The sequence below is a fragment of the Hirundo rustica genome, chromosome 24 (genome assembly GCF_015227805.2).
Source record: "Hirundo rustica isolate bHirRus1 chromosome 24, bHirRus1.pri.v3, whole genome shotgun sequence".
NCBI lineage: Eukaryota > Metazoa > Chordata > Aves > Passeriformes > Hirundinidae > Hirundo > Hirundo rustica.
The window spans coordinates 808,135-872,319 of NC_053473.1; the positions used below are offsets into that span (position 1 = coordinate 808,135).

General features: G+C 51.3%; 2 protein-coding genes across 2 annotated transcripts; one reads left to right on the forward strand and one right to left on the reverse strand.

Annotated features, from left to right (window-relative positions):
- Positions 1-397: 397 nt before the first annotated feature.
- CSRP1 (cysteine and glycine rich protein 1) lies at positions 398-15,615 on the reverse strand. The gene is made up of 6 exons (XM_040085463.2): positions 15,470-15,615; positions 8,760-8,872; positions 4,367-4,535; positions 3,873-3,999; positions 2,064-2,157; positions 398-1,794 (listed from the first exon to the last, which is right to left on the reverse strand). The coding sequence occupies exons 2-6, from the start codon at positions 8,869-8,871 to the stop codon at positions 1,718-1,720; spliced, it is 579 nt and encodes a 192-aa protein (XP_039941397.1). The 5' UTR covers position 8,872; positions 15,470-15,615; the 3' UTR covers positions 398-1,717.
- Positions 15,616-22,142: 6,527 nt separating this feature from the next.
- LOC120762958 (serine/threonine-protein phosphatase 4 regulatory subunit 3B-like) lies at positions 22,143-30,241 on the forward strand (the record flags this gene model as incomplete). Its single annotated transcript, XM_040085929.1, has 11 exons — positions 22,143-22,742; positions 24,486-24,563; positions 25,091-25,204; positions 26,470-26,586; positions 26,780-26,911; positions 27,645-27,732; positions 28,213-28,371; positions 28,538-28,707; positions 29,035-29,174; positions 29,678-29,817; positions 30,219-30,241. Coding segments are annotated over 11 exons (1,761 nt in total), but the record flags the coding sequence as incomplete, so codon positions are not given.
- Positions 30,242-64,185: the final 33,944 nt, after the last annotated feature.

A 64,185-nucleotide genomic window follows, 5' to 3' on the forward strand; every position in this document is an offset into this window, starting at 1 on the left:
CCTTTAGGCTCTGGAAGGGGCTCCAAGTTCTCCCTGGAGCTTTCTCCAGGTGACATCCCCAGCTCTCCCAGCCTGGCTCCAGAAGCAGAGGGGCTCCTGCTCCTCCCCTCTCTTTGACAGAAGCTCTACAGCTGTATGAGGAAGGGACTAAATAAAGACTCACTGTAGCTTTATTGACCAACCAGCACTACCTGATCCCATCTGGGGCACATCCAGCTGGGATGTCACAGCAGCAGCAGGACAGCATCCCCTGCACACTCACAGAGAAAGGAGAAGCCCCTGACCCCTCCATCCCTGCAGCAACCCCAGCTCACACCTCTGCAGCAGCTTCCTGAGCCCCCCATCTCTTAGGAGCTTCCAGAACTGCCCCACCCCTGCCCCCCACCTCCATGGGAGCAGCAGGGTCTCTGCCAAGTGGGTCACCACACCAGGGTGGTACCTGAGCCCTCTGTGCTGCAGCTCCCAACCCTACCTGAGCCTAGGCCCTCTGCCCCTCACACCAAGTGCCACTAGACCCCTCATCACAGCCACCACACAGCCCAGAGCAGTGGGTCCTGCTAGAACCTAGAGGGGCAAAGACTTAACTCCCATCTCCACTTTGAAAACACCATGTAAAACCGAGGGTGTGATCAACAGGAGAAAGCACTTAAGTTGATGAAGGAGCCCAAGTCCTGCCCCAAAAAGGGATTTCTGCCTCTGTTGTGCTTCTCAGAACACTCCCCATCTCATTTGCTCAACCACAATGTTTATAACTTTAAAAAACCCAGAACTCAATTCCCTGTGGAGTCCCTAACTCTGAGCTGCAGTGAGGCTGATCCGAGTCTGTCCCACCGGTCCAACAGGAGAATCACAGAAAGGCAGTGAAGAGTTTAGATGGAAACCAATTAAAACTGGGCAGCTGCCAAACAGGAGGCTTAATGATCCACAAGCTGCTAAAAAAGCAGGGAGTAGGTGAAAAGCTGTTAATTACTTGGCACTGCTGGGCATGCCCGCTTGGAGAGGTGCCACCTAAAAGCACTGATAGGGGTTTTGAGAGGTTGAACACACGTGTGGTGCTACCAACACACCCCAGAAGGGCTGTCCCTGGCCTCCCAGCATCAACCTCTGCTTTTGGAAGCTATCCCCATCCCTGGAAGTGTTCAACGACATGGCTTGGAGCAACCTGGGCCAGCAGAAGGTGGAACAAGAGCTTTAAGGTCTCCTCCAATCCAAACCATTCCATGCTGATTCTCGGTGGGAGCAGAGGGGGAGCCCATCCCAGCCGAGCTGCAGAGCTCAGCTGGCCACAGCTGGGCCGTGTCTGACTGCACCGACACATTCCTGCCATTGGGCTTTAATTACAAGCCAGGACTGCAAACACCTCCCCAGCTCCGGGCCCCCAGTGCCAGTCATCAGCCCCAGACAGCGAAAGAGTGGCAGGGCCAGGCCTGGGCGAGCATTGACGTCTCTGATGTTTTATTGCTTGCTCGGTGTCACGGCGGGACGGGCGACGCGGAGCAGGGCTCGGGCGCTGGGGCCTCGCTGCCGTGCGAGGGAGTGCCCCCCCCGTGCCACCTGCCCCAGCAGGAGCCCACGGGGACAGCGCTGGCCCCCCGGCTCTGGGAGCGCCGGGGCAGGCGGGAGGGGCGGGTGCTGCGAAGCAGCGGTGGCTGGGGGTGACAGTGGGGCGCTCACTGCGGCGTGGGGCGAGCGGGCAGCACGGGACGGGCCCTGGAGCTCACTGTGAGTGGATCAGTGCCCCGGCGCCCTGCCCGAAGCCAAAGCCCTTGGGACCGAAGTTCTTGGCGTAACAACCTGCAGAGGACGGAAAGGAGACGCGGGTGAGGCTGGCACAGGAGCGGGTCCTCCCCAAGGGGCACACCCTGCCTTGGGACAGGACAAGGTTTGCCAGATTTGTTGGGTAAACAGGGAGAATTTCCTGGCTCAGCTCGGTGGCTGGCACAGTCAGTCCCCGAAAGCAGCTGCTGGGCCACCCCTTCCCCGACCTCCATCCTCCCCTGGGTCCCTGCACAGGGGTCTTCACCCCCACCCCTCAGAGCCCAGGACAAGCCAGCAGGGCTCACCTTTGCAGTAGATCTCCCCATCTTTGTCTGCCAGGGTGGTGGACTCCAGGCTTTTGCCACACTTGGCACAGCGGAAGCAGGACTTGTGCCAGGACTGCGGGACAGGAGCAGAGCCTTGGTCAGACCACAGGGACAGGGCAGCCAGGCTCTGGTACCTACCAGTCTCCCTGCTCTGCTTCTGATCCAAAGGGGCTGGCTAAGAGCTCTGAACGGGATAAAAGCTTTTTCCCTGGAAAGCACTGCCAGCCCCACAGGGAAAATCCAGCGGAAACACCAGGTGTGGTCACTGCTCCTAGGCTGATCTAGTTTTGGAGACCTTTCGCCCACACTCGTAGAAGTAATTTGTGCAGTAATTTCTACAATAATTTGTAAGGAGCAATCCCCTCTTCTTCGGGGACTGTCCTCTCTTAACCAGCGAGATAAATGCCCCCCATTGTCCAGCCGAGACCCACGGCTGCTGGGTGTTAGGCTGGGATGGCAGCAAGGGTGCAACTGCCCCACACAATCACAGCTCCAAGGAAGGCAGCAAACAGGAAAAATGCCAAAACCAGACAGTGTTTAAAAATAACCCCCCATGGTTCCAGCAGTCCCCTGGAGATAAATGAACTCACAGCCTTCAGGCAGACCTTAAGTAGCCAGAACTGCTCACCGAGGAATTTAAACAAACACTTGGGAAAACATGAAACCTTTTTTGGAAGAAAATGTGAAATTCAGGGGCTGGAGGAGGAGGTATTGGATGGAGTCATCCAGCAAACATTAGCACATGAAATACATGCTCTGGAATCCTCTCTGGGTCTGCTTCAATGTAATTGTTCCACCAACTTTGGTTCCCTGTAAACACTGGGGCCAGAAGCTGACGAGGAAGCAGACCATGGTTTTAAGGGTAAATTCAGCTTCTGAGCCTCGGCGTGTCCATCACAAGCCAGCTGGGGGTGATGATGCTGAGGGGCCCTTTCTGTTCACCTCTCTCCTTGTTCTGGGGATGCAGGACAAGCAGAAAGCCCCAGGAGGACAGAGCCCAGCCAGGTCAGGGAGTGATATCTCATGACTGGTGAGGCTGTCCCAGCATGGCCACCCTGACCCCATGGCACAAAGCCAAGCAGCCTGGCCTGGTGCCCCTGAGACGTTCTGCATGTGCCTGACCTTGTGGGGAGGGCAGCTCCAGGCAGGGACTTCATCTGGAGTCCAAGGGCTGGCAGGGCAAAAAGGGTCCCCAGGCCTTGCAGAGGAGCTGGGCTGGGACCAGGTGACAGCTCAGGGTGCAAAGAACCCTGGTGAAGGGATGACCTTGGCACAGGGAATGCCAGGGCTGTGACAGTGACCTTCACACCAAACCCTGAGCTGACCCAGCTACCACCAGAACAGCCCCAGGAACATTCACCAAAGCCATGCCCACAGCTCCAACGCCCTGCGTGGCCTGGGCAATGCTGACCACTGGAATTCACTGCCTGCCCCAAATTCCGGCCGCAGCGTCCTGGCCTGTGGCACAGAGGGCAGAAGGTTGCACTTTTCAGTTAACAGTGACACTGGCCATGGCACATGTCACTGCTCATCCTCCTCAGGATGTCCACCGTGGGCTCTGCCGAGCAGGGCTGTAAATATTTAATATAAAATGTATTTCTTGCCCATCTACAAGTCTGTGAGAGCCTGGCTTCCAGACATGCCAAGATCCCCTTTTGATGCCAGGCTTCTAAGCGAACACGGCCACTGGACCCAAGCCCAGCCCTGGCTGAGGGCAGGTCTAGACCCTCTGTGAAGGTGTCCCTGCCATGCAGCCCCCTGTGCCCCGTGCCCACCATCCCCTCTTACCTTCCCAGCTCCGATGACCTTCTCGGCCGCGTACACGGCCTGGCCGCAGCGGGGGCACCCGTCAGCTCCTCCCACCTTCTGGGCCATCCTGGCTGCATTGGGGTTGGGGGGTCGGTGGGGCTGGCCCCTGTGGAGTGGCAGGGAGCTCACGATCAGGGATGCTAGAGGGAGCAGGAAGAACTACGGGGTCCCAAATCCCAGCCCAGTTCATAAGGGAACTTCAGGAACAATGTGTTGTTGAGCCCTATGGAAAGTTCAGCCTAAGGGCTGTGTGCTGGGAGGGGGTGGGCAGCGTGCTCAGGCAATGGGGACGTGTCCCATCCCATCCCACCCAGCAAACAGGGCTCAGCGGGATTCCCTGGAGGGGCAGAGGGGCCAGGGAGCCCAGGGACACTGCTGGGAGCTCAGCACAGGCTGCACAGCCAAGCACCACAGGACAGGTGTGGGGAGAAGGTGCCCACAGCCCCGGAGTCGAAAACAAGGCTCAAACTCACTCTTCATATTTGATTCCCAGGGACTCGCCCTTGTCAGTGCTCAGGGTCCCTGCTCCCTGCCCGTAGCCGTAGCCCTTAGGGCCGTACTTCTTCCCGTAGCAGGACTTGCAGTAGATCTCCTCACCGTGCACGGCCACAGTGGTGCTGTCCAAATTCTTCTTACAGACCACTAGAACAGAGGGGAGGGTGTGGCATCAGCCCCTGGGGCCAGAGCTCACTAATTAATTAGCTGGGGAAAACAAGCCCTCACAGGGACAGCACAGCTCAGCTGTCAAGGAGCAGGGAAACCCTCGCCAGGATCCAGCTGCAGGGAGCACATGCAAACCAGGGCAGATAAGGATCACAACAAGAGCAGAGTCTGGCTTTAAAAGGAAGCAACCACCAAAGCCAACAGGGTTGACACCAAGGGAAGGAAAGCTCTGTTAACCCTCTGTGTGCTGCTCTCCTGCAGCTGCACTTAAACCATGGGGTGAATTTTCCCTGTGAATCACTGCAGGATTCTCAAGCCTGGGGATGGATGGGCTGGCCCCACACCTTGTCCACTGCAAATCCACAGCAGTGAGCACTTGGGGCAAAGAATTGTGAGCAAATGTGATTTTCTTGGTGTTTGGAAGGACCAAGAGCCATCCAAGAGCAGTCCTGTGGCCATCACCACATCCAAGGCACTGCAAGGGCTTCACACATTGGGCACAGTCACCTCTCCAGAGCTCAAAAGGCTCAACTGACACCTCAGTCTTGGTCCTGCCCCAGTTTGGGGGTGTGTATGGGGGGTCTCAGGTGAGGAACACTAACTCACCTGGGTATTTGAGCCCTGGGGGGTCAATGTGGGATGTAAGATAGGACAGGAGGAGATGGCAGCCAGGCTCAGGGGCCCTGCTGAGCCCACCCAGAGCTTGAGCTTGGCGCTGGGTTCAGGCCTTCTTCTGATTTTTAGGTTTCCATAGAATCACAAACTGGTTTAGGGTGGAGGGGACCTTCAATTCAGATTATCTGATTCCAGCCCTCTGCCATGGACACCTTCCATTATCCCAGGTTGCTCCAACCCCTGTCCAACCTGGTCTTGAACGCTTCCAAGGATGGAGCACCCATAGCTTCTCTGGGAAGCAATGCCCAACCGCCCTCTGAGTAACGAATTACTTCCTTATATCTAATCTAACTTTCTCCATTGCATCTAATCTAGATTGCTCCTTTTTCAGTTTAAAAACATCCTCCCTTGCCCTGTCATTATCTGCCTGTGTAACAAGTCACTCAACCTCTCTTTCATAAACCCTCTTAAGGTCCTGGAAGTACCAGCTCCTGTCCCAGCTCTGCTCACAGCTGCCACGTCCCTTCCCAGCCCTTCCTGAGACACTCAGGAAGACACCCCGACCAGCAGAAGGCCACCAGCACCCAAACTCCAGGTGATGTCCAGTGTTTACATGTCCCATGCAGGATCCCAGCTCCCAGGGCAGAGTCTGCAGCGCTGGCAGCCAGCCCCAAACAGATCCGGCTGCAGCTGCCACACAGCTTCCTCCATCCTGCTTTCCACGCCTTAAATGTCGAGGCTTCCAGCAGCTTCTTGGCCAGCAGAGCAGTTTCTTGGCCTTTGCCAATATCACAGGAATGCAAACAGAGCAGAGTTTGCTCTGGCTCCCCTCGGAGCAGCACAAACTGAGCAGGGGCAGAAGGCAGCGCTTCCATGACTAAATACAGCCAGGAGAACCCCGTGTGCCTCTGCTGGGACAAGGAGGAGGAAAGGGAAGCATGTCCTGCCATCTAAGGAGGCTCTGGCAGAATCCTCTCCTGGCTACACACTCCCACCACAGCAGAAGCTGAAGATGGAGAATGGATCCCAGCTGGGAGAGACCAGAGCTGGTACTGGCTCCAAAGCTGCCAAGCTCATGGGCAGCTGCTGGGATCTCTGCACTGCCCTGGTGTGACACTGCTCAGGCCATCAGGAAGGAATTTGGGCACTTTCACTGGCATTTCAAAGGGCATTGCCATAAGCTTTGTCCCTGGGTAGAAGTGTATGATCTCAGTGGGATCTCGATGGATTTGGAGCTCCAGCCCAAGCCTTCACAGTTCCTCACCTGTACTCATAGAGCTTTGAGAGGAAACAGAAAAATGTTTTACCCAGCCCCCGGGTTTGTGCATTGCAGAAATTCCAGTGCACTGCACTCTCAGAGTTAAGGACGCTTTGTTTTCCTAAGAGCAGCTGAGCTGTTCCACAAAACAATTACACAAGAGCTGCCTCTGCTTTCCAAGGCCAAGGGGCTCATTCCAGCTCCTTTCTGCTGCACTACCCAGGCAGCTGGATCACGGCCAGGAGTCAATCACCAAGTTGCTCCCTGAGCTCTAATGCACTGTGGTAGGCTTGGCTCCTTTTAGATGATGTTTTTGGCAGAACTGGTTGAAGTATTTGTTATTCTCCCCTAAAGATAATGGTTTCAAGTTCCTTGATGGGGCCCAAACGCAGCACGGTGGAAGAGGGAGCAGCAGGGGGGGCTGGCACACGAGCCACAGCCTGAGCTGGGAAGCCACAGGCAGGACAGGCAGAGCTGCTGGGTACCTGTGCAGTGGTGTAACAAATGCCTGTCAAGTGCAGGGACAGCAGCCCCGAGCTCAGACCACTCCCTGGGCACTTTCCTCCATAAATGCACACGGGGGACCTTCTTCCTCACTCTGGCCATGTATTCCCACCTGGAAGCAACACCTTTAGCCTCATTTCCTGGTTCCTGGAGGCCTGCCCTACCCGCTGGGTGCCAGCATCCCATGGCAGCAGCTTTCCCTGGAAACCAGCTGTGTGCACAAGGGGTGAGGGCAACATTCCCCACCCTCTTTATCTGAGGCCACAGAACAAACAGGATTTCCTTCTGCAGCGCAGCTGCCATAGGAACCCAGCCTGCCACCCTTGTCCTGTCCAGGAAAAGCCTCTACAACTCCCCTGCTGAGCCCTACCAGCCAAAGCGAGTTTGCAGCCTGGAAACTCCCACAAATGGGAGCTCCCAGCCAGGCTGGCCACCCTCCACACTGCAGGGAGCACAGACACAGCAACAGCCTCCCTCTGCCTCTCTCCCTTCTGGACCCAGCTGTACGTGCTGCATCCCAGGCAGGCTGGACAAGAAGCATCCAGCAGACAGGTGAGGTGGACACAGGAGCACGGCAGGGATCATCCCATGAGGTCACTGGAGTTTCCCTGCTGGAAGAGATCAGTTCCAGAGGGTGCCTGTTTCCACATCCCACCTCTGCTTGCTGTCCCTATGGAAAAGATCCCTGCTGTGATGGGATGGTGAGACTGGGAACAGGGCACTGGGACCAGCTGAGGAAACATTAAACCTCAGTGGGGCCATGCTGCAAGGGCACCCTGGAGATGCACTTCTACTGCTCTGTGGCAGATGCAACACCTTGAGGAGCCATCAGCAGACACAGGCAACATGTGTGCTCCTGTCCACGGAATTCCAGACAGGTTTGGGGGGGAAGGGACCTTAAAACTCATTTTGTCCTCCTCCCTGCCATGGGCAGGGACACCTTCCACTAGACCAGGTTGCTTTAAGCCCCATCTCCTGCAGGCACAGGAGTATCACTGGTTCTGATGTGTGACAGTCTCCAGGCACAGGAGGACAGTGGTCTGGTACCACACAGGCTGAGGACACTGTTTATCTTTTGATTCAAACATCCTGCAGCCCCGCTGGACACCCCGGGTTTAAGGAGCTGCCCTCAGCAGTGCAACACCACCAGCCCTGTGATCCCCAAAGGCAGGGAAGGGTGTCTGGGGACTTGCAGCAGGATCCCAGCAGTATTTGTAGGATCCTTCAGAGGAGGCAGAGGAAGGGAGCTCGGCACTGGATCACTTGCAGCCAGATCCTGTTCTTCTGTCCCTCCCTGGAGGTGACACTTGGGTCCAAACATCCACCAGAGACACCCTCAGCAAGAGTGGATCTGCAGACAGGCTGGGGGTGATGCTTCAGCTCTTCTCAGGAGGCTTTCTATCAAAACAAGGCCCAGGACAGGACCACATCTCCTTCCCATTATCCCCTCAGATATGAGGAGATTCCATGCCATTTCCCCAGGCTCAACCACCTTTCAATGTGGCAAAGCCACTTAGAAGGCTAAAGCCAGCCCCATCTCCGAGCATTGCATGAGATGTGCCACCTCCTGCCACCACTGCTGGGAGAGGCCCTGTCTCATGCTCCAATCCTTAATATCTGGACACACCAAAGGACCAGCCTGGCCTTTCCACGGAGTAGGGACAGACTGTCTTTGCATGGGTGCTGGCTGAGGTCACCCCAATACCTTGGACAGCCCATGTGTCCTGGGATGATCCATGTTCCTGCCATGCTGGGGGGTTTGGAGAGATCCTGAGGAGCCCTTGCCCAGGAAGCAGAGAGGGGGTCAGGGAAGGCATGGTACTCACTGCACAAGAAGCAGGACTTGTGGAAGCTGTTGCCTTCACACTGCACCTCCTCAGCGAAGTAGACGGCCTTCTGGCACACCCCACACTTCTTCCCTCCTCCCCAGTTTGGCATCCTGCAGGGGAAAGCACAGTCAGGAACAGGGGCAGGGCTCTGCGGGGCCAGGATGGGGCAGCCGGAGCAGGCACTGGAGCTCCAGCAGCTTTACCACATCCACACGTGCAGAAAGCACCCACAGTGTTTGCACCCACAGTGTCTGCAGGGAGCACAGACTGCAGGGCTGGTGAGGAGCAGAATCAGCAGAACTCAGGGACCCAGCAGCCAGCAGTGCCAGCTGCCTCCCAGGGACCACTGGTCCTGTCTGCCAGGAGCAGCAGAAATCCTTGGAGCCGTGGGACCACACAGCTTCTGCCAGCGCCAGGAAAAAGGAGGAAGCAGTACAATGCTGGGAGACGGTGCTCATAGAGTTAGCCAGGCACCTCCTCAGGTCACAGCCCTCCTGTCACCCCACGCCATGGCCAGGGTGATTGTGACTGAGCCTTGGCACTGGAGTGACAGCTGCCACACCCCTGGACACAGTCCCAGCTTCTCCTCCCCGACCAACGCTTCCATCTCAGCCACTGCAGGGCAGGGGATGGTCAAGGCTGCTCCAAGGGCAGGAGCTGACCCCTAACACCACCAAACCCCAGGCTCTGGCACATGTCCACAGCACCATCGGCTCTGCCTTGCCTGGCCAACCCCTCCCAGGCACCCCCTGCACCCCAATAACTCAGTCTCCTCCAGGACTGCAGGCAGAGCCTGGAGAATCTGAAATCAAGAAGACAGTGCAGGGCAAAGACCTGAGCACCAGCCTAAGCCACCACCCAGGTCCTCAGCAGGCTATAAATGCTTCTATTCCTCTTCTCTTTCCTGAACTGTGTCTGATGAGACATTGTCAAGAGGCCCCTAGATTTGCAGATAACCCCAAAATACTGTGAGCTGCTTACACAAGCAGCAGAGCTCCAGCCCAGAGGGGCCCTGACCCTTGTGAAGACCAGGTCAACATAAAGCTTGAGACACTCACACAACAAAGTCCTGTAAGGAGATTCTGAGGGAGCCAGGCTGATTGAGTGTGGCCAAGAGGAAGCTAAGGAGGATGAAACAGCAAGCTGGGCTTGCTACTAAGACAATAAAACACTTTTTGGAGGGGCCTAGTGATACAAGCAAAGTCAATAGGCACAAGCTGCAGCATGAGAGGTCTCCAGGGGCCTCCTTCCATCAACACCTCTGTAATTCCCCATCCTGTTCCCATCTGGGGACAGGCAGCAGAAGTCACCATGTGCTGCCTGACCCCTGAACAGCTAAAGCAGCAGGACAAAGTCCCCAAAACCAAACCCCATTTTCAGAGTACAAGATTTGCCAGCCCACCACATGTGTAGGATCTCATCATCTCCCTCAGCTCAGCTGTGTGGAGATGAGGAAGGGACCTGGGTCTGCCAGGGCACACCAGAAGCTTGGAGTCCCCCCTTGCAGCAGATCCTGGGTCACCTCAGGCAGCTGAAGCCCCATCCCTGGGACTCCAATCCCAGTGGCTCTCCCAGCTGGAAAGGTGGGTGCTAAACCCAGCAGGACTGGGAGCTGTACAAACATCAGAGATGGGGGAGCATGAAGGGCTTTACAGGCACAGCAAGATCCCTGCACCTCCCAGGTCATGGGGAACTCGAGATCTTCCCTGTGTGAGAGTATTTTGTCAGGAAAAGGGAAACTGATCCCAGCCCGGTTACCCAGGCAGGGGTCAGAACTGACTTGCTGACCCCACTTTATCCTGGCCACAGCTCCCACATGCCTAGAGGGTCTCAGAGCAGGACAGACAGAGAAGTGGAGGGTGCTGGAAGCAGGGGCTGGAGAGCAGTGCTGCTTCCCGGGATGCTGGGAGCCGTGTTTGGGGTGTGATCACAGCAGCTGGGAGTCTCTTTTCCAAAGGCCCTGCAGGCCGGGCTTCCCACTCTGCCAAATCCCTCCCTTTCAGCCTGGTTCTTCCAGTCCCAGCCTTTGGATTGCCTTAAAAGGACACAGGCTGTTTCTCTCCAGATCCTGTTTTTCCCCTCGATCAGGAGGAAGGCTTGACCTGGTTCAGGAGTTTCCTTGGAGGGCAGAAACATCCAGCAGCACCCCTGACAGCCCCTGAGCCCTGCATGGTGTGGGAGCCCACCAGCCCCTTTACATACATGTGTAAAGGCAGACCCCACATCTGTGTCAGACCCCACATCAGGAATGACACATCACTGGCTACAATTTTTCTAGGTCCCCCACCCCTTTCCATCCACCACAGCTGGCAGACCCCATCTCTGGGATTCCTCAGCCCTACTTTTGGGGGCAGCATCTTGCCAGCCCTCCCTGCTCCAGAGCCAGGGCATCCACAAGTGCACCCCATGGTTTGGGACCAGCTGCTCCTCTTTGCCTCCACAGCACATTTTGTTCCCTTCAGAGCAGCAGCAGTGAAGGAAAAGACTTTGTCCTAAACATCAGGGATTGCCCAAGCCAAGAGATTAGCAGTGGGGACACTTTCCCCTGAGCTGCCTGGAAGCCTAAAGGAGGAGAAAAACTGCTTCTGGGTGAAGTTCACCTGACACTTGCCACAAGAGGAGTCCAAGCCCTTTTGCTGCTGATTTTCCTCAATCCACCATGGGAAGGCTGCAAGTGCCTCCACTCAGTTTAAATGATGCCAGGTGATTTGAGCAGATGACTCCCACCATGAAACACAAACACAGCCCCAGCAAAGCCACATCCCAGCAAAACCTCCTGGCACACACCAGGATGGATCTTCTGAGGGGAGAGACCATGGAAATTAGTTTGTCCTGGGGATCCATGGGAGGGCTCACAGCTGGACACAGAGAAAGCCTGAGATAAGATTTAAGTTGCTGAGAATTCCCTGTTAGTCCACAACACACCCCCACATGCTGTGAGCCCAGCAGAGACCAAATTGGTGCTATAGGCTGCCATCAGCAGCAAAAAAAAGGAATAGGAAAACACTGCTCTGCATGCCTGAACCTGACCAGCAACATCTTCACAACTGCCATCCAGACAGATCCATCCTCCCAGTTCCCTAAGTAATGGCCACTTTAAGATATGTCAGAGTGTTTGCAACCACTTCAGTATTATTTTCAGAATACTTTGCATATTTTGTCCAATTGCAGCACTTGGTGACCACAGTCACACTTCTCCAAGTCACTCTGGGCCCCAAGCAAAATAAGGAACGGGTGATAGTCCTGCAGCCAGTGACCTCACTGAGCACAGGCAAGGGAGACACCCATAAAAGCAAGACTATTCTCCTTCCTCCTGCAGCTCCACAACTCCCAGCAAACATAACCAGAGCCATACAAACACCACCCTCAGTGCCAAACAGGGCTTGCCCCTGGAGCCACTCCATCCTCCACTACAGATAAGGGAAGAGGCCCCCAAACCAAGATCCCCTCCTTTAGCAGTAGCTGCAGCACGGGGAGCACGGACACAGGGGAGGCTTGTGCAGAACCACTCAAGGCTGACACTTACTGGAGATTAAGCCCAGTTTCAGAGTCTGATGTTGCAGCAGTCCAGCTCTCTGGAAAAGATCAGCTTGGATGGAGCTTGGAGTAACCTGAGATAGTGGAAGGTGCCCCTGCCTGTGCCAGGGGGTGGCACTGGGTAACCTTCACGGTCCTTCCAACCCAAACCTGCCTTTGGTTCTATGAAATACGGGCTCAGACCCATGTACGTTTCAGAGATGTTGCGTTGCACCAGTCTGGGAGACAGTGTAAGCTACATTGAACAACCAGGCATAAACCAGTACAGAACCAGTATGTACTGGTGCTTTGGGATGTCATCACTGGCTAAAAGGGGAAGCAGTGAGCTAATGCAGACATCAGGCACCATAAAAACAGTCATCCTCTTTTCTGAGTGGGTTAAAAGGTCAGTGTGTTGCTGTCACTGCCCCTGAAGCTGACACCCTCCACCCTGCCCTCCTGAGAGCAGCTGGGTGGAACTGCAGGAGCCTGTGGCTGTGTGGATGCATCTCCATGGCCATGGGAGTGCTCAGGGCAGGGCAGGTCCTATGCCATCACACTCTGAGGAACATCCCTGCAGCCACCAGGATGTCAGCTCAACAATCCAACCTTCTTCAATAGCTGGAAAACCTTCCCATGTCTGTTCCCTACTAAAATCCTACAGTAATTAATTGCAGAGCAATCACTTTGTGCTTGGAGATCACTGAGGAACAGCAGACTTGTGCTGACCCATGCAAAAAGTTCTTTTTTTTTTCTCAACGAGAGCATTAAAACAAGTGAATGACAGAAGAGCACCATCAGTGCTGCACAAAATTCACTCCTAAGCGTGTTCACAGCAGTCCATGCAGAATTAATTCATGCCCTGGCAAAGGAAAGAGTCAAAGGGGAAGCAGCCACAGCAGGAGCCCCAAGCCCTGGGGTCTGAGTAATGCCTTCCAGTTTAGACAGCAGCTGGCATGGCCATAAAATGGACAGAAATTTGAAGCAAGAGGGACTCAGACTGATGAGACATGGGCAGAGCAGAGAGGAACCAGCTTCCAGGGATTCACCACGGAACATCCCCTGCCAAAGCCCCAGGCCGTGGCACCAGGTGCTCAGCACTGGCACCTGCAGTCAGACCCATGGGGGACTCTGCCCCAGGCAAACAGGAACTGTCACACTGCAGTTTTCCCATCACCTGGGCACAGGTGGGAACAGCCTTACAAGGGGCAAGCTAGAACTGTCCCCTTGTCCTCTGCTGTGCCATGAGCTGAGAGGAGCAGTGACATGAGGAGACTCTGGGTCACCCACAGCATAAACAAGGATAAGCAAAAGTTATGTGTGACCCAGTGATGTTGAACTGGTGAGCAAGAGAATGGGGACCTGAGGCTGGTGAGCTCAGAGACATGGAAAAACACTGGGGATTACCAGGGAGAAATCACAGAACTGCCCCAGAAGATGCAGCTGGATCACATCAGACGCCACTGAGGGCTTTGCTGGGATAGAAGGGAAGGAAGTCAGAAGGCTGTGAGCTCCAGAGTGATGCTCACATGTGGCTGATCTACTCCATGACTCCAAGAGCAGTCAGGCTTGACTCCACCAGCAGTCAAATGATTCTGCTGCCAAGGCAGCCACAGGTTGGCTGTGCAGAAAAGGGGCCTGAGAGAGGCCAGCACGGTGCTGAGCCACCGGCCAGCCACAGCTCTCACAGCCATGGGCCTCTGCCTGCACTGCTCCCAAGCTTGGCTTATAAAAGCTCCTTGGAAGCAGCGTCCTCCATGAAAATCCCAACTTGATCCAGAACAAAAGCAGCAGGATTTTCAGGGGGTGCTTAAGAAAAGCTCCTGACTCTCACAGGGATCAAGATCCATCATTGGACTGAGCTCACTTGAGCTTCCCCAAAGCCCTGAAATGCCCCAGTTTGTCTCATCCTCTCCACTTGGTGCCGCCTCCCAGAGCAGGGAGCTGAGCTCAGCTGCTCTGTGGCAGCGCTCAGGCACTGCCATCCAAGCTGAAGAGCCCCGATCCATGGGGACAGCACAGGCTGGCACAGAGCCAGTGACCCACTGGAGCAGCACAGCCCAGAGCTGTCTGTGCAGCAGCGGCCCTGAGCTCCTTGGGAAGGGCTGAATCCTCCCCAGGGCACAGTGAACCTTGCCAGCCTCACCCCCAGCAGAATAACAGAACATACTGAGCTGGAATTGATCCACAAAGATTATATCCAACCCCCGTCCCTGCACAGACAACAATCCCACCCTGTGCATCTCCGAGAGCATTGTCCAAACACTCCTGGAGCTCTGGCAGCCTCGGAGCTGTGCCCGTTCCCTGGGGAGCCTGGGCAGTGCACAGCACCTCTGGGGGAAGAACTTTTCCTTGATATCCAGCCTAACCCTGCCCTGGCACAGCTCCAGCCATTCCCTGGGGTCCTGTCCCTGCTCACAGAGGTCAGAGATTGAACCTGTCCCTCTGCTGCCACTCGGGAGAAAGCTGCAGAGCCCGGGGAGCTCTGACCTCAGGCTCCTCTGCTTCAGCAGGAACAGACCAAATGACCACAGTTGCTCCTTGCAGGACGTCTCCTCTCACCCTTCCCCAAGCTCTAGAGCCAGGAGGAGCAGCGCCCAAAGCCAGCCTCACCCCTCATACTATTTTAGCAGCGATCCCTTCTCACGCAGGGAGAGACACAAGATCTGATACAGGGACTTGTCAGAATCCGAGGCTTTTGCCCAGCGCTCCTGAACCACCTCCCACGGGCTGAGGGCTCTGAAGGTTGGAAAGCAGCACCTGGAGCTGCGCTCGAGCCTGTGCCCAGCCTGGAGCACAGCAGTGCAAATCTCCTCTGGGAACTGACCTGAGCCCGCAGCTGAGCTGCCTCAGGCTCCCTGGAAATGAGCTGTGCAGAGTTCAGCCGATCTGATGCAAGAGCTTTGGCTTCCGCATCCCGCCATGTGTGCGGCTGCTCCGGCATCGGGAGCAGCCCCGGGGGTTCCACCGCTCCCGTGCCCACCCCAGGGGCACACGGCGGAGCTGTGCCCCTCTCCAACCCCGCATCTCCCCCGCTGCGGTCCGCCGGGCTGGGGAGCAGCGGGGATGGGGCATCCTCAGGGGACGGAGGGAGGGATGGAGGGAGGGATGGAGGCAGCCCCGGGCACGGCAGGGAAGGCGGCTCCGCTGCACTCGGCGCGACCCGGCGGCCGCCTCGGCCCCGCACCCACCTGCGGCCGGGCCGGGGACGGTGTTAAATCCGGTATCGGTGCCGGCGCCGGGGTCGGTATCAAATCCGGGGTCGGTCTCGGTGCCGGTGCCGGTGTCGGGATCCGCGCTGGCGCCGGCGGCCGCTCGGCGCTTTTGTCGCTGGCGGGGCAGGGCGGGCCCGGGGCGGTGGCGGCACTGATGTCACGGGGCTGGCGGGGGCGGCACGGCCGCAGCGGCCCCGCAGCGCCCGGCGCCCCCTGACGCTGCCCGGGACCCCCCATGCCACCAGCCGGGAAAGGACCCGCCGGGGCTCTGAAGGCCGGAGGGAGCACTTCCCAGATGTTTCGGTCGGTATTTTGTTCCGCTGAACGTTTTCCTCTAAATTAAAAGAGACGTTGCAAGATTGGAGAATGGACTGAGAGCAGCCCTGGGGAGAAGGACATGGGGGTGTTGGTGGATGAGAAGCTCAACGCGCCCCAGCCACGTGTTCTGGCAGCCCAGAACTCCCCACGTGCTGGGCTGATCCCCAGGGTGGGCAGCAGGGCAGGGGGAGATTCTGCCCCTGTGCCCTGCTCAGCTGAGACCCCACCTGCAGAGCTGCTCCAGCCCTGGGGCTCCAGCACAGGCAGGACGTGGAGCTGCTGGAGCCAGGCCAGAGGAGCCCATGGAGCTGCTCTGAGGCCTGGAGCCCCTCTGCTCTGGAGCCAGGCTGGGAGAACTGGGGGTGTTCACCTGGAGAAGAGAAGGCTCCAGGGAGGCCTTACTGCAGCTTTTCCACAGATAAAAAGGAGTTTATAAGACTTAAGCAAGAATTGTTGTACAATATGGGTGCTGAGGCCCTGGCACAGGGTGCCCAGAGAAGCTCTTCCACAGATAAAAAGGAGTTTATAAGACTTAAGCAAGAATTGTTGTACAATATGGGTGTTGAGGCCCTGGCACAGGGTGCCCAGAGAAACTGTGGCTGCCCCATCCCTGGAAGTGTCCAAGGCCGGGCTGGACAGGACTTGGAGTAGTCTGGGCTAGTGGAAAGTGTGGCAGGAGGTGGGATGGGCTTTAAGGTCCCTTCCAACCCAACCCAGGCTGGGATTTTGAGTCTCTCATAACAAATTGCAGAGCAGGGGAGTGAGGAGAGACTGGCAATGGCTCCCATGGGAACCCACCACAACTGTGCTGCTCTGGGTGCAGACAGGGGGCGGGGGGAAACATGCACAGCCCCAAACTGCACGGGAAAGGCTGCAGAGGTGATGGGAGAACACTCCCAGCACAGCTGGAGGACAGGTGGGAGTCCAGCTCCCTGTGAAGGGAGAGCTCTGAGAAGTGAAGAGGCCAAAGCAGTGCAGGAGCAGAGACACTGCTGCCCTTCCCTAATGTCCCACACACCCTCTGTACCCTCACATGTGTCCCTCTGAGCCCAAACATTCCCAGAGCAGCCTACAGAAAGTGTGCCTCCTGGGCTGCAAAGCTGTTTTTCCCTTCTTCCTGTGTGTTTCTATGCCAGGGCAGTACAGGAGCCCAGGAAGGCCCAGGACCTTGTGACAGAAAATTCCAAGGCTCCAGGGGATGCTGTTTACACCCTGAAAGGCTGAGCATGGTCCATGTGTAGGCCCTGCAGCCTAACCCCACAATGAATGCTCTGTTTGGTCACTGCTCCATGCTCAGAGCCCTGGCAGGACGCCACATCCCAGCTGGAGTTTGGGTATCCCCTCACATGCTCATTCCTGCCTGATTCGCAGCTTGCTGGGGTACAAGCTCCTACTCTCCATCCCCTGGATGTGTGCCCCTCTGGCACTCCCCCTCTGGCACTCCCCCTCTGCCTCTGGAGGAGGGCAGGGAGGGGAGTGGGACACCCTCCCTGATCCCAGCAAACCCCACACAGGGACAGAAACCAGGTGGCAGCAGACAGGGAAAGGATCTTCCCTTTCTTAGGCATTTTTAGTGCCCTGGAAGATTCCAAGAAGATTCCATCCATCAGTGTTTTGTTCCCTGGACCTGGAGGTCAGCAAAAGGCTGCCCCTTCCAGGAGCAGCTGCACAGGAAGGTCCTGGAGGGGAAGTCAGGAGAATGGAACAGTTTTGCTGGTGGTTAAACAGCTTTCCACCCTGAGCTGCTGCCCTGGGAGCCCCTGGGGGCATAAGGATCTGCCAGCCCTTGCAGCTGGTGAGGTTGGAGAGAAGCTGGATGCTCCAGTGCTCCTGATGGCAGTGGCCGTGGACAGGATTGCCAAGGGAGGCCAGCAGGATGCCATTGGCAAAAGGTCCCATTGAACGTCTCTGGCCTGGGCTGCCCTTCTTCTCGACAAATGGAAGAGGGTACTGAAGAACAGGCAGCTGACATGAGGAGCCTGATGGCCACTCTCTGGGGCTCAGGGACCCTTCCTCTCCCACTCCTCTCCCCAGGCACCACAGCTCACCTGGGGCAGGCATTCTGCTGGCAGGAGCTGGGGAGCCCAGGCTGCTGCAGCTGCTGGGATTGTGCAACTGAAACTGGCAGGAAGGGAGGAGGGCTGGGAGGGCAGCAGGCGGCTGTTTCCTTTGGACCTGGAAAGCTTTGGCACCAGATTCCCCAGGAATTTTGCTGTGAACTCTGGGCTAAGAAATTCCTGGCACAACTCGAGGCCATTTCCTCTTGTCCTGTTGCCACCTACTTGGGAGAAAAGCCAGACCTCCACCTGGTTCCAGCTGCCTGTCAGGGAGTTGTATAAAATGGGAAGGTCCCCCTGAGCCTCCTTTTTCTCCAGGCTGAGCCCCCACTCACCTCCCTCAGCTGCTCCTGGTGCTCCAGACCCTTCTCCAGCTCCGTTCCCATCTCTAGACACACTCCAGCCGCTCAGTCTCTCTCTTGCCATAAGGGCCCCAAGACTGCCCCCAGCACTGGAATTGCCTCAGCAGTGCCAGCACAGAGGAACTGGTCCTGCTGCCTACACCTTGGCTGCCACTGGCCTTCTTGCCCACTTGGGCACGCTGACCGCTCATGTTAAGCACCTGTCAACCAAAACATCACCCCCTGCAGCTGCTCCTGATGGCCAGACATTTCCCACAGGGTTCCCTGAGGCCTTGGAGAGCGTTAGACATATCCCAGAGCTGATGGCACTGCAGCATTTGGGAATGAACATCCTTTCCCTGGGCAGTGAGAAGCCCCTGCCAGATGGCTCAGAGGCGGTGTCGAAGCCAGGGTGCAGGAGATGCCAACCTGCAGCAGACTTGGGCAGACCTGCCCCCTCCAGCCTCCATCCCACAGGAGCAAGGCAGGGTTGCCACGTTTCTGAGGCTCTCCTGCTGTTTCTTTTCACTAGAGGAGGCAGAGCAAGTGGATTCAAAGCTGCCAGTCAGCTTCAGAAAGGATCCCTGTATCCCCCAATCCTGCTGCTGGAAACTCCATCTCTGGTCTTTGCTCTGAAGGGGCCTGAAGGGGACCAGGCTTGTGAAGCACCCCACTGCAGAGGGAGTGGGGCCCAGGCCTGGCCCCTTCCAGCACTGGCACAGGATGCCTTGTGTGTCAGAGGGACACTCTCAGCCCCTTTTGGGAGTGCAGAGAGCCCCAAGCCCATCCCAGCTCACCTCCCAGTGTCTCCCCAGTGGCAGAGTGGTGTCTCTTGGGCTCTGTCACCTGGGGCTGCCTGGGGCTGTCCCTCTGCCTCTCATCTGCTGCAGCCTTCTCATCTCCCCAACAGTACCCAGTAGAGCCAGGGCATGCAGGAGAGCAGGAGTTTTCAGTTTAGGGCCGTATAGCCAGGGGAGGGTCAGTCTGATCTCCCAGGGAACAAAGGACAGGACAAGAAGAAGTGAGTTCAAGTTGCCCCAGGGGAGGTTCAGGCTGGATATAAGAGAAAACTCAATGGTGCTTTGCAGCTGAGAAACTGTGCAGCACCTGCCAGCCAGGACAGGGAGGAGATGTCCTGCTGCCAAGCCAACAACTGGGGTGAAAATGCTCTCCTCTGAGAAATGTGGTTTGTTAAAGCCTAATTGTATCATCAACGCACCCCTCCATCCCAAAGGTACACCCCCACCCCCTCCAAAAGTATGCCCACCCCTCAGTGGGATGGTTTTTGTGTCTCTGTCTTTAAAAGTAAAGCAAAAGAGTTATGCACATAAAGATCTGCATGACTTGAGTCACTCAAGTTCCACCTAACCAGAAAGAAACTGTATAAAAAGTAAGTTGAGAATGGGAGAAATGTGAGGGAAAACTCCGTGGTCACTGCTGAGCTCAGTCAATGAGCTGAACTTGCCTTCTTCCCTGTCAGGACCTCTTGGGCAAGAACTTCACTCTGTGCACACTGAATGCTTTAATTGGAGATTAGAGCTTGTCTGGGGGTTGCTTTGAACATGTTTATGCAGTCAGATCCTATCACTGACAAATCCTATCTCTGACAGGTACTACCACAATTCTCGAAGTATAACCCATCACAGTTTTATATCAATAAAGAGAGTTGTTCTGTAAATTCTGTGGGTGAGTCCTTCCCTGGGTGCCAGGAGTGGCCAGCAGCACGGCCCATGCTCAGATAAAGAGGAAGAGCCCTGCGGAGTCAGGAATTGGGAAGAGCTGCTGAGGCTCTCCGGCCGCTGCAGTGTCAGCGCAGCCCGCTCCTGGCCCGCAGCATGGCGCGGGGAGGGCGCCCCCTTACGGGGCGCTGGCAGACTGCTCGGGAGCGAGGGCCTCGGCTTTCCTGGGGCACCGAGACAAGTTAAACACGGGGGGACAAGTGAAAGGACAGAAAACCCCTTCGCACGTGACACAAGTGGATGTAGCACTTGGGGACGCGGCTTAGTGCCGAGCGTGGCAGCTCTGGGGAAATGGTTGGACTCGACGGTCTCGGAGCTTTTCCAGCGGCACGGGGCCTGTGATGGCACGATTCCCTGAGGCCCTTGCCGGGCACTGCCACGGCTCCCAGCGCCAGCTGGTGTTGTACCGCACTGGGATGTGGCATTGGGAAGGGCTGGCACCCTCTGCTCGGCATGGCTCAGCTTCCCCAGGCAGGCCCAGTTCTACCTGGCAGTTTCACCCTCTCCAGGTTCATTTCCCAAAGGACTGAAGGGCCTGCTCAGCTTTGCACAGTGGGATTTGCATGCACGGGCCGGGCTCTGCCCCAGGGGGCACTCGGGAATGCTCACACCAGAAGGTCCAGAAAAAGAGTGTCCTGGGGCAGTGAGATGGGGCCAGAGGTGCCCAAAGCAGTGACCAAAAACAGTCAAGGCATCAGAAATACTGTTTAGACCTCAAAACAAACCTGGGTAGCGTTCCTTGAGGGGAAAGACATGGGGGTGCTGGTGCACGGTCAGTAACACTCTGTGGACAGGAGGCTTACTTAGGGTTAAGTTCACCCTAAGGCCTGCCTTGTGAATCCCTGACTGATGGCATTTAGCATAGAGTTTTCCAGAGAAAGCAGCTGTGCAGAAACTTGGGACAAACTCCACCAGCCCCGATTTCCCTGCTGCCTGTGGCATGGCCCATGCGGAGGCAGCTGTGCCCCTGCAGCCCATGGAGGGCACGAGGGGCAGACATCCACCTGCAGCCCCTGAGGAGTCCTGCATGCTGGAGCCGGGGGATGCCTGAGAGAGCCTTTGAGACCATGGGAAGCTCCTGCTGAGCAAGGTCCTGGCAGGGTCCCACACATCCGTGCAGGAAGGAGCTTTGCGTGCTGAAGCAGGTTTGCTGCGAGGCCTTGTGAGCCTGTGGAGGAGCCAGGCTGGAGCAGAAGGGCATGAAGGACTGACCCTCAGGAAATGTGATCCATGTGGCAGCAGGTTGTGGGGAGCTGTTTTCTGTGGGATGGACTCCAGTTGGAGAAGTTCCTGGAGAACTGTCTCCCGTGACAGGGACCCCCTGCTGGAGCAGGGCAAGGACTCTGACTCCTCCCTCTGAGCAGCAACCATGTGGGATGAAAAGACTAGAACCCAAATTCCTGTCTTCCTGTGCCCCTGGGGGCATACAAGGGAGACTTTGGGAAGGAGGGAGGGCCAGGGGAAAAGTGACTGTGAGATTTGTTTGGTTTCTCAGGATCTTGCCCTGATGCTGGGAGAAATAAATTCAATAAATATCCAAAATCTGAGGCAGTTTTGCCTGTGACAGTGAAGGGACAGGGATCTCTCCCTGTCCTTATCTCAATTCAGAGACCCTTGGTTCTATTTTCTCTGCCATGTCCAGGTGCAGAGGGCAGGGACACCAGCTCTGGTGGGTACCTGGTGTCTGACCAGGGTCAACCCACCGCACGCCTGCAAGCCTGGTGAGTCCACAACCTCTCTGGGCAATCTAGCCCAGTGCCCAGCCACACTTCAAGGCCAGAACTTCTTCCTCAGACCACACTGAAACCTGCCCTCCCTCAGCTTCAGGCAATTCCCCCTGTCCTGTCCCTGAAGGCCGTGGGGAAAAGTCTCTCTGCAGCCTTCTGGTAGCCCTCTCCTGGTGGGTACTGGGAAGCTGCTGGATTGTTCTCAGTTCTACAAGTTCTCTCCTGAAGTCCCACCACTTTGGTATCAGGGACATGGCAGAGTGGAGGACCTTTGGCAACCTGAGGCCAGGTTGTCAAGGAGCGGAACAGTGGAAGCCTCCTGCTGCATGTGACATCACAAAGGCCAGAACCAGAGGAAGCTGAGGCAGCTCCAGGGGCAGAGCCAACAGAAGGCAAGCGCAGCGTGGCCTCTCCTCGTGCTTCCCTGTCGCTTCCCTCTTGCTGCCTTTTGGCAGGTGTGACCTTCATTGGAAGTCACCTCGCATCTTCTCCAGCCATCAGAGGAACACCAGGAAGAAATGGCTGCAGTGGGCCCTGGGATCAGCCTTCCTCCCTGCAAGATTCCCAGACTGGCAGAGGTTGCTGAGCTGGTCACCTCTGCTCTCTCCTCAGCCAGCCGCAGGGAAAAGCTGGCATTGGCCCTGAAGAAGGAAGGCTACATTCCCAAGCTCTTAGAAGTTTTCCAAGTCTGCGAGGAGTTACAGCTCAGCCAGGCCTTGCAGTATTTGTCAGCCATTATGCAAGGAATTCTATGGCTTGACCAAGCAGCTGTGCTGGAGGTGATGCTGTCGCAGGAGTGTATCATGGATGTGGTCGGCTGCCTCGAGTATGGCCCCTCTCTGGCACAGCCCAAATGGCACCGGCAGCTCCTGTGGCAAACAACCAAGCTGAAGGAGCTTCTGCCCATCCGAGACTCTGAGCTCCAGCAGAAACTCCACCAGATGTACTGGGCACAGTATATTCAGGCCATCATCCTGCCCAAGACAGCTGGAGTGGGAGCGGATTCTCTGCCCAGCCTCACCTCCTTCATCAGCTGCAGGAAAAACTACATCTTCCATGTGTTGGAGGTAAGTGGCCTCTGACGTGCACTCAGTGGCTTGGGACCTGCAGTTGGAGCTGCCAAGGGATCACCTTTCATCAGATATGGTTGCATATGCACAGGATGGGAGTGCTCCTGTTAGGAATAAGGTGTGGTGATTGGCTCATGCAAATGAGGAAGAATTGTTGAGTATGCTGGGGAGAAGTTCTGTTAAGGTTTACAGTTCTCTTGACATGTACTTTTGGTGTTCCAGTATAGTTTGGAACCCTTTTCTGTTCTCCCTTCAATCCTCCCCTCCCCTTCTGTGGTTCCTGCCTGGCAGCTCGGGCTGACAGGGCTGTACAAACCTGTGGGGCAGGGAGTACATTTACCCCTTGTCAGAGGCGGCAGGGAGTGGGGGACACTCGCTGCTGGAGGCCGGGCAGGGGAACATGGCCCCGCCAATCAAGAGACCAGAAGGGCTCCAGCAATGGAAGGCAGGGAAGGATTGATTGACAGGCCTTGGGAGGAGCCAATAGCCATCGATGGGCAAAGCCATGGCCTGTGGGAGGGGCCAGAGGGAGAGCGAAGGATTGCTTATGAATATTCATGAGGCTGATACAACCTCAGGGGATGAAAAGGCAGAGATGCCATTTTGTGAGCCTGAGCCTCTGGTGGGCAGAAGGAGTCCCAGCAAGCTCCCAGTGCTGTTCCTCCCTTTGCTTTGTCATTTTAATGGGTTCAAATTAAATTTAATTTACTCATTCCTGCCCAGGTTTTGAGTCATTTATAACAATCCCCCTTCTTTCTCCTCCCTTGGATTCTGTAGTTTAGAAAGGGAAGAGCTTGGGAAAGGATCTAAAGATTCCTGAATTGGCTGTCAAGTTGTTTCAAGTTCTCTTTGACAGCCAAGCAAAGAGAACTGCTTTGGAGCTGGTTTGTGGGGGGAGCTGGGGAACAAGCAGCTTTTGGGATTCTTTCTTAAGGCCACGTGCAATGTCTGTGGAACTCATTCTGAACCTGAAATGCCAAAGAGCAGGCTCAGGGAGAACACTGCCAGTGCTGCTTCCCATGGCAAGGTGTCCCAAGAAATGTGGGGACAGAGAGGGCAGAGAGCATCCAAAGCCTTGAGAGATGCTGCTGATGTTCAGTTTGGTTTTCTTGTCCCTTTGGAGGCTTAAGCAATGGGGGAACTGAAGCCCTTGGCCAGACGGGAGCTCTTGTCCTAGAGGTCCTGAAGTCTCTCTTGGGAGGAGAGGCTGTGACTGTACCAAGCCAAGGCTGGGGCAGAAGTGCAGAGCAGGGCAAGGGGGGAGCTGCTTTGAGTGCGAGGAAGGGCAACCAGGCCGTGGCTGCAGCCAGCTGGGAACCTGCTCCCCCTTGCCTGGGGGACATGAAGAAATGCTTTCAAGGGTTGCAGCTGCACAGGAGGGAAAGGGATCCCTGTGGGACGTTCTCAGGGCAGGGGGAGCAGGGCAGGTGCCACATGGGACAAGCTGGGTCTCGACTGCCTCTTGGAAGCTCCACTTTTCAGGAGCCTTCCCTGAGTTCAGCTTCCCCTGCAGCTCTGGGCTTCTGCCCCTGCTTCTGCTGCACACAGACACTGCTGAAACAATGCCCTGGGAAGGAAGGATCCTGTGGGATCTGTGTGCTCTGGCAATGGCCTTTGTTGGGCTACAATGAATGGAGGGGTGAACAGTTGGGCTTGCAGTAGTGGGGGATCCTCTCAAGATGGAAGTTCTGCCTTTCCAGAGGGCCTGTGACAGTTGTGTTCCTTCTGTGTGTTCCGCAGAAAGACCAGAGATTCTGGTCAGAAGTTCTGGCCCAGTTAACAGCTGGAGCTACAGGTGCCCACCAGCGATGGGAATTGGTGAGTCAGTACTCGCGGGCTTGAAAGGAGAGGGATGAAAAAGGGAAACTGTTCTTGAGGCCTTCTGCCATCCTTGAGGTCTTTCTGGAACCCAGGAATCCTTGCCAGTGCAGCTCAATCCATTTAAGTCCTCACTTAAAGAAAGATTTCTGGCAACCTAAGCTCTGATTTCTTTGCTGTAAATCAGGATTTCCTTGTGTAGAAAGGACATGCATGGAACTGACACCCTCGACTTCAAGCTCTGCTTTCTTCCCAGAAGGTTTCAGCATCAGAGAACTTTAGTTCTGTATCTGAGGTATTTTTGAGGTCAAGGCCAAGTGACAGATTTCTTCTTTCTCTGTGTGTTTCCTTTTCATGGCTTTGCTTTGTTGATGTTGGCAAAGCTTGGAGGAGACACCACAAGAAGAAGATCATTCTCTAGAAAGGTCCAACCAGGACTCCAACTCTGCTAGAAATTGTAACCCTTTCCTCTTTTCAGAGAATTGCCTTACTCCAAGACACTGGAAATTCTTTTTCCTTTGCAACAGGTGAACTTTCTGAAGGACTCCTGTGCCTTTTCCCTCACGTTTCACCAGAACAGGGAGGCATTTTTACAAAGCTTGGCCAAGCTGGGACTTCTTCCTGCTCTTGAAATTCTGCTGGTAAGTGAAAACTTCCGGCTGCTTTTCCTCAAAGCAGGAAAGGCCAGAGCCACTGGCACACTTGTTGGACCTACCGAGCACTTGTGTGTCCCTTTGCTCGCATACCTTGGCTCTGCTGACAGTGGATTGAACCAGCCACAATCCCAAAGCTCCCACAGCTCTTGCAAACGCCTGCCTGGGTTGCCCTGATTCTTGTGACTCTGCACCAGGGGCAAATCCTGTGCTCAGTGCAGTGCTTGGGACAAGGCAGAGATAGGATGGAAAGAGACTCTTTGCCACAGGGCAGCCACATTGGTGTTGTTTTCTTGGGGCTCTTGTGGTTATGCTTGGACCGGGGCCAGAGACGTCTTTTTAGCTCCTCTGGAGCTGTTGGCTCATTTCTTCCCAGAAGGATCCTGTCCTCATGGTGGCAGCAGATTTCTCTGTCCTGAGCAGCAATTGGTCAGGGTTTGTCCCTCCTTTGTCTGAGGCAGCTGTTGCTGCCTGACCATTGCAATCCAGGCTGAGTGCTGCTGTTGGTCACAAACACCAGATTCCAGGGGTTTCTCTGCTGCAGGAGCAACCTGGGAACTGAGCAAGGCACAGCACTGCCATCAAAGCATTTGTTCTGCCCTGCTCAGCTTGGCAGCTTTAGGGGAAGGTTGTTTGTGAGCCCTGTGTGAGAGAAACACTGCCATTCCCAGGAAGTTCAGGAAAAACCTTTCACTTGCAAGCTTGAGAACATGAAGGCAGAATGAGGCACTTGCCAACTTTTTAAACAACATCCAGGCAAAGGAAGGCCCTTCACAAACTTGACCTTGGCAAATTTAAGCTTAACCGCCTTTAACTTACCCACACAACGAGGCAGGGACTGGAGTTGTTTAGTCTGGCTTACAATCCATTGTCATGAGAAGAAGAAGTGAGGAGAAGAAGGAGACTGATTGACTTGTCCAATTGATCCTTTGGTATAAAATGAATCAGTTGTGGATAGCAGGTACAGAAGATCAGTGTCTCAGCTATTCCAGCCAGGAAGTGGCACAATGGGAACGGTTCCTGCTTAAATGAGGACTCTCAGATTCCCAGAAGATCTTGTGTCCCTTCTAAAGGAGGCAAAGAGGGGGCAAAAGAGGTTGCTTATTGGTTTATTGTTGCTTCTCTGGAACCATTTGTGTTTCTCAAACTTAGGAATGAAACCTTCCCAAAACCTTTCATTCCCTTTTCTTTGCAGCTTTACCTGATGGCATACAGCAAACCTGATTTACCCTACCAAATTATTTTTTTCTTAGGGAATGGACGATCTGCAAGTGGCATCTGCTGCCACAGATATCTTGTCTTATCTTGTTGACTTTTGTCCATTCCTGGTCCAAGAATTTGTCATGCAAGAGGCCCAGCAGAGGGACCATGTAAGTAAAAGTGCTTTGCAGGTGCTTGGACAGACCAGTCTTAGGGCAAATGGGAAACAAAACAGCCAAACAAAATCTCAATTGTTCTATTTAGTTTTCATGTTTATTCAAAGAAACCAACCAACCTGGTAGAAACCAGGAAACCCATTGCACTCTAATTATTTGGGGCTTACTTTGTTGGGGTTTTTTGCAGGGCACCGACCTCATCCGTGTGCTCATGAAGCAGATGATCTGCTCTCCTCCTGCTGCATTTGGAGGAGCTGATCAGGCCATGGAGCTGTTGCAGACACTGCTTGATCCAGGGAATCTGCTGGCCATAGCTGAGGTAAGGGAATGCAAATGGCTGAAGACACGGGACTGTCTCAGCCCAGGGAAACCCTGATTTCTCAAGTGCTCTCCTTGTGGGCCCAGCATCCAAACTGGTTGGGCTTGGGGTTAGTGCTTGGCTGTTCTGTGTGCTCTGAGCCTGAATGGCAAGAAGCTCCAAAGGAGATGAAGTTTCCAGAGCCTATGGCTGAGGCCAGGGCTGTGTCTGGGTCACTGTGCCCGCAGTCGTTCCCTGCAGCAGCACTTCAGGGACACAGCACGCTCTGAGCAGAGCTCCCACTGCCTGCGGGAGACATCCGGCAGCAGCAGAGTCTAGGAGAGGCCCTGGCAGCCCCAGTGCACAGGTTCATACCCTGCCATGGACAGCAATACCCGGGAAAAGGTTGGCAGGTTGGCATGATGCAATGACTGCGTTGGAGAAAACTTGAAGGACACTTTATCAAGCCTTGGGAGTCACGGGTGGATTGCCATGATAGATTGGCATCCCTGGTGGGAATTCTCTTGGGGATAGCAGGGTGGGCTGGATGTGTCTCAGATTTCCCTGCAAAGAAAGAAATGGCTCTTTGTGCAGGGAACACCCACCTGTATGCTTCAGGCCCCACCAGAAAGATACAGGCAGAGCTGTCGGAGCCAAGGAAATTCTTTGTAGGCTGTTTCTGCTAGTACTGCGCTTTCTGACTGAGAAGGTCTCCGCCAAGGCCAGGATTTAATGAAGCCATTTTCTCCCTTAGGTGTCCAAGATACTGGAATTTTTCAATTCCTTCTACATGCGCTGTCTTCCTGTTCTGACTGCGCCGCTTCTGGCCGATGCAGCAAAAGGTACCTGGGAAATAGCCAATGCGGATTTTTCCCTGATTTCTCCCTTTGGAGGCTTGTAGTGTCTGGAAGGGACTGACAGGGGTGCTCCCAGGGATCAGGCAGTCAGGCCAGCTGGGAATACACTTGAGGAAAACAGCTGCTCCTCAGGGACAGGGGTTCTGCAGGCCCCTTCTTGCCTCTCCCTGACATGGCTTCCAGCTGTGCTTTGTAGCAGATGGAACTTCCTGGAGGAGAGTTGTTGATGGTGGAGGGGTTGGACTTGGATGCTTTCTAAGAAGACTTGCTTCAAGGGCCAAAAAAGTCCATTTGAGTTGGTGGTTTTGTTCTCCCCCGAAAGTTCTACCTCCTAAAGCAACCCAGGAAACAAAGTCCACTAAAACCATGTCAGGAACTGCAATAGCATCTGAGCTGGATGGACAGCACAGGATATTTTTTTTTTTTTTTTTTTTTTCTCATTGAAGTCATTACTTTTTCTTGTAGATGATTATCAAACAGCACAACTCCTGGCCTTAATTTTGGAGCTGCTGTATTTTTGTGTGACACGGCACCAGGAGCACATGAGGGCTTACATCCTCCACTGGGATTTGCTAAGAAGGGTCCTCCTCTTGATCAATTCCAAACACACATTTCTGGCCTTGAGTGAGTAGCCTTTGGCATTTCCTTCTTCCAAGCTTAGCGTGTCCTGGGTGGAAGATGTTCCATGGGACACCTGAACTCAGGATTCATGGGAAGGGATGGGAATGAATTTCTGCACTGCAACCCTGGCCTGTGGCTCTGGAATCCTTGCATTTCTCTCTTCACAAAGGTGCTCTGCACTTCCTGAAGAAGATCATTGCCCTGAAGGATGAGCTTTATAACCACTACATCATCCAGGGAAACCTCCTGGCACCCCTTGTGCAGGCTCTGCTGAAGGATGGAGCTATGTTCAACCCACTCCACTGGGCTCTGCTGGAGCTGTTTGAATTCCTCAGGCTGGTGAGTTCAGCAGCAGCTTCAGCTCGGGCACGGCTGTGGCCTCTCAGCTCAACAGGCCCAGGGCAGCCTCCCTCTTCAATGCACCTGGCACAAACAGCCTCAGGGCACTGCTGACTCTGGTGAACCCTGCCATGGGAAGAGGAATCATTCTTTCCAGATTTCAGCTCTTGGCTTCCGGATCAATCTGAATTGCTTTGCAATTGCTCCAGACAAAAGTGCTTTGGCTCTGGCCAAAGCATGGTTCCTTTGCAAAGGAAACTTGGAAGCTCTCTGAACTGCAGCCTATGACCGCTGGAGACGTGAGACCATGTTTTTGTTCCTCTGCAGGAAGATTGTAAGTCCCTGGTTACCTATGTCATCGAGACCTTCTATCCTGCACTGGAATCCATCACCTATGTGCGGACATTCCAGGGACTGAAGAGGAAATATGAGAGAGAGCAGCAGCAACAAAAGCAGAGCGCGCACAGGTAGGCCCAGTCTCTGTGCTAGGAGCCTGGCAGGGACTGCCCTACAGCTGGGCTGCTCCTTGGTTTTCTCTTTGCCAGAGGGCAGCAGGAACAGGTGGCAGGTACTGACTTTGTCTCTCCTTCCAGAGGAGAACTTCCAGGATGAGAGGAAAGCTGCCTCTACCTTTCCTTGCAGGCCCCTGGAGTAAAGCTGCTCTTGCTCAGGGAATTCCTTGCGCCTCTCGGAAAGCCCTGAGCTTTCTCTGTCCCTACAAGGGGGGATTCTCCCCAGAGAACCTTGCTCTGTCCCTGCGAGGGGGAATTCAGCCTCCCTGGGCCTCAGCCAACGGCTGCTGTGTCTTACAGGGAGGACACAAGTGCCCATGGAGCTGGATTGCCTTCCAAATGGGCCATGCTCCCTCCAAACTCTGCAAATCATTGCTGATGCTGACTTAGGTGGGAGCAGCCCCAAAGCTGGAGTCACTTGTTCTGTCTCTCTACAGGGTCCTATCCCTCTTGGGCAGAGGTGCAAGAGCCTCAAAGCAGGAAGAGCAAATTATTATCAATGTAGCCCAAGGGGGGGGCAGTTCAGATGGCACCAACGAGCTCCAAGGGCTCCTCTTCAAAGACTGCAACCCCATGCCCGCTGCTGGTGGCCCTCAAGGTGGGACAACTGGGCTGAGCTGCTGCTCTGGCCAGGGACAGTGGTGACGCCATGCCAAGCCTGGCCCAGGGCAATGCAGCACGGGCAGCACCAGCCTGGAGGCCTGCAGCGGGGCTTGGGCTCAATTCACCCAAGCCCTGCCCAGGGACACTGACTGCTGGGGAGGAAGCCTGAAGAAAGGATGGGCGGGCCCTGGAGTTTGGTGCTGACCTGGGGACACAGTCTGATCTTTCATCTTCTGCATCCCTGAACTAGGGCCGCTTCTTGGCTCTTGCCCTGCTCACTTGCTGGTCTGGCTGGGGCATGGACAGAGGAGATGGCATTTGGGGGAACAAAAATTGTACCTTTCTAAGTATTCTTTCAACATGAGAATTTCCTTTTTGCCTTTTTCCATTTGGCAGAGATCTCGACCAGTGGACTCTGACAGCGATCAAGAGGAGGAAATTCCAAAGAAAAGACTGCGTCTGGCCAAAGGAAGGAAACCTACATTTGGGGGTTTTTAGGCTAAATAGTTTTTAGTTTCAATACTTGTCGTTTGTATTAGGCTTAGCTGTTGTTTGTTAAGAGATTTGCTGTTTTCTGTAGGTAGATAAGTGGTAGCGTTTGTTCAAGAAGGAAGAGTTTGCTTTCTGTTCAAGTTCCCAAGAAAATTGTTTGATTAAATTAATAGATTAAGGCTAAGCTGTAAAATTCAGGATTTGATATTAGATTCTGTAATTGTAGTAGTTGTATTTTTGATAAATGGACCTGGGATAAAATGTCCTATGAAACTGGAATGGGTGTGTTTGCCTGTTTTCCTGGGAGTTCCTGGACAGTGCAGTCAGCCATGGCATGCCATGGGGAAAGGGGGACCTCTCCTGGTCTCTGTTCCAGTCTCCCCAAGCCAAACCAGGAGAGGATTCCAAAAGATTTCTATGAGTCTTCACCTGAATTGCTGGCATTATAAACGACTCAAACCCTGGGCGGGAATGAGTAAATCAAATTTAATTTGAACCCATTAAAATGACTAAGCAAAGGGGGAACAGCACTGGGAGCTTGATGGGAGTCCTTCTGCCCACCAGAGGCTCGGGCTCACAAAATGGCATCTCTGCCTTTTATACACTCAAGGTTGTGTCATTATTATCAATATCCATGAGCAATCTTTATGTGTCCTGGCCCCTCCCCCAGCCCAGGCCTCTGTCCGTAGATGGACACTTGGCTCCTCCCAAGGCCTGTCAATCAATCCTTCCCTGCCTTCCATTGCTGGAGCCCTTCTGGTCTCTTGATTGGCGGGGCCATGTTCCCCTGCCCGGCCTCCAGCAGCGTGTGTCCCCCACTCCCTGCCGCCTCTGACAAGGGGTAAATGTACTCCCTGCCCCACAGGTTTGTACAGCCCTGTCAGCCCGAGCTGCCAGGCAGGAACCACAGAAGGGGAGGGGAGGATTGAAGGGAGAATAGAAAAGGGTTCCAAACTATACTGGAACACCAAAAGTACATGTCAAAAGAACTGTAAACCTTAACAGAACTTCTCCCCCACCATACTTAATAACTGCTCCTCATTTGCATAAGTCAATCATTACACCTTATTCATAACACTGGGGACAGCCACAGCTTGGCATGAAAGGCAATTCCTTTTGCATCAAGTTGTGTTTATAGCAAACTTGGACCTACAGGCTGGGAAACTGCCCCAAATGTCTGTCAAATTCTATAATCTGGTCTTCATATGGACATGACAGCTTGAGTCCAATGTGCTGTATCTTTCACAAAAACCAGACACAATGGCACAGAATGCAAGGCTTTGGGGATGGCTACTGGTGTGGGTCACAGCCCGCTCTCCAGAGATGCAGCTCTGCAAGACTTCTTGGCATTTGGTAGCTCACTCTGATGTCCAGAAGTCCTGGGAAGAGACAGGAATGTCTCCAAATATGCCAGTCAAGTTCCTGTCAGGACAAGAGAAGGCCTGGGTTTAAATGGCTGATAGGCGCAGCCAGGCAGTTTTCACAAGAGCGGGGCCTGCTCTTGTCAGCCGTGCAAACAAGGGTGGGCTCTCTCCCGTTCCCACGGCTCCGGGAGGGAAGGGGCTCCCAGAAGCCAAAGCTGAATTGCCAATGTGGCTGTGCCCACGGCTCTGGGCCAGGGCTCTGGATAATGCCAGCCTGGCTTCCAGCCCCAAGGAATTCCATTCCGGAAGCAAGAGGGGAAAAGCTTAGCAGCTGCAGGCCTGCTCCAGCACAGACCCAGGACGCCCATCATCAGGAAGAACTGATCCTGCTGGGAAGAGACAGGCTGGGGGATGAAGGCATTGAGAGCAGTCCTGAGGGGAGGGACTTGTGGGTGCCTGGTGGGTGAGAAGTGGACATGGTCCATCCACATGTGCCAGCACCCAGAACCCACTGTGAGAAACGACACTGCACTTTAAAATTTTCAAAGGTTTATTAAATCTTAACAAAATGGAATAAAGGACTGAATAAGGAAAAGGGACAGTGCTGGGAGCATGGAATTAAACTGCCATGTGCTCATCCACAAAATGGCTGCTCTGCCTTTTATACCTTTGGTATTGCATCAGTGTGGCCATCAGCCTGGCAGAGGCACAGGGCCAGCCAGATTTCACCCCTGGCCAGCCAGACCTTGGCTTCAAGCCCTGGGAGGCATTTGTTTAACTTGAGGAGAGAGAGAGATCTCCTCCCAGGTGACTTTGCTGTTATTATGTTAATGAACCCAAGTTCTGCTCCCCTATTTGTTGTCAATGGTCCATATTTGGTCGTGTTTCTAGAACCCTCTGTTCCCACACTTATATATTGCCACTCCCCCCTCATTTCTGGTCTTTGGTGTTTCATCCTTACAGCGTGTGGCTTCTGGGCACTGTCCCTATTTTATTTTCCTATTAAAGTTTTCTTTTTCGGACACACCATCATGCCCACTCCTTCTTCAGCACCACATTTACCCTGAATATCAGGGAATCTAAAAGACACGCTGCGGCCACCCTCACTGCGACACATCAGGCAACCCTGGCCCCTCCTAAAGTCTGCCTCAACTCTTCTTTGCCGTCCATCAGTGGACTCTGCTTTCTTGCTACTTGATTGGAGCTCAGGTGTTGTCATGCCATGCCTCCTAGTAACAAGCCTTCCCTCCTCCCAAATGCCAGATACAAGGGGCACAGGCATGCCCTTCTTCCACATGTCCCCACTACCAAGGCCATTCCTTGGCACCCATACAGGGGGAAAGGGGACTATGGGGAGAACAGAGGATGTCTAAACAACACATCACAATGACATAACCATGCATCAATACATCTTCTTCTTATACATCAATAAAACTTCTCTTAACATACACATATTCATCCCTTGTTCATCTATTCATCCCTTAATTCTGAGAGCCAACCATCGCATTACCCATCTATAACACCCCTCTGTGCTGGGCTGGTGCCCCAGCATGGGCAGCAGGGGAGGGGGGGATTCTGCCCCTCTGCCCCACTCAGGTGAGACCCCACCTGCAAAGTTGCTTCACACCCTGGGGCCAGCACAGGAAGAACATGAAGCTGTTGCAGCAAGTCCAGAGGAGGCCACAGAGATGACTTAGAGAGCTAAGGAAAGGCTGAGAGAATTGGTATGGTTCAGACTGCAATATCAAAAGCCTTCTGGTGACCTAACTGCAGCCTTCCAGTACCTGAACAGAACCAACAAGGAAGATGAAGAGAGACTATTTACAAGGTCCTGGAGTGACAGGACATGGGGGAACAGTTTTAGACTGAAGAGGAAAGATTTTGTTTGGATATTGGGAATAAATTCCTCCCTGTGAGGGTGGTGAGGCTCTGGCACAGGTTGTCCAGAGATGCTGTGGCTGCCCCATCTGGGGAAGTGTTCAAGGCCAGGCTGGATGGGGCTTGGACCAACCTGGTCTAGTGGAAGGTGTTCCTGTGTTAAGAACGGGCCAGGAGACCAGCTCCTTTGAAAAGGCCTGTGTTAGAACAGCTCTGGGTGGGGGCCCGAGGGGTCGTGCACACCGCCGCTGCTCCCGTGGACGACGCAGAGGAGGAGGTGTTTCAGCTTTGCCACCCAGCAGAGCTGGGGCTTGCGTCCTTGCAGCAGCCCTCAGGAAGACACTTGCTGGCTCGTGCTCCAGGGATGTCATTGTGGTCGGGTGCTGCTGTACTTATGGTGTCGACTTTGGAGCCAGTTCTAGTTGGTGATCCAAGGCCCCTTTCCATTTGCCTGGCCGGAGGTGCTGCTCTCAGTTCCTCTGGGTTTCAATAGCTCGTCATCTTTGGGGGTCTTTGTCATGGAGTGTACCTTAATTTGCATACGCCTTTGGGCGCACAGTCTCTTGGGAGCAGCGGAAGCGGTACGCGTCGGGAGAGGGATACAGGTATGTAACAACCAAAGTTTTAGCTTAAATAATTAACATCGACAACAACAGTAAACATTTCAATGTGGACACATAACCTCTGCAACCATGACGATGGAGGAACTCAAAATTACAACACTTACTAATGTTACAAATGGGCCAGGAGACCAGCTCCTTTTTAAAGTCCTTTATTAAGGACAGCTCTGGGTGGGGAACTCGAGGGGTTGCGCACACCACCGCTGCTCCCGATGGACAACGTGGAGGAGGAGGGGGTTCAGTTTTGCCACCCGGCAGAACTGGGGCTTCCGTATTCACAAGAGACCTGGGAAGACAATGATGGCTCGAGTCTAGGGGGGTGTCCTTTTTCTCTAGAACTACCAGGATCATGGAGACAACACAGGGCTGGCTATAATTGGTGATCCGAGGTTCCATACCGTTTTGCCAGGCTAGAGTTGTTATTTCCAGTCCTCAGTTATCTGGTGGCTCCTCATCTCTGGGGGTCTTTTGTGCCAAGTGTATCTTAATTTGCATATGGATATGTCCTTGGGCGCACAGCCTCCTGGGAGCAGAGGCGGTGACGCTCAACAGAAAGGGAGTAAGGCATAGAGTAGGGAGTAGGGAATAGAGATACAAACAAACAAGGTTTTGCTTATGAACTGTTAAACTTAGAACAGTAACTTTTAACAGTAACTAAGAGCTCGTATCTTAGGAATTTATTTCTTACAGTTCCAGCTGCCTGTCAGGGAGTTGTATAAAATGGGAAGGTCCCCCTGAGCCTCCCTTTTCTCCAGGCTGAGCCCCCCCTCACCTCCCTCAGCTGCTCATGGTGCTCCAGACCTTTCTCCAGCTCCGTTCCCATCTCTAGACACACTCCAGCCGCTCAGTCTCTCTCTTGCCATAAGGGCCCCAAGACTGCCCCCAGCACTGGAATTGCCTCAGCAGTGCCAGCACAGAGGAACTGGTCCTGCTGCCTACACCTTGGCTGCTACAAGCCAGGATGCCACTGGCCTCCTTGCCCACTTGGGCACGCTGACCACTCATGTTAAGCAGCTGTCAGTCAAAACATCACCCCCTGCAGCTGCTCCTGATGGCCAGACATCTCCCACAGGGTTCCCTGTAGCCTTGGAGAGCATTAGACATATCCCAGGGCTGATGGCACTGCAGCATTTGGGAATGAACATCCTTTCCCTGGGCAGTGAGAAGCCTCTGCCAGATGGCTCAGAGGCAGTGTCGAAGCCAGGCTGCAGGAGATGCCAACCTGCAGCAGACTTGGGCAGACCTGCTCCGTCCAGCCCCCATGCCACAGGAGCAAGGCAGGGGTTGCCACGTTTCTGAAGCTCTCCTGCTGTTTCTTTTCTCTAGAGGAGGCAGAGCAAGTGGATTCAAAGCTGCCAGTCAGCTTCAGAAAGGATCCCTGTATCCCCCAATCCTACTGCTGGAAACTCCATCTCTGGTCTTTGCTCTGAAGGGGCCTGAAGGGGACCAGGCTTGTGAAGCACCCCACTGCAGAGAGAGTGGGGCCCAGGCCTGGCCCCTTCCAGCACTGGCACAGGGTGCCTTGTGTGTCAGAGGGACACTCTCAGCCCCTTTTGGGAGTGCAGAGAGCCCCAAGCCCATCCCAGCTCACCTCCCAGGGTCTCCAGCTCACCTCCCAGGGTCTCCCCAGTGGCAGAGTGGTGTGTCTTGGGCTCTGTCACCTGGGGCTGCCTGGGGCTGTCCCTCTGCCTCTCATCTGCTGCAGCCTTCTCATCTCCCCAACAGCACCCAGTAGAGCCAGGGCGTGCAGGAGAACAGGAGTTTTCAGTTCAGGGCCTTATAGCCAGGGGAGGGTCAGTCTGATCTCCCTGGGAACAAGAGACACGACAAGAAGTGAGTTCAAGTTGCCCCAGGGAGGTTCAGACTGGATAGTAGAGAAAACTCAATGGTGCTTTGCAGCTGAGAAACTGCTCAGCACCTGCCAGCCAGGACAGGGAGGAGATGTCCTGCTGCCAAGCCAACAACTGGGGTGAAAATGCTCTCCTCTGAGAAATGTGGTTCGTTAAAGGCTAATTGCATCATCAACGCACCCCTCCATCCCAAAGGTACACCCCCACCCCCTCCAAAAGCATGCCCACCCCTCACTGGGATGGTTTTTATGACTCTGTCTTTAAAAGTAAAGCAAAAGAATTATGCACATAAAGATCTGCATGACTTGAGTCACTCAAGTTCCACCTAACCAGAAAGAAAATGCATAAGAAGTTGAGAATGGGAGGAAACTCCGTGGTCACTGCTGAGCTCAGTCGATGGGCTGAACCTGCCTTCCTCCCTGTCAGGACCTCTTGGGCAAGAACTTCACTCTGTGCACACTGAATGCTTTAATTGGGAACTAGAGCTTGTCTGGGGGTTGCTTTGAACATGTTTATGCAGTCAGATCCTATCACTGACAAATCCTATCTCTGACAGGTTCTATCACCATTCTCGAAGTATAACCCATCACAGTTTTGTGAGGAATAAAATCAAAAGGGTGCAGAGTAATAGGAGTTTATAATAAGTTAAACAGTTCTCTGTATTAATGTTCTTTATTACCAGTTCTGTGTACCAATGTTATCTGTCTTTGTTATCTGTTCCTTGTACCCCAGACTCCAGTTCTGTACCTAGTGTTGTGCATTCCCCTTACCTTATTCCAAGTTAGGCTCCAAAACTCAATAGTTCTTTCCCAGTTCCTCCTTACCTTGTTCCAAGTGAAGCATCCGCTGCTCCCCGGTTGGCCCGCTGAGCTATCAACGCCACATGTGCCTCATCTGCCACTACGTCCAGTAAAGCACTGACACCGCCTGCTTCCCATCAGCTCCTCCTCATCTGCTCATCAACCTGTAGGCACCACCCAGATCCCGACTACTTTCCATCTAGTATGGAAATAAGGGGGACTCCCAAGGTGCACCTCTCAACCGGAAGTGTGGTAAATACCAACAACCCCTAATAACAATGAGCCGACACAAACTCCAACAAAATGAGAGGCATTAGCAGGTGAGGAAGACCTTCAAACAATCGTAAACCCCTTCCGACGAATCTCTAAGTTCTCACCCTGACCTAAAAAGCACCTACTGGGAGACACCCCCAGGCCCAAAACAAACTAAAAGCGAGACCTAGGGGACTCCCGCGAGGTCAGGCTCCTGACTCTGCGGCTGCGCAGCAAAGTCGACGTGAACCTCCTCCTCAGCGGCGCCCATTGGGAGCAGCGGTGGCATAGGCCTTCCCCCGAGCCATCCATTTCAAAAGAGCTGAATTATAAAGGCATTAAAGGAGTAAAAACGATCTCCTGCCCTGTTCATTTATAACAATTTTGGGGACTCGTCCGGGATAAGCTACACCCAGAAGAGGATCCAGGACAGGAAGGCACCTCCCAGCCTTGAACCTTCGGGACAGCTGGCTGCTCTGGACCTGAGAACACCGAGGGACACCAGCGGAGATCAGAGAAGGGACAGCAAGGACACCACAGCCGAGGACAGCGCTGAGGAACGCTGGTAAGAAAACCGGTGGTGGGAGTGGAGGCGTGTGAGTGAGGAGTGACTGAGACCGGGGCCACCAGCTCGGACTCCCGGAGCGAGTGAGGACCCCTCAGTCCCACGGTTCCGGACCTCCACGTGGGAGATGGCTGAGAACAGGGGGAAGCGAAAGGAGATTGAAGGAGTGAGGCGTCTCCAGGGGCATAGTGAGTGGCACGTCACAGGGCGGTTGGAAGAAGGCCCCACTAGGATCCCCCCCACAAGAGAGGAGTAGTGGGTGTGGCCCTTGATTCCCACATTGGTCGGGGTGGCCCCAGGGGAGCATATTATCCGGGTGTGGGACCTGCATTGGGCGGGGGATCTAGATACCCCATCCGGGTGCAGGGTTAAGAGGGTCCACTGGCTAGGATAGTGGCTGAGGTCCTGAGGGTGGGCCCACAGGCTACCTAACTGGGGAGTTTTTGCATTGGTCGGGGGTGCCCAGTATAGGGGTACGCTGTCTGGGTGCAGTAGGCCTGGGATCGGCATTGGTCGGGGGTGCCCAGTAAGGGGTACGCTGTCCGGGTGCAGTAGGCCTGGGATCGGCACTGGTCGGGGGTGCAAGGAAGCACGCTGTCCGGGTGCAGGATAGTGGAGGCCAGAGTGAGTGTGGGGAACCTGCACTGGTCGGGGGTGCAAGGAGGCGCGCTGTCCGGGTGCAAGTAGTCTGCACTGGCGGGGGACAGGACGCTGTCCGGGTGCAGAGGTGAGAGTGTTAGGGGAGTCCCAGAGCACAAGGGAGTCAAAGGTGGGGTGAGTGAGTGGATTGCGCACTGCAGATCCAGGCCCTGGCGGTAGGCGGTACCTGGAACCCTGGGCCCTGGTTGACCGGCTGTCTACAGGGGTCTGAGTGATTTGCGGGAGAGGAAGAGGGGATAGTGGCTGAGGCCCCAGGGGCGGGCCCACAGGCTATCCTGAGGGACCGAGTCCCCTAGAGTGAGAGGGAAGGTAGTGGTCGTGGCCCTGAGGCGGCTAGGTCTCTACGGAGCGAGTGAGACTTTAGAGTTTGAGTTGCCCATCTGTATCTTTCCGTTTGTGTAGGGGCACCTTGAAGAAGTTTTAATTTAAAGAAAGGTCAGAGATTTTCTAGTTTGTGTTGCCTTGTATTATCTTTTCCGTTCGGGTAAAGGCACCATTGGGATCTTTTAGCTGACCTAGAGAGAATGGGTGCGTGCATGAACAGACTACGACAAGCTCAGGAGCAGGAGGAAAAGGAGAAAGAAAAAGTAACTAACATCCCCCCAGGCTGTCCATTAGGAGACATGCTAGAACAATGGGACAAAAATGAGAGGACCAAGCCCTCAGATCAGATCAAGATGATTCACTACTGTGTGGAGGTTTGGCCTACCCTAGATCTGCCCGGAAAATGGCCTTGGCAGGGGACTACTGATCCCTGGATGTGCTCATTATTAAACCGGCATCTAAGAGCCCAAGCGAATATCGAAACAGAGCAAATAAAATATGCAGCCTGTTGGCTGGAACCCAGTACTGAAGATCAAAGCGTAAAGATATGTAAAGTCCAGGAACAAGGAAAGAAAAGTGATAAAAAGAAGGAAGAGGAGCACCCTACTTGGGACCCTCTCGATCACCTACCTCCCCCATCTATCTACCGCGATATCCATTCAAGCCCTCAGCACTTACCAGCCAATCCTCCTCCAATCTCCCGGGTTCCTCCAAATCCCGTGTCCTCCCCCTTGCCATCCACACTCCCAGCTCCACCTCCAGACTGGGGATTAAGTCTTCCCATGTCAAGCCCGGAAACCTCCCTCAGTAATAATCATAGTGGAGGTACTCCAACTCAGGGAATTGAGAACCTAGAAGGGCCCTGTTGTAACACGAGATCCAAAGTGAAACTCTTCCCTTTGAGAGAAGTCGTGATGGGAGGGGCTGCTGGAGGGGTAGGATTTGTTAACGCCCCCCTTACAGCATCTGAAGTTCGTAACTTTAAAAAAGAATTAGGGAATCTTGTAGAAGATCCAATTGGAGTTTTGAATCAGATAGATCAATTTCTGGGCCCTAATATATACACGTGGGGAGAGCTGAATTCTATTTTAAAGATATTATTCAGCCCGGAGGAAGGGAGGATGATCCGTACTGCAGGGATGCGGATATGGGAAAGAGAGAACAGGACTGGTCCTCCAGGAGACTTCAAGCTGCCGGTAGTAGACCCTAGATGGAATCCCAACAGAGAAGAAGATAGGAGGAACATGGAAGATTATCAAAACTTGATAGTGAGAGGAATTAAAGAGTCAGTACCCCGAAGTAATAATACCAAATTGGCATTTGATAGTATGCAGGGAAAGGAAGAGACCCCAGCCACCTGGTTAAATAGATTAAAAAGGAATTTTCAATTATACTCTAACATAGATCCTGACAGTCCCGAGGGCCAGATATTACTAAAAACCCAATTTGTCACCAAATCATGGCCTGATATTAGGAGAAAGCTGGAAAAAATAGAAGATTGGCAGGAGAAAGGAATAAATGCGTTGTTATGAGAAGCTTTGGGAGTCTACTTGAGGAGAGAGGAGGAGAAGACTAGAGCCAAAGCAAAAATAATGGTGGCTGTAGCAAGAGAGAGTATAGGGGCAATTAAAAATCAGGATCCACCAGATAGAAAGGGCACAGAGTTAAAGAGAGAAAGGCGAGAAACAACCCCACCCTGGAGAACCCTAAGAAGGACAGGGGAAGAGAGGAAATGCTTTTATTGCAGAGAAAAGGGACACTTGCGAAGAGATTGCCAGAAAGTGACCTTTGATGAAGCGATTACAGGACAGCAGGACAAACTGGAGAGGCTGCTAAAGGGAGAAGAGGATGAAGAATAGGGGTGTCGTGGGCTCTATACATTAGGGGACCCCATGTACCACCAGGAAGAGCCCATGGTAAACTTCGAAGTGGGCCCCAATCAAGAAGACTTTGAATTTCTAGTAGACACCGGACCAGATTGCTCCAGTCTTAAAAAGCTCCCCACAGGAATGACCGTTAGCACGAGAACCTGTGAGGTGATGGGAGCAGAGGGAAAACCATTCAAAGCCCCCATTATAAGTAATGTTAAAGTAAAAGGGAATTCTCGGCAAGTAACTGCTGATTTTATTTACCTACCTGATTTAGAGACTAACCTGCTGGGGAGAGATTTACAAGTCCAGTTGGGGGTAGGAGTTATTCCAGAGAAGGGAAAAATGTGGGTAAAAATCATGAAATTAACACCAAAAGACTTAGAGGAAATCGACCCAAAAGTATGGGCTGAAGAAGGGAAGAGTGGATTCTTAGATATTCCGCCTATTAAAATTGAAATGCAAACAGGGACTTCCCCAGTCCGAATAAAGCAATACCCCATATCCCCAGAGGGGAGAAAAGGACTAGCCCCAGTCATAGAGCAACTGCTAGAGGAGGCCATCCTAGAACCGTGTATGTCCCCTCATAATACCCCCATACTGGCGGTAAAAAAGGCCGAAGGGAAGTATAGGTTAGTACAAGATCTAAGAGAAATCAACAAAAAGACTGTCACCAAATACCCTGTAGTCCCAAATCCTTTCACCTTACTCAGCCAAATTCCACCGGAACACGCGTGGTTTACCATCGTTGACTTGAAGGACGCTTTTTGGGCCTGCCCCTTAGCTGAAGAATGCAGAGATTGGTTTGCATTCAAGAGGGAACATCCAGGGAAAAATAGAAAGCAGCAGCTGAGGTGGACTCGTTTACTGCAAGGGTTCACCGAGTCTCCCAATTTGTTTGGGCAAGCCCTGGAAAGGTTACTGGAACAATTTAACCCCAAGGGACCAGTGCGGATCTTACAATATGTAGATGACTTGTTAGTATCTGGAGAAGATCAGGTCGAGGTGAAGACAGCGAGTATACAACCCTCAAACTTCCTGGGAGAAAAAGGACTAAGGGTATCAAAAAGGAAAGTCCAGTTCATTGAGCAGGAGGTGACATACCTGGGACATCTGATTGGGAAGGGATACAAGAAATTGAGTCCTGAAAGGATTGCGGGAATTCAAGCCATACCTGCGCCCAAAACGAAAAGGGATATACGGAAACTCCTGGGCCTCTTTGGGTATTGTACACTGTGGCTAGACAAATACACTCAAAGTGTAAAGTTTCTTTCCAACAAACTAGTTAATCCCGAGCCAGTAGAATGGACAGAAGATGATGAAAATCGATTAAGAGATTTAAAACACAAGTTATCTACAGCACCTGTCCTAAGTCTACCTAACCTGAAACAAGAATTCGACTTATTTGTAAATACAGAAGAGGGAGTGGCTTATGGAGTCATAACTCAAGAATGGGACGGATGTAAAAAGCCTATAGCCTTTCTATCGAAGCTGCTCGACCCTGTTGCCCGAGGATGGCCAACTTGCCTACAAGCTGTTGCTGCAACTGCGGTACTGGTGGAGGAGACTCAGAAATTGACCCTACAGGGGAAGATACGAGTCCACACACCACACGACCTAAAAACAATTTTAAGCCAAAAAGCCCCAGAATGGATAACAGACTCCCGAATACTTAAATATGAAATTACTTTGATAAATTCAGAAAACCTAACTTTAACCACTTCAAAAACTCTAAACCCAGTGCAATTCCTTTCTGGAGAACCTCCTCAAGAACTAGAGCATGATTGTCTAGAGCTCCTGAACTTCCAAACCAAAGTAAGGGAAGATTTAGAAACCATACCCTTACCCCAGGGAAGAAAGTTATTCATAGACGGATCTTCAAGAGTAATAGAGGGGAAGAGAGCATCAGGATATGCAGTAATCGAGGGGTCAACCAGAGATGATATGAAAACCTTAGAGACAGGAAAATTGCCCGGCAGTTGGTCAGCTCAACTTTGTGAAATCTATGCGTTAAAGAAAGGACTGGACTTATTAGAAGGGGACCGAGGAACCATATATACTGATTCAAAGTATGCCTATGGAGTAGCCCACACCATTGGGAAAATCTGGGAGGAGCGTGGCTATTTAAATTCAAAAGGAAAAGACTTGGCACACAAAGAACTAAGAAAAGCCATACTAACATCTATACTACAGCCCCTGGAACTAGCCATAGTACATGTAAGAGGTCATTAAAAAGGAGGTACCATAGAAGGGGAGGGAAATCGTATAGCAGACCAAGAAGCGAAAAAGGCGGCTCAGGGGCCAGGAGAACCTATCAAGGTCTTAGCCCTAAACAAGGTCTCAAGGGAAAGAGAAGAGAGAAAAGAGCCAATATACAGTAAGAAAGAATTAAAAATGATGGAAGAATTAGAAATGCAACCAGGCAAATATGGAGAATGGGTAACTCCTATGGGAGAAAGTTTTTAAATAAACCCCTAGCAAGGAAGATGCTAAGCGGAAATCCATGAGTCGACCCATTGGGGTACTCAAGGACTATGTGACCACTTCCTAAGGGAGCATCTATGTATAGGGGATAGTGAGTTAGCAAAAGCCATAACCCAGGGGTGTATCATCTGCCAAAAAGTTAACCAACGAGCCCTGAGAAAGATCCACTAGGGGGAAGAGAAATAGCTTTGAGGCCTTTTCAGAATATACAAATAGACTTTACTGAAATGCCCCCAGTTCAAGGTTATAAACATCTCCTCGTAATAGTAGACCACCTGACTCACTGGGTAGAAGCCTTTCCAACCAAAAAGGAGACAGCGGAAGTTGTAGTAAGAACCTTACTCGAACACATAATCCCCCGATATGGCCTTATAAACAACATTGATTCAGACAGAGGACCCCAATTCACTGCTCGGGTATTACAAAAGACTGTTGAGGCACTAGGAGTGAAATGGAGACTCCATGTACCATGGCAACCCTCAAAGCTCAGGGAGAGTAGAGCGGATGAACAAAACCCTTAAAAACGTACTAACCAAGTTAATAGAAGAAACCCAAATGAATTGGCTCCGGTGCCTGCCTCTCGCTCTTCTAAGGATTAGGGCACGACCCAGGTCAGATATAGGGGTCTCCCCATATGAGATGATGTTGGACTTCCCTTCTTATTAACACCTTACAGTACGGGGAGTTATCAAGACGGAGAAACCATAGTACAACAATATCTGCAAACCATTGGAAAGACCCTAGAAAATCTCCAGAAAAAAGGATATGTCCCCCAAACCTCACCTCTCGACTCAAAGTTCATCAAATTGACCCTGGGGATTGGGTATTAATAAAATCCTGGACCAGTGCCTCATTAACGCCTAAATTTGAAGGTCCATTTCAGGTACTTCTCACAACCCATACTTGCGGTCAGGACTCAAGAGGAAGGGTTGGACACATATACAAGGGTAAAGGGACCTGTGCCACCCCCCACTGAACCATCGAAATCACCACGTCACCAGCCACACGGAGTGGACTGTAACCCAACAACCCGGTACATTGAGGCTCACCCTTAAGAAGAAGACACAGACTAAATAAAGGACTACACAGCAGTTACTCACCTTGAATGCCAGAGAATAATTGCTAACGAGGTTGTAAAAGTGTTACAGAATTACCTTAATATTATAAGTCATTGTAATTAACATTGTTGTATAATCTCTATCTCTACTCTGCACCTTAAGCTCTCTCATAGGGCACTCTCTAGGGGAACTAAATTAACAACAAAAAATGGGGGGGGGGTTACATAAAGGGACTCTGAGGATTAGCCCTGAGGAGCTCTAGGATCCAGGAGGCAAGACCAGGTGAGACTGGAACAAGGTGGAAACAGTTCACACTGGACTCCTGGGGGGACTAGTGTTAGTTCTGATAGTGAGTGGGTATGCCAACGGAGCTTGCTCAAAGTGTTGTTCCCCAATCTACGATGGGGAAAACCTGGAATCCTTAATCAGAGTTCATACTAACGTGAACCCCACCTGTTTTGATATGGCTCGGCTCTCTACCTGTGAAGAAGAGGGCAAACAGTATTGGGTAGCAAAGAATTCTGCTACTTTCAAGCAGCGCCTGACTGGGGAATGCCCTATCAGAGAGTGGTTTTGTATGGAAAAGGTAAATGGTGTAAAAGGAGTAAAAGATCTTATAAAAGAGAAACCGCTGACTATCAAGAAGATGGAAATAGAAGAACCCCTCAATAAAAATTTATTCATTGATTTAGTCGAAAGAATAAGCCATGAGCTTAACATAACTAATTGTTCGATCTGCGGTAGTACTCAAATGTCGGATGTATGGCCTTGGGAGGGAATCAGTCTAGCCCCCTTGGATATCCTGAGGTGGAAGAAAATAAAACAAAAACCCCCTCATATTGGGAAAAGAGAAAGGGAACAATGGGACTTAAAATCTAAAGTTATTGGGGAGGAATGCATACAACGTGTAGGGAAACGGTATAAAACCTTTGTAGGTAAGATGGCTTGTAAAAGGTCCCTAACCATACGAGAACACACTCAAAAGTGGATCCCCAGAGGGCCTGAGACATTGGGCGATTGGGAAGAAAGAGACTGGATGCATTTACAACGAAGGGTACCAATTACGCCAGTGTACTGGAAAGGGAATTAATCCATTTTCAGGACTTAGGGAAATATCCAAATATTGGAAACATCCCTTCGACCCCCAGAACACCTCTTGGAGGGCCCCAGAACACCTATTTTGGATATGTGGGGATAGAGCCTATAGCATCTTCCCGGGGACTGGGCAGGCAGTTGCACGACAGGCATTATTAAACCAGCCTTCTTTTTATTACCCAAAGAGTCAGGAAATGAATTAGGAGTGCCTTTGTAAGACCACTTAAATAAGAAAAACCGACAAAAGAGAACCATCATAAACATGGATAGCACTCAAACATGGAAGGGAACAGTTTGGACTCCGGAGGAAATAATCAAAACCTATGGAGCGGCCCCCTGGGCTCAAGATGGATCATGGGGGTATAGAACTCCTATTTACATGTTGAATGAATTATCAGATTACAAGCAGTCCTGGAAGTCATCTCAAATAGAACAGCCCTGGCTCTAGACCATATAAGTCATCAATTAGCCCGGACTAGAGCTGTAGTATACCAAATCAGGTTAGCAGCACATTATCTACTAGCTAATGAAGGCGGTATATGTGGAAAGTTTAACTCATCTGAGTGCTGCTTGGAGATTGACAATAGAAGTGAAGTAATCCGAAATAGCTCAAAAGAGATAAGAAAAATAGCATATGTGGTGTCCTAGGGTAACTTTATGATGCTTGTATCCCCAATCGTCTGTTCTGGTTTTGCTGTTTATTGAGTCCTGTGCCTTTAAGACTGGTTCTAAGAGCAAGGAGAAGGAGTTTGTTTTGAGAAAACTGCCTGACTCCTCCACATTCTTCTGGATGGGGTGTTTGGCGGAGGCTTGGAGAGACTGCAGGACAGAGATCTTTTTTTGCTTTTAGTTATTTCAGCTAGCTAGGGCAGAGAAGTTCCCTGGACTGTTTTTTTTTCCTTTTCCTTGGAACTGTTTAAACCTGCTCTGGACTGAAAACCCAGGGGAGCACTGGGGGCTGCACCTGTGGCCCACCGGGGCCTGGACCTCGGCATTTTCCAGCAGCGCCGGAGAGACTGGGACTGAGGAGAGTCCGAGAGAGAGAGCCGAGCTACACCCACGGCAAGGACTTTCTCAATTTGCCATCTCACTTCAGAAGGAGAGGTTTTATTGTTTCATATTATTCATTCTTTATACTTGTATGCACTTCATTTGTTTAGTAAAATAGTTTTTTCCACTTTTCTCCAAAGAGGTTTTTTTTACCGGACCGGTTGGAGGGAGGGGCCACTTGGGTTTGCTTCCTTAGAGGGATCCTATAGGGGTTTTCCCCCAAATTTGTCCCAAACCAGGACATGTGGGCACTCAAGAATGGACTCCCCTCATAAACACGGATTGGTGGGATAATTTCTGGTCCCTAAAAGGAGCCTGGTGGAAGAAAATTACCTTTATAAGCCTTAAGTGCAATAGCCAGCCTCCTCCTCCTCCCTTGCATACTCCCTTGCCTGATTAGGATTGCTACCTCACTGTACAAGCCAGCATCCAAATGTCAGAAAATAAACCATGGAAACCCACAAGTATATTAAATTAACAGCTGACGAAAAAGAATTGGGTTCAGCAGAAAAGATTGTATCATCAATATCAAGAACTAAAAGGAATGTCCTGTCAAAAAGAAAAAGAGATTCGATGCAGGTTAACGACCCAATCAAAGAAAAAAAGAGGGGGGATTGTGAGGAATAATATTCAAAAGGGTGCAGAGTAATAGGAGTTTATAATAAGTTAAACAGTTGTCCTGTATTAATGTTCTTTGTTACCAGTTCTGTGTACCAATGTTAATCTGTCTTTGTTATCTGTTCCTTGTACCCCAGACTCCAGTTCCGTACCTAGTGTTGGTGCATTCCCCTTACCCTTATTCCAAGTTAGGCCCCAAAACTCCATAGTGTCTTTCCCAGTTCCTCCTTACCTTGTTCCAAGTGAAGCATCCGCTGCTCCCCGGTTGGCCCGCTGAGCTCATCTGCCACTAAGTCCAGTAAAGCACTGACACCGCCTGCTTCCCATCAGCTCCTCCTCATCTGCTCATCAACTTGAAGGCACCGCCCAGATCCCAACTACTTTCCATCTAGCACCACCCAGTATGGAATTAAGGGGGACTCCCAAGGTGCACCTCTCAACCGGAAGTGTGGTAAATACCAACCCCTAATAACAACGAGCCGACACAAAATCCAACAAAATGAGAGGCATTAGCAGGTGAGGAAGACCTTCAAACAATCGTAACCCCTTCTGACGAATCTCTAAGTTCTCACCCTGACCTAAGAAGCACCTACTGGGAGAAACCTCAGGCCCAAAACAAACTAAAAGCGAGACCTAGGGGACTCCCGTGAGGTCAGGCTCCTGACTCTGCGGCTGCGCAGCAAAGTCAACGTGAACCTCCTCCTCAGCAGTGCCCATTGGGAGCAGCGGTGGCGTAGGCATTACCCCGAGCCATCCCTTTCAAAAGAGCTGAATAATAAAGGCATTAAAGGAGTAAAAACGATCTCCTGCCCTGTTCATTCATAACAAGTTTTATATCAATAAAGAGAGGTATTCTGTAAATTCTGTGGGTGAGTCCTTCCCTCGGTGCCAGGAGTGGCCAGCAGCACGGCCCATGCTCAGATAAAGAGGAAGAGCCCTGCGGAGTCAGGAATTGGGAAGAGCTGCTGAGGCTCTCCGGCCGCTGCAGTGTCAGCGCAGCCCGCTCCTGGCCCGCAGCATGGCGCGGGGAGGGCGCCCCCTTACGGGGCGCTGGCAGACTGCTCGGGAGCGAGGGCCTCGGCTTTCCTGGGGCACCGAGACAAGTTAAACACGGGGGGACAAGTGAAAGGACAGAAAACCCCTTTGCACGTGACACATGTGGATGTAGCACTTGGGGACGCGGCTTAGTGCCGAGCGTGGCAGCTCTGGGGAAATGGTTGGACTCGACGGTCTCGGAGCTTTTCCAGCGGCACGGGCCTGTGATGGCACGATTCCCTGAGGCCCTTGCCGGGCACTGCCACGGCTCCCAGCGCCAGCTGGTGTTGTACCGCACTGGGATGTGGCATTGGGAAGGGCTGGCACCCCTCTCTCGGCATGGCTCAGCTTTCCCCAGGCAGGCCCCAGTTCTACCTGGGCAGTTTCAAAAACCCTCTCCAGGTTCATTTCCCAAAGGACCTGAAGGGCCTGCCAGCTTTGCACTCAGGATTTGCATGCACGGGCCGGCTCTGCCCCAGGGGGCACTCGGGAAGTGCCTCACACCAGAAGGTCCAGAAAAAGAGTGTCCTGGGGCAGTGAGATGGGCCAGAGGTGCCCAAAGCAGTGACCAAAACCAATCAAGGCACCATAAAATACTGTTTTATACCTCAAACAAACCTGGTTGGTGGGTTCCTTGAGGGGAAGAACTTGGGGGTGCTGGTGCACGGGCAGTAACACTCTGTTGACATGATGCTTACTTAGGGTTAAGTTCCACCCTAAGGCCTTGCCTTGTGATCCCTGACTGATGGCATTCAGCACAGATTTTTCCAGAGAAAGCAGCTGTGCAGAAAACTTGGGACAAAACTCCACCAGCCCCCCGATTCCCTGCTGCCTGTGGCACGGCCCATGCGGAGGCAGCTGTGCCCTGCAGCCCATGGAGGGCAACGGGCGGCAGACATCCACCTGCAGCCCCTGAGGAGCCCTGCACGCTGGAGCGGGGGATGCCTGAGAGAGCCTTGGAGACCATGGGAAGCTCCTGCTGAGCAAGGTCCTGGCAGGGCCCCACACATCCGTGCAGGAAGGAGCTTCGCGTGCTGAAGCAGTTTGCTGCGAGGCCTTGTGAGCCTGTGGAGGAGCCAGGCTGGAGCAGAAGGGCATGAAGGACTGACCCTCAGGAAGTGTGATCCACATGGCAGCAGGTTGTGGAGAGCTGTTTTCTGTGGGATGGACTCCAGTTGGAGAAGTTCCTGGAGAACTGTCTCCCGTGGTAGGGACCCCATGCTGGAGGAGAGCAAGGACTCCGACTCCTCCCTCTGAGCAGCAACCATGTGGCATGAACAGACTAGAACCCAAATTCCTGTCTTCCTGTGCCCCAGGGGGCGGACAAGAGAGACTTTGGGAAAGAGGGAGTGTTATAAATAAGTTCTATTCAAATAATCTATGTTTTAGTTGCTTAATTATTAAGTAATTCCATTAAGATTGTTAATACTAGTTCTGTATAGAGAATTTGCCTTATTCCTGTTTTAATATTGATTATCACCTTATTTACTTGTTTGTTAATTAAGAATTCACCTTATTACCTGTATCTCTGCTCCCATTCGCCGGATAGTATCTGAATATGCAAATAAAAAGAACACTGGAATTCTGGGAACAACTCAAGAACAAGAGACTCTGAAAAGCAGAGAACCAAAGTAAAATCCAGGACTGAAGTCGCACTTTAGACTAGTGCAAAAAGTACGGGGCTCCGCCGAAGCAGCTTTATTTAGTCGCCGTGACCTGAGAAGGAGTACCCCATCGCTGGATGACCCCTCATCAGCCAAGCGAAACGGACTCCCCGGCAAGGAAAAAGCCCGTGAGGGGGGGTGGGAGTCCCCAGCTTTGCTGTGAAGCAAAGCTGTGTGTACCTCCTCCTCCATGTTGCCAAGGGAGCAAGCAAGCTCTCCCCCAAGGCCAAGCTTGATAATAAAGAAACATACAAAAAAGTAAGTCTCACTCTCTGACTCTTTTTTTTCCAGAACAATTTCTGGGGACTCGTCTGGGATCTGGCCACGCCTGAAGAGGGACCGAAGATGGGACGGCCGCTCGCCCTTCGGACCTCCGGGACAGGTGGCCAAGCGGGAGCAGCCTGGGACCGGCAACGACGAGGAGCGCCGGAGGGTGAGCATTCCGGCGGCAGGTAAAGGAGACGTACGAGTGGGAGTGTGAGAGTCGGGGGCCGGCAGCTCGGACCCCCGGAACTGAGTGTGGACCCCTCGGTACTGCGGTTTTGGACCCCCGCAAGGGGGCAGGCCAGGAAAAGGGGTGTCTTGGCTTTGAAAAGACAGGGTCTGCTATGGAGAGGCAGGCCTCTCTTGGAAATGAGGAATTTGAATCCTTCCCTCCGTGTTATTAAATTTGGAAGATCAAAAGTAAAACTTTTCAGTCAGAGCTATGGGGAAAAGGAATAACAGTCCTTTACTAGTAAAATAACAGGACAGACAAAAACGAACAGAAATAACAATAGTAAAAACAGAACCAAGAACCCCGAGGGCAAACGGTGGAAGCTCCGGCGCTGATGGCTGGAAGCCGGGCGCGGTGGACTGTCCTCCGCAGGCAGGGGGTGTCTCGGCAGGCAGAGGTGGCAGTGCCGGAGAAGCTGCAGCGGCGGGACCCGGTCTCACCCAAAATCCAGCAGGACAGCGAAGAGAAACTCCGAATTCCTGGATACCCAACAGATGGTAGAATCCCAGGACCAGACTCCTTCGTTAACCGTGGACTCCAGCAGCCAGCGTGGCCCGATCGGTGCTCCCCCGGAAGAAAAAAAAAAGCCCGCGAGATACCCCCCACCCTCAGCTCTCTCCGGGAGCTTTTCTCCCTCCCCCCAAAAACTAAGTTATCAGTTTTTTGTCCAGGTTAAGCACTCAGCACTTAGTCTCCTAGCAACTTGGGAGGGGGAAAAAATTCTCTAGGAGACTCAACCCTCAACAGGGGGAAGCGAAAGAAACTAGTGCGTGAGGCGTCTCCTTAGGGGCAGAAAGACCCCCCCCGGGCGTGCAGGGGAAAACAGAGTGTGAGTGGCACGCATTAGGGGCAGGTCCCCCCATAAAGGCTAGGGTAGCCTAGGAGAGTTTAGAAACCCTGGAGGGGCGGGAAAACTGTACCAGGGTTGACGGGGTGTCCCCAGACACTGCGGGTGCCAAGAGCTCATGAGAGTCCCTGCTTCCCAGGACTGAGCCAGACGCACCAGAGAGGGTGTGCTGCCGCGGTCTCAGGGAGGAGGCCACAAACCCATAGCCCGAGGACACCGGGGTGGGGAGTCAGCTTGGAGGCAAGGCGGGCATCCTGCACACACACACTCATCCCTCTTGCCGAGGCTGCTTCACTGGGGAGAAGTAGTCAAGCCAGTCCTGGTGGAAGGCAAAGGAGTCGGGCCCTGCTCAGGTTGATCCTTGGAAACAAGGAAGGGATACCCCCCCAGGTAACCCGTGCGGAGTCTTGACCTCTTACCTCTGTTTCAAAAAGTGAAGAGGGGAACAGTACTAGTGACAGGGCAGTCTAGTCCGGGGTTCAGACTGAAGTTGTCTGGCCTGGCTGGGGCTAAGGCATGGGAAGGCCCTGAGGCCCGGAAGGGGATGCCAGTACTAGGGACCCTGTCGTGCGCCGCAAAGTGTGTCCAGAGTCTCAGGGGTGAGGCAAGGCGCGGGGGGTACATAGGAGGTGAGGTCATTAGGACTCACCTCAAAGGGGTCAGAAGAGAGTCTGAGCCCCTGGTGTAAGTAAAGTGTGAGCGTCCAAGAAAATGAAGAAGGTTGGAGAAAGTGAGTAGAAAGAGAGAGTTTGTTCCCTAAATGAAAGCAAAAGTGTAGGAAGAGTAGAAAAGCATTAAAGTTTAGAAGTTTTATGTTGAAGTGTTCAAGAATTAAGTCAGGAGTTTTGAAGTAGAGTGAGAAAAGCCAAAGAATTTTTTTGCTTAAAAACCTGTGTTGCCGTCAGTAGAGGGCACCTTGAAATTTTTGTTCAGTTTAAAGAAAATGGGACAATGTACTAAGTAAGAAGAAGAAATCCCAAAAGGAAAATAACAAAGTGAAGAGTATTCCACCTGGTAGTCCCTTAGAACAACTTTAGCTAAAGGGGATTCCTTAGAAGCCACAAAAGGATAGATCAGGTTAAAATGGTGTTTTATTGCACAGAAGTCTGGCCAAAATTAAAATTACCAGGAGAGTGGCCATGGTTTGGAACACAGGATGAGTGGATGTGCTATCAGTTAAATCAGTACCTAAGAACTCAGGAAGATCCAGACGTAAATCAGTTAGCCTTATGCTGCTTGTTGGCAAAAGAGAGCCACAAGTAAAGAGAGTATAAGAGTCTGCAATTTAAAAGAAAAAGAAAAGTGTGAAAGAAAGGAAAAGAGAAAGAGGAAAGAAAGAAAATAATCAAAGATGGGACCCTCTAGACCATTTACCCCCTTCAATTTACCCAGAAGTGCCCCAAGTCCCTCAAAATCCTGTCCCAGTTTCCCTACTAACCTCCCCGAGTCAAACTCAAACTCCTTCAGAACCCTCTCCTCCTCTTCCCCCAGTGGTTCCATCATCACCCCTCCTTAACACCCCTCCTCCTCAATCCTTAGTACCTTGTCCCCCTTCTCTCCCAACAGCCCCTTTGCCACCTCCTTCCAACAGTCAAAGTTCTTTAGCCCCAGTTATAACTCCTTCAGTTTCCCAAAACATAACCTCTTCCCTAGCCCCCCTTCCTCCCACAGTACCATCCTCTGCTTCTCCTCCTACAGATTTTACTACCTCCCCATCACCTACAGTAATCCCCCTGCCACCCCCTAATTTGGAGTTAACCAAAACCCCTACAGACTCCCGTGAGTCATCCCATTCTCCTGGAAACCCCCAGGCATTCCTAGCCCGGACAGTGTTATCAGTGGATAATGTAAGTGAAGGACCCTATTGTAACACCAGGTCAAAAGCCTTAAAGCCAGAAAGACCTTTTCCCCCTCAGGGAAGTGCCTATGGGAGGAGTGATTGGAGGAGTAGGATTTGTAAATGCCCCATTAACAGCCTCTGAGGTAAGAGGATTTAAGAAAGAGCTAGGAAATTTAGTTGAAGATCCCATAGGTATTGCCACACAGGTAGACCAATTCCTTGGACCCAATGTTTATACATGGGGAGAGTTAAATTCTGTATTAAACATCTTGTTCTCCCCTGAGGAAATACGAATGATCAGAACAGCAAGCATCAGAATTTGGGAAAGGGAAAATAGGTTAGGGCCACCTGGAGATCATAAATCACCGATAGCTGACCCGGGGTGGGACCCAAATCGAGAAGAAGAAAGACAAAATATGAGAGACTATAGGTCCTTGATAGTAAGAGGCATAGAGAGTCTGTCCCCAGAGGGAATAATACTAAATTAGCTTTTGATGGGTCCCAAGAAAAAGATGAGACTCCTGCCACTTGGCTAAATTGATTAAAAAGAAATTTTCAATTATATTCAAGCATAGACCCTGATAGTCCTGAGGGACAAGTAATTCTAAAAGTGCAGTTTGTAACAAAGTCATGGCCAGATATACGGAGAAAATTAGAAAAAATTGAAGACTGGCAGGAGAAAAGTATTAATGAATTATTAAAAGAAGCCTTAAAAGTTACTTGAGAGAGAGAAGAAGAAAGAAAAGCTAGAGCCAAAGCTCGCATTATTGTAGCTGTAGCAAGAGAAAGTACTGGAGTAGTGGAAAACCAGAGAAACTCCTCTTTGAAATCTAGTGAGGGAGGACCAAGACCCTCATTTGAAGAACCAAAGTCACCCATAGTACCACCGTGGGTAAATTTAAAAAGAAGTAACCCAGGAGAGAACAGAACTTGTTATTACTGTGGTGAAATAGGGCATTTAAAAAGAGATTGTAAGAAATTATCACTTGATGAAGCTATTGCAAGGAGCAAGATGCCCTAGAGAGGGTGCTCTGAAAGGGGAGGATTAGGGGTGTCAGAGGCTCTATAAAATAGGGGACCCGATGGAACAACAAGATGAGCCTCTAGTAAACTTTGATGTGGGGCCCCAAAGTGAAGAATATGAATTCTTAGTAGACACAGGAGCCGATAGGTCAAGTTTAAGGAAATTACCAACAGGGGTAACAATCGGGACAAAAACTTGTGAAGTGTTAGGGGCTGAAGGAAGGCCTTTGAGCATTAATAATTGAAGGAGTAGAGATAAAAGGGAACTCAAAGTAGTGTAGCTGATTTTCTTTATTTACCACATACAGAAACCAATTACTAGGCAGAGACTTACAAGTGCAGCTCGGGGTAGGAGTTATCCCAAAAGATGGAAAAATGGTTGTGCATATCATAAACTGACCCAAGGGGAGAACTCATTGATATGCAGACAAAAGTGAGAGGAGATTTAGAAGACACACCCCTTCCATATGGGAGAGGTATGTTCACAGATTGGTCATCCCGAGTGGTGGAAGGAAAAGAACATCAGGGATACTCTGTTAGTGAGGGAGAGAAAATGGAAGTCTTAGAAAGGGAAAAGTTACCAAGTAATTGGTCAGCGCAGTGCTGTGAAATATATGCACTAAAGAGAGGGCCAGACTTACTTAAAGATGACCGAGGGACCATTTACACAGACTCTAGATATGCCTTTGGTATCGTGCACACGTTTGGGAAGATTTGGGAAGGACGGGGATATTTAAGTTCAAAAGAAAAAGACTAAATACACACAGAATTAATAAAGTCAGTGTCAAAATCTTTTCAAAAACCAGTAGAAATTGCAGTAGTTCACATAAAAGGGCATCAAAAAGGAAATATGCCCGAGATAAGGGGAAACCAGTTAGCTGATCAAACAGCCAGAGAAGCAGATTTAGAACCAGGAGAACCAGTAAAAATCCTCAAATTGGAGAAAATACCAAGAAAAGAAGAAGAAGGGATAGAGCAGGTGTTTTAGTGAAACAGAGCAGAAAGCAATAAAAGAATTAAGATTACACCAGGGGGAAGCATGGAGTGTGGTTAACAGCTGACGGACAGGAAATTCTTAAATAAAGCCCTAGCCCGAAAAATACTTAGAGAAATACAATAATTTAACCCACTGGGGAACCCAGGGGTTATGTGACCATTTCCTAAGGGAAACCTATGTATTGGAGTACACGAATTAGCAAAAGCAGTTACTCAAGGATGTATAATATGTCAGAAAATAAATCAAAAAGTTATGAGAAAAACTGAGCCTGGAGGGAGGGAGTTAGCCTTAAGGCCCTTCCAGAATGTGCAAATTGGTTTTACTGAGATGCCCCCTGTTCAAGGTTACAAACACTTGCTAGTGATCATAGATCACCTTACCCATTGGGTAGACGCATTCCCTATAAAAAAGGAAACAGCAGAAGTAGTAACAAAATGGGTAGACGCATTCCCTATGAAAAAGGAAACAGCAGAAGAAGTAACAAAACTAATATTAGAAGATATCCTCCCTCGGTATGGGCTGATAAATAATATTGATTCAGACAGAGGGGCAACATTTCACAGCACAAATTCACAACAGGTTACACAAGCCTTAGGGATAAAATGGAGGGTTACAACACCCCATGGCCATCCCCAAAGCTCAGGCAGAGTAGAAAAGGATGAGAAAAGACATTAAAAATGTGACTGACTAAGTTAATAGCAGAAACTCAACTAATTGGCTTAAATGCTTACTACTAGCATTATTACGAATCAGAACACAGCCACGAGCAGATATAGGAGTGTCACCATATGAAATGTTATTCGGGCTTCCCTTTTTGTTATCTCCTTATAGTTCTAAGGACTACCTGGAAGGAGAGGAAGTCACTAGAAAATATCTAAAAACCTTTGGACAAACCCTAGAAAATCTCAGAAAGAAGGCTATCTTCCTCAAACTTTCCCCTTTGGATGCAAACATGCATAATATCAATCCTGGAGATTGGGTATTGATCAAAACGTAGACTAATACCCCACTGATCCCGAAGTTTGAAGGTCCCTACCAAGTACTGTTAACAACTCACACAGCAGTGCGCACTGAAGAAAAAGGATGGACCCACATCACCAGAGTTAAAGGGCCAGTACCCCCCTCCTGAGAGAACCCAAGTTCAGCACCCTCACCGGATGAAACCGAGTGGACAGTAACACCACACCCGAAAGACTTAAAATTAACTTTTAAAAAGAAATAAGAGATAACAGAGATTGTGAAAACCTTTTTCACTTGCTTCTCCCCAAATCAACGGACTCAAAAAAAAAAAAGGAGAAGGGGGGGGGGCACAATAAAAGTTAATTTATGTAAACCTAAGTCAGTTTTTGTAATTAGCAATTTAGATAAGTTTAAGTAATAGATATATTAAAAAAGGGTATAAAGTTTTTTTTGTATTAATTCTACATATGGTTTAAGTTTTATAAATAAAAATTTAAATGAGTTTAAGGTTTTTCTATATGATAATTTTTAGATTGTAAGTTTTCTAAGTAGCAATTTAAATAAGTTTAAGTAATAGATATATTAAAAAGAGTTAAGGGGTTTTTTTGTATTAATTTTAAATATTGTTTAAGTTTTATAAATAGTGTTTTAAATAAGTTTAAGTTTTCTTATATGTTAATTTTAAAAGTTGTTAAGTTTTATAAGTAGCAGTTTGAACAAATTCAAGTAATAGATAAATTTAAAAAGTATAAGTATTTTTTTAGAAAACAAAGGTCAATCTCCTACAGAACATTCTCTAAAGGCAACTAAATTAATAGGGAAGGGAAGTGGAAGCATGTAAGTGGGTTCTTGAGGAGACCTCTCCACTCCAAGAGGCAAGGCCGGGTGGAGCAGGAGATCCAGGGAGGATGGCCCATACCGGACTCTTGGGAGGGATCGTACTGATGATGTTCATAAAGCACACCTATGAAACAAAAGCCTGTGCTAACTGCTGCCATCCAGTGTACGATGGAGAGGATCTCAGATCCTTATTCAGGGTCCATACTAACGTGAACCCAAACTGCTTTGACCACTCCCAGTTGAATACTTGCCAAGAGGATGGAAAAGTTTATTGGACCACAAAAAACACAGCTAGTTATGCACAGCGCCTATTTGAGGAATGTCCTGTAGGAGATACTTGGTTATGCTTTGAAGCAGATCAAAAAGGATTAAGAGATATAATAAAAGAAAAAGTGTTGACAACAAAATTTGAAAAAAGCCTAGACATCCCATCAGGAAAAAACCTGTTCATTGACTTAGTAGAAAGGATCAGTCAAGAATTAAATTTAACCGAGTGCTGGATATGTGGAGGTACACAAATGTCTGAAATATGGCCTTGGGAGGGAATCAGTTTAAGCCCTCTAGAAATTCTAAAATGGAAGCAGACTGAACAGAATACACAAAGTCTAAGAACAAGAGGAAGAGAGAAGTGGGATCTCAAATCTAAAATCATTGGGGAAGAATGTATCATGAGGACAGGAACCAAGTATCAAACCCGTGTAGGAAAATTAATGTGCAAAAGGTATATAATAGTGATAAACTCAAGTGCTAAATGGGTTCCCAAAGGGCCTAACAAGTATTGGTCAACTGAGAATACGGAAAAATGTATCTATAATGAGAAGTATGAATTATATGAATGTATTGACAAAGCTATAAACCCTTTTGGGGGAATAAAAGAACTGTCTCGGTTTTGGCAACAGCCTTTTGAAACTAGGGAAGATTACTGGGAAGCTCCAAATCACCTGTTCTGGATTTGTGGGGATACTGCTTATACAGAATTGCCTGGGGATTGGTTGGGAAGCTGTACAATAGGGATCATGAAGCCAGCTTTCTTCCTATTACCCAAGAGATTAGGAGCACACCTAGGAGTCCCAGTATATGACAATCTGGGAAAAGTCGAACGAAAGACAAGAGATACTCTAACAATTGGTGGAGACCAAAAATGGAAAGGAAAAATATGGACCTCAGAAGAAATCATTAAAACCTATGGACCAGCTACATGGGCACAGGACGGGTCCTGGGGGTATCGCACTCCAATCTACATGTTAAATAGAATCATTAGGCTCCAAGCTGTCCTAGAAATGGTATCTAACTGAACAGCTCTCGCATTAGACCACATCACTGACCAACTAACACAAACAAGAGCTGTAATATACCAAATACGTCTTGCTGTAGACTACCTTTTAGCAGATGAAAGAGGAATCTGTGGTAAATTTAATTCTTCTGAATGTTGTTTAGAAATTGATGATAAAAGCGCAGTAATTAAAAACATCTCAAAAGAAATCAGAAAGCTAGCCTATGTGAGAAATCAAGAGTGGACTCCTTTAATGGACACCAACTGGTGGAATAGTTTTTGGTCATTCAAGGGGGATTGGTGGAAGAAAGCTGGGTTTATGATAATTTGCTCAATCACTGGGTTAATGTTTTTACCTTGTCTAATCCCATATCTAATTCGTACAATTACCTCCACAGTCCAAGCCAGTATCCAGATCCCTAAAGCAACCAGTCAAAAACAAACCAAAATGATGGTAATAGAGAGTCAAGAACCTGAACATGAAAATGCCAAAGAAATATATGAAAAGTTCCAAAAATGTAGAAAAATTTATTTTCAAGAAGAAGAGGTAACAAATTGATGCGAGCTAAAGCTCGATCAAAGAAATAGAGGGGGAGTTGTTATAAATAAGTTCTATTCAAATAATCTATGTTTTAGTTGCTTAATTGTTAAGTAATTCCATTAAGATTGTTAATACTAGTTCTGTATAAAGAATTTGCCTTATTCCTGTTTTAATATTGATTATCACCTTATTTACTTGTTTGTTAATTAAGAATTCACCTTATTACCTGTATCTCTGCTCCCTTTCGCCGGATAGTGTCTGAATATGCAAATAAAAAGAACACTGGAATTCTGGGAACAACTCAAGAACAAGAGACTCTGAAAAGCAGAGAACCAAAGTAAAATCCAGGACTGAAGTCGCACTTTAGACTAGTGCAAAAGGTACGGGGGTCCGCCGAAGCAGCTTTATTTAGTCGCCGTGACCTGAGAAGGAGTCCCCCATCGCTGGATGACCCCTGATCAGCGAAGCGAAACGGACTCCCCGGCAAGGGAAAAAGCCCGTGAGGGGGGTGGGAGTCCCCAGCTTTGCTGTGAAGCGAAGCTGTGTGTACCTCCTCCTCTGCAGTCGCCAAGAGAGCAAGCAAGCTCTCCCCCAAGGCCAAGCTTGATAATAAAGAAACATACAAAAGAGCAAGTCTCTACTCTGACTCTTTTTTTTCCAGAACAGGAGGGCTGGGGGAAAAAGTGACTGTGAGATTTGTTTGGTTTCTCAGGATCTTGCCCTGATGCTGGGAGTAATCAATTCAATAAATATCCAAAATCTGAGGCAGTTTTGCCTGTGACAGAGAAGGGACAGGGATCTCTCCCTGTCCTTATCTCAATCCAGAGACCCTTGGTTCTATTTTCTCTGCCATGTCCAGGTGCAGAGGGCAGGGACACCAGCTCTGGTGGGTACCTGGTGTCTGACCAGGTCAACCCACCGCACCCTGCAAGCCTGGTGAGTCCACAACCTCTCTGGGCAATCTAGCCCAGTGCCCAGCCACACTTCAAGGCCAGAATTTCTTCCTCAGACCACACTGAAACCTGCCCTCCCTCAGCTTCAGGCAATTCCCCCTGTCCTGTCCCTGAAGGCCATGGGGAAAAGTCTCTCTGCAGCCTTCTGGTAGCCCTCTCCTGGTGGGTACTGGGAAGCTGCTGGATTGTTCTCAGTTCTACAAGTTCTCTCCTGAAGTCCCACCACTTTGGTATCAGGGACATGGCAGAGTGGAGGACCTTTGGCAACCTGAGGCCAGGTCATCAAGGAGCGGAACAGTGGAAGCCTCCTGCTGCATGTGACATCACAAAGGCCAGAACCAGAGGAAGCTGAGGCAGCTCCAGGGGCAGAGCCAACAGAAGGCAAGCGCAGCGTGGCCTCTCCTCGTGCTTCCCTGTCGCTTCCCTCTTGCTGCCTTTTGGCAGGTGTGACCTTCATTGGAAGTCACCTCGCATCTTCTGCAGCCATCAGAGGAACACCAGGAAGAAATGGCTGCAGTGGGCCCCTGGGATCAGCCTTCCTCCCTGCAAGATTCCCAGACTGGCAGAGGTTGCTGAGTCTGGTCACCTCTGCTCTCCCTCAGCCAGCCGCAGGAAAAGCTGGCATTGGCCCTGAAGAAGGAAGGCTACATTCCCAAGCTCTTAGAGGTTTTCCAAGTCGCCGAGGAGTTACAGCTCAGCCAGGCCTTGCAGTATTTGTCAGCCATTATGCAAGGAATTCTATGGCTTGACCAAGCAGCTGTGCTGGAGGTGATGCTGTCGCAGGAGTGTATCATGGATGTGGTCGGCTGCCTCGAGTATGGCCCCTCTTTGGCACAGCCCAAATGGCACCGGCAGCTCCTGTGGCAAACAACCAAGCTGAAGGAGCTTCTTCCCATCCGAGACCCTGAGCTCCAGCAAAAACTCCACCAGATGTACTGGGCACAGTATATTCAGGCCATCATCCTGCCCAAGACAGCTGGAGTGGGAGCGGATTCTCTGCCCAGCCTCACCTCCTTCATCAGCTGCAGGAAAAACGACATCTTCCGTGCCTTGGAGGTAAGTGGCCTCTGACCTGCACTCAGTGGCTTGGGACCTGCAGTTGGAGCTGCCAAGGGATCACCATTCATCAGATGTGGTTGCATATGCACAGGATGGGAGTGATCCTGTTAGGAATAAGGTGTGGTGATTGGCTCATGCAAATGAGGAAGAGTTGTTGAGTATGCTGGGGAGAAGTTTTGTTAGGATTTATAGTTCTTTGGACATGTACTTTTGGTGTTCCAGTATAGTTTGGAACCCTTGTATAGTTTGGAACCCTTTTCTGTTCTCCCTTCAATCCTCCCCTCCCCTTCTGTGGTTCCTGCCTGGCAGCTTGGGCTGACAGGGCTGTACAAACCTGTGGGGCAGGGAGTACATTTACCCCTTGTCAGAGGCGGCAGGAGGGGGGACACTCGCTGCTGGAGGCCGGGCAGGGGAACATGGCCCCGCCAATCAGAGACCAGAAGGGCTCCAGCAATGGAAGGCAGGGAAGGATTGATTGACAGGCCTTGGGAGGAGCCAAGTGTCCATCTACGGGCAGAGCCTGGGCTGTGGGAGGGGCCAGAGGGGGAGCAAAGGACTGCTTATGAATATTCATGAGGCTGATACAACCTCAGGGGATGAAAGGCAGAGATGCCATTTTGTGAGCCTGAGCCTCTGGTGGGCAGAAGGAGTCCCAGCAAGCTCCCAGTGCTGTTCCTCCCTTTGCTTTGTCATTTTATTGGGTTCAAATTAAATTTCATTTACTCATTCCTGCCCAGGTTTTGAGTCATTTATAACAATCCCCCTTCTTTCTCCTCCCTTGGATTCTGTAGTTTAGAAAGGGAAGAGCTTGGGGAAGGATCTAAAGATTCCTGAATGGCTGTCAAGCGTTTCAAGTTCTCTTTGACAGCCAAGCAAAGAGAAGAACTGCTTTGGAGCTGGTTTGTGGGGGGAGCTGGGGAACAAGCAGCTTTTGGGATTCTTTCTTAAGGCCACGTGCAATGTCTGTGGAACTCATTCTGAACCTGAAATGCCAAAGAGCAGGTTTAGGGAGAACACTGCCAGTGCTGCTTCCCATGGCAAGGTGTCCCAAGAAATGTGGGGACAGAGAGGGCAGAGAGCATTCAAAGCCTTGAGAGATGCTGCTGATGTTCAGTTTGGTTTTCTTGTCCCTTTGGAGGCTTAAGCAATGGGGAAACTGAAGCCCTTGGCCAGACGGGAGCTCTTGTCCTAGAGGTCCTGAAGTCTCTCTTGGGAGGAGAGGCTGTGACTGTACCAAGCCAAGGCTGGGGCAGAAGTGCAGAGCAGGGCAAGGGGGGAGCTGCTTTGAGTGCGAGGAAGGGCAACCAGGCCGTGGCTGCAGCCAGCTGGGAACCTGCTCCCCCTTGCCTGGGGGACATGAAGAAATGCTTTCAAGGGTTGCAGCTGCACAGGAGGGAAAGGGATCCCTGTGGGATGTTCTCAGGGCAGGGGGAGCAGGGCAGGTGCCACATGGGACAAGCTGGGTCTCGACTGGGTCTTGGGAGCTCCACTTTTCCAGAGCCTCCCCTGGGTCCAGCTTCCCCTGCAGCTCTGGGCTTCTGCCCCTGCTTCTGCTGCACACAGACACTGCTGAAACAATGCCCTGGGAAGGAAGGATCCTGTGGGATCTGTGTGCTCTGGCAATGGCCTTTGTTGGGCTACAATGAATGGAGGGGTGAACAGTTGGGCTTGCAGTAGTGGGGGATCCTCTCAAGATGGAAGTTCTGCCTTTCCAGAGGGCCTGTGACAGTTGTGTTCCTTCTGTGTGTTCTGCAGAAAGACCAGAGATTCTGGTCAGAAGTTCTGGCCCAGTTAACAGCTGGAGCTACAGGTGCCCACCAGCGATGGGAATTGGTGAGTCAGTACTCGCGGGCTTGAAAGGAGAGGGATGAAAAAGGGAAACTGTTCTTGAGGCCTTCTGCCGTCCTTGAGGTCTTTCTGGAACCCAGGAATCCTTGCCAGTGCAGCTCAATCCATTTAAGTCCTCACTTAAAGAAAGATTTCTGGCAACCTAAGCTCTGTTTTATTTGCTGTAAATCCGGATTTCCTTGTGTAGAAAGGACCAGCATGGAACTGACACCCTCGACTTCAAGCTCTGCTTTCTTCCCAGAATGTTTCAGCATCAGAGAACTTTAGTTCTGTATCTGAGGTATTTTTGAGGTCAAGGCCAAGTGACAGATTTCTTCTTTCTCTGTGCGTTTCCTTTTCATGGCTTTGCTTTGTTGATGTTGGCAAAGCTTGGAGGAGACACCACAAGAAGAAGATCATTCTCTAGAAAGGTCCAACCAGGACTCCAACTCTGCTAGAAATTGTAACCCTTTCCTCTTTTCAGAGAATTGCCTTACTCCAAGACACTGGAAATTCTTTTTCCTTTGCAACAGGTGAACTTTCTGAAGGACTTCTGTGCCTTTTCCCTCACGTTTCACCAGAACAGGGAGGCATTTTTACAAAGCTTGGCCAAGCTGGGACTTCTTCCTGCTCTTGAAATTCTGCTGGTAAGTGAAAACTTCCGGCTGCTTTCCTCAAAGCAGGAAAGGCCAGAGCCACTGGCACACTTGTTGGACCTACCGAGCACTTGTGTGTCCCTTTGCTCACATACCTTGGCTCTGCTGACAGTGGATTGAACCAGCCACAATCCCAAAGCTCCCACAGCTCTTGCAAACGCCTGCCTGGGTTGCCCTGATTCTTGTGACTCTGCACCAGGGGCAAATCCTGTGCTCAGTGCAGTCCTTGGGACAAGGCAGAGATAGGATGGAAAGAGACTCTTTGCCACAGGGCAGCCACATTGGTGTTGTTTTCTTGGGGCTCTTGTGGTTATGCTTGGACCGGGGCCACAGAAATCTTTTTCGCTCCTCTGGAGCTGTTGGCTCATTTCTTCCCAGAAGATCCTGTCCTCATGGTGGCAGCAGATTTCTCTGTCCTGAGCAGCAATTGGTCAGGGTTTGTCCCTCCTTTGTCTGAGGCAGCTGTTGCTGCCTGACCATTGCAATCCAGGCTGAGTGCTGCTGTTGGTCACAAACACCAGATTCCAGGGGTTTCTCTGCTGCAGGAGCAACCTGGGAACTGAGCAAGGCACAGCACTGCCATCAAAGCATTTGTTCTGCCCTGCTCAGCTTGGCACCTTTAGGGGAAGGTTGTTTGTGAGCCCTGTGTGAGAGAAACATTGCCATTCCCATTTCACTTGCAAGCTTGAGAACATGAAGGCAGAATGAGGCACTTGCCAACTTTTTAAACAACATCCAGGCAAAGGAAGGCCCTTCACAAACTTGACCTTGGCAAATTTAAGCTTAACCGCCTTTAATTTACCCACACAACAAGGCAGGGTCTGGAGTTGTTTAGTCTGGCTTACAATCCATTTGCATGAGAAGAAGAAGTGAGGAGAAGAAGGAGACTGATTGACTTGTCCAATTGATCCTTTGGTACGAAATGAATCAGTTGTGGATAGCAGGTACAGAAGATCAGTGTCTCAGCTATTCCAGCCAGGAAGTGGCACAATGGGAATGGTTCCTGCTTAAATGAGGACTCTCAGATTGACAGAAGATCTTGTGTCCCTTCTAAAGGAGGCAAAGAGGGGGCAAAAGAGGTTGCTGGTTTATTGTTGCTTCTCTGGAACCATTTGTGTTTCTCAAACTTAGGAATGAAACCTTCCCAAAATCTTTCATTCCCTTTTCTTTGCAGCTTTACCTGCTGGCATGCAGCAAACCTGATTTACCCTACAAAATTATTTTTTTCTTAGGGAATGGACGATCTGCAAGTGGCATCTGCTGCCACAGATATCTTGTCCTATCTTGTTGACTTTTGTCCATTCCTGGTCCAAGAATTTGTCATGCAAGAGGCCCAGCAGAGGGACCATGTAAGTAAAAGTGCTTTGCAGGTGC

What these genes read in the sequence shown, in the direction of transcription:
- CSRP1 (XM_040085463.2), bottom strand. Translation starts at nt 8,871, where the DNA reads ATGCCAAACTGGGGAGGAGGGAAGAAGTGTGGGGTGTGCCAGAAGGCC. An exon ending in CTGGGAATCAAATATGAAGA is followed by an intron (nt 4,000 to 4,366) that starts GTGAGTTTGAGC and finishes GCCACTCCACAG; the next exon opens with GGGCCAGCCCCACCGACCCC. An exon ending in AGGTCATCGGAGCTGGGAAG is followed by an intron (nt 2,158 to 3,872) that starts GTAAGAGGGGAT and finishes CCTGTCCCGCAG; the next exon opens with TCCTGGCACAAGTCCTGCTT.